General features: G+C 47.7%; 2 protein-coding genes across 9 annotated transcripts; one reads left to right on the top strand and one right to left on the bottom strand.

The window, feature by feature from the left end:
* Positions 1-2,155: 2,155 nt before the first annotated feature.
* On the top strand, positions 2,156-16,287 carry Skp1 (S-phase kinase associated protein 1). The gene is made up of 6 exons (XM_034505973.2): positions 2,156-2,309; positions 6,344-6,440; positions 12,053-12,126; positions 13,091-13,234; positions 14,331-14,471; positions 15,594-16,287. The coding sequence occupies exons 2-6, from the start codon at positions 6,344-6,346 to the stop codon at positions 15,627-15,629; spliced, it is 492 nt and encodes a 163-aa protein (XP_034361864.1). The 5' UTR covers positions 2,156-2,309; the 3' UTR covers positions 15,630-16,287.
* A 5,235-nt stretch (positions 16,288-21,522) lies between these two features.
* Tcf7 (transcription factor 7) lies at positions 21,523-51,684 on the bottom strand. 8 transcript variants are annotated; one of them, XM_076936863.1, is made up of 12 exons: positions 51,239-51,679; positions 51,012-51,078; positions 50,436-50,566; positions 30,859-30,970; positions 29,833-29,923; positions 28,195-28,287; positions 27,036-27,155; positions 26,239-26,401; positions 26,022-26,129; positions 25,482-25,530; positions 24,370-24,442; positions 21,523-23,220 (listed from the first exon to the last, which is right to left on the bottom strand). In XM_076936863.1, the coding sequence occupies exons 1-12, from the start codon at positions 51,488-51,490 to the stop codon at positions 22,926-22,928; spliced, it is 1,554 nt and encodes a 517-aa protein (XP_076792978.1). In that variant the 5' UTR covers positions 51,491-51,679; the 3' UTR covers positions 21,523-22,925. The 8 variants fall into 8 exon arrangements, with proteins under 8 accessions (XP_076792978.1, XP_076792979.1, XP_076792981.1 ...); XM_076936865.1 differs by having other exon boundaries at positions 23,104-23,243; positions 51,239-51,684; XM_076936864.1 differs by lacking the exon at positions 28,195-28,287 and having other exon boundaries at positions 51,239-51,678.
* Positions 51,685-70,112: the final 18,428 nt, after the last annotated feature.

The following is a 70,112-nucleotide window of genomic DNA, read 5'->3' as shown; positions in this document are numbered from 1 at the left end:
CAAAAGAGTTTTAGTGCTGTGTCCAATTCATTGCAGGGAAAAAAATAATATGAAATACATGCCTACGAATCCATATCCAAATGGCAGAAAAAATATATATATAAATCACCCAACTTTGTCACAGCTGCTAGTTCCATTTCTTTTAGGCAAACGATTTCTTTTTTTCTTTTTTCTTTTTTCTTTTCGAGACAGGGTTTCTCTGTGTAGCCCTGGCTGTCCTGGAACTCAGTCTGTAGACCAGGCTGGCCTCAAACTCAGAAATCTGCCTGCCTCTGCCTCCCAAGTGCTGGGATTATAGGCATGCGCCACCACTGCCCAGCGGGCAAACAACTTCTTATGCATCTTTTGTGAACTAATTTGTACCTTGAATAGTCTGGGCATGGCAAGGATTGAGCCCAGGGGCCTGGGCATGCTAAGCTTTGTCCCAGCACCCAAAACTCTATTTTGGCCTCCAAGCATTGTTAATTCCTATATCAGAGGCTCTCATATACCCGTCATGTGCCAAGCCATGTGCTGGCTTCTTAGGCCAGCTGTATGGCCCAGGAAGTCCACCAACTTTATGCCATGGGGAGGAAAAGGCTTTTCAGTGGGCCTTTGCTAGGAGGCCTGAAGCAGGAGCTGTGAAGGAAGGGCAGGCAGTGCTGCAGATAAAAAGCCTGAGAACTGTGGGCCTTTCATCTTCTGTCATCGGCTATGGCACCTGGCAGACATTGGATACTATAGCCAGCAGAAAGACCTGGTAATTCAACCCATTGCTTGGCCTGTCTGCCCAGTCTTGTCCTAGGGAAACGGTAGTCTCTGGTTTCTTTAGGAGGCCCTGTGTGGAAACGTCTTTTGTCTTCGTGGTGCCAGGAATACCATCATGTGCTCATTGGCTAGGTGAGCCTGGCGCCTTGGTGGGGACAGTGATGCTCCCTAGACACAGCTAGACACAGCAGGGCAGGGCAGGCAATTGCCCAATTCCTGGCTGGGCTGAGGCCAGATGGGTGCTTTCAGGTCTCTCCCTTTACTTCAAAGCTGTTTCATTCTAGCGACCTTATCACAGCCTTCTGTGAGCAGCCCATACAGCATAGTCTGTTCAGGTTGGGCTGACTGTCCGGGTTCACTACTGGATGGATCCCAGCACTGGCCTCACACATAGGCTGAAAGCATGGTTACCCAAAGACTGTAGCCCCCGTGCCACATCCATGTTTTCTATCCCCAGGCTTGGCCCTTCACTCCAACAATGGCTATTTGGGGTCTGGAAGCCTCTTCAAAGTTCAAAGGTAGGAAATAAAGGTTAAGATTAGCCAAAAAGGTGGTGCTTGCTTGCCTTTACTCTCAGCGCTGGCAGACAGATCTGAGTTTAAAGCCAGCCTGGTCTAAATAGCGAGTTCCAAGCCTGGTTTACATAGTAAGAACCTGTCTCAAAACAAAACAGAAGAGTATCAGGCAAGTATATGTAGTGAAAAATGCCTATAAACCCAGAGCAGGAGGTGGAAGGAGATTATGAATCCAACCTGATCTACATTACTGAATTTGCAGCCACTCCGTGCCAAACAAGACCCCATCTTAAAATGCAAAGAAAATAAAACTTTTAAACCCAATAAGCAGGTGTACCAAGTCAGAAGTATTTTAGAATTCTAAGCCGCCTAGGCTAAAGAAACACCTTGTCTCAACACGCCATGTATATGTATATTTAAATTATATATATAAATTTATGTATGTATATTTAATTCAGCATCCGTGGAGTAAGGTTCAAGTCCTGAATCCCTGGTCGGCAAACTCAACCTTATTTCCTTAGGTTATTAGGAGAGTAATGGTGGTCAGGCTGAGGTGACTCCTTTAAGTAAAACACACACCCACAACAGGCTTTGCGGTTTGTTGTTTCCAGGCTTTTCCAGGACTGGGGTCTTTCAAGCAATTTAAGGCAGCCTCTGCCTGAAGGACCCTTCGGGTCGCGATGGTTCCTCAGCCGGTGCCGGCGTCCGCTTTGAAGAAGAGCATGGCGCGGTTTAGGACAGCGGAGGAAGGCGGAAGCCCCTCTCCTGCCTGGCCAACCCTCCATCCACCGCTGCTCAGCACCTCTCCAGGAGACCTCTGAGGCGCTCAGGGCCTGCCGCCGGCTTTCCGCCTGCCGTCAGGCGATCTCAACAGCCAGCTCGGCCGGCTGTGTGACGTCACGAGATCGGGGTCCTCGGCGCCCGCTTCCCGCTCGTATAAAAGCCAACGCCGCGCGGCGCTGCTGTAGTGGCCTTGTTCTCCATACTTCTGTGCGGTTGTGTACTCTGCCGGTCAGTCTCGGGCCTGCGGTCTTGAGACCGAGCACCGTGAGTAGCAGCCCGCGAGCCGGACCAGTTCCTCGAGGGGGTGGGGGCTGGGTGGGAGCCCCGCGTTGGCTCTGGCATGCACGAGAGGGCGAGGCGGCCTGGCGTGTCCTGAGGCGCCGTGCGGCCCGTTGCCGACCCCGGACCGCGGGAGGCGCGAGTCGGCCGAGTCAGGCCTCCTAGGGCCGCCCATCCTTTCGGCGGTCGCCCGCGGGGGAGAGTCGAGCCTTGTGGCAGGCCTGCGGCTTTGCGGGCGACGTCAGTCGGCCCCGAACGCGGCTGCAAGGCCCAGGCTTCGTCCCGGTCCTGCCTTAGCGACAGGCTTGCTGTCGCTCCGCGCTCCAGGGCGGGTGGGCGGCGAGGCTTTGAGTAGGGGTCCCGGGCCGTCCAGGTAGTGGCGGTGGTTGCCACTCGACTCTAGGCTCCCTCCCCTTCTCCTGTGTCTGGCGTCATTAGCTCCTTATTGATCTTACCTATTTAACCACCGAATATGCAGGTAACAGACTCCCGATATTTCTTTGCGTTGTTTTGTCACGTCCTGCAGTCTCTGAACTTATTACTGTAATAGACAGTGTCGTCTGAGGTGACTTTTAGGAGCCCTTGACGCTAAAATCTGAGGTGTTTGGGTTTTTAAGGGATAGTGTTAAACCCTGCCTTTTGGTTCACTTTTTCATGGAGTCCTCAATTTGGAGACTTGAGTTTTTCGTCAGAATGTTACAGTAGACTGTATTGTGGCATAGAGCAATGCAGTCTTTTCCATCCAGCAGTCTAGTAACAAGTGTCAGAATTTCGAGCCACTTAAAACAGGTTTGTTTTTAAAGTCTGGTGTAGTAGAATTCTCATGCTAGACTTGAATGATGGTTTAATTTCCAAGTCCAGGTGCTTAGAGAACCGAAGAAGGGCTTTTTGAAAGCATATCAAGTCGAAATCTCATACATTATTACTTAAAAATTTTGCACTTAATTCCAACACAACAACAAAAGTGAAGTCTAGGATTACAGAGTGCATTGAATTACAGATTAACTGATTGCCTCCCTGTCACTTAATAAGAGCCTAGCTCCCTTGCAAGTAACCTAATACCTAAATTTGACTATGACTAAGCACATCTTTATTTATTGTGAATTATTTCAAGAAAATACGGAATGGTCTTTTAAAGTAATTTTATCAGCCACATAGCCTTGTTCTGGAGGGCTCATTACAGTACTAGGGACCATAAAGAGTACACAGTGTTTGTGGTTAAAAACTGGCCTCTTCATTTTTAACTTGTATTGTTGCCTTATCATAGGGAGGGTCTGCTGCTTTGGGCTTCTCTGTTCTGCAGACATGTTTGTGAGTTGAAAAGTGAACTCTGAGTCACTTCAACCATGGATGAGTGGGAGCTGGGTATTTCAATGGATGATTGTAAAACAAGCTTTACCTCCCCTCACCCCATTTTGAAGCTTTTTTACTTGAATGGAGACAAGTTTCTCAGAAAGCTGAATGAATATTTTAGATGTGCTGAGTCTTAAGTGTTTGACCCTAAAAAAGTTGCAATAGTTATTTTAAATACTAAATCCTATACTTCTGTGAAAATTCATGTTAGGAATATAACCCAGATCCAGAAATGCTTAACAGTAGCATTGAAGGATTGTATCTTCCTTAGAAGCACAGATCTGCAGAGTTGCATGTGAGTTAGGGATTTAGGTGCCCACCTTTAGTTCCAGCAATGGAGGCAGAGGCAGGTCGATGGCTGAATTCAAGACTAGTCCTTGCTACAGAGTAAGTTTCAGGACAGCCAGGGCAACACAGAGGAACCCTGTCTCAAAAGCAAAACTACCAAAAAAAGTTGCTTGTGAATTTTTATTAAAGAGGTCTTGAATTAATCCTCTTGGAGGAATGAGGAGGAAATCTGAAGGTGATAAGAAATTGCTGGCTTAGCCGGGTGGTGGTGGCGCATGCCTTTAATTCCAGCACTTGGGAGATAGAGGCAGGTGGATTTCTGAGTTTGAGGCCAGCCTGGTCTACAGACTGAGTTCCAGGACAGCCAGGGCTACACAGAGAAACCCTGTCTCGAAAAAAAAAAAAAAAAAGAAAAAAGAAAAAGAAAAGAAAAAAAAGAAAAAGAAAGAAATTGCTGGCTTAGAGCTTTTAGTATTAATACTGTTTTGTTTTTGTTTGGTTTTGATTTTTCCTAAAACTCAAGTCATATTAGGAGCTAGTTGCATATATGCATATATATATATTTTTCTAGTGATTCATACTTTGTCTCAGTTAATGCATTTTTGGGGTTTTTTTGGGGGATTTGTTGTTCAGTTTTTGAGACAGGGTCAAGAAAACCAAGCTAGCCTTAAATTTATTTCCTATGTGTCAAGAAGATGGCTGTGAACTCCTGATCCTTCTGTTTGCCAAAAAGCTGGGATTATGGGATGTACTTATACCCTAGCTCACTTTTTGGGTAGAGGGAGAGGACAGTGTTGCAGATTGGACTAGAGCTTTATACATGGTTAAGCATTACACTAAGGAGCTATATCCTCAGCTTCTTTTGTGTTTCATCTTAAGCAGGTTCTTACTGAGTTCCACCAAGGCTGTCTTGACCTCCTTATGTAACATAGTCAGTCCTTGAAATTATGATCCTCAGCCTTCCAAAAAAACAGCATTACAGGACTGGTTTCTCTGTATAGCCCTGGCTGTCCTGGCACTCACTCTGTAGACTGGCCTAGAACTCACAGAGATGCACCTGTGTCTTGACTCCCAAGTGCTGGAATTAAAGGCATGCACCACTACCATGCTATTATATATAATTTTTTTGAGACACATTCTTATGTAAACCAGGCTGGACTTGAACTTGGCTGTGTGCCCAATGTCTGAATTCCTGCTTTTTTTTTTTTTTTTCCCCCAAGACAGGGTTTGGTTTTTTTTTTTGTTTGTTTGTTTTGTTTTTTTTTTGAGATAGGGTTTCTCTGTGTAGCCCTGGCTGTCCTGGAACTCACTCTGTAGACCAGGCTGGCCTCAAAACTCAGAAATCCGCCTGCCTCTGCCTCCCAAGTGCTGGGAATAAAGGCGTGCGCCACCACCGCCCGGCTAAGACAGGGTTTCTCTGTATAGTCTGGGCTGTCCTGGAACTCAGTCTGTAGACCAGGCTGGCCTCAAACTCAGAAATCTGCCTGCCTCTGCCTCCCAAGTGATGGGATTATAAGTGTGTGCCACCACTGCCCAGCTCTCAGCTCTTTATTAGACCAAACATCCAGCAAGGAAGCTGAGGAACGCTAAGAATAACAATACCAAAATCCCAGCCATATTCAGCTCTCTGACAGTACAGAATTGATAACTGAACAGCACAAAAGACAACCTTCACACATTGTTCAAAAGTCACCCTAACAACGTATCTTAAAAAATTTGAAGAGCTAGCAAATGATTGGCTACCAAGCCTGATGGCCTAAGCTTGATCCCTGGAACATACACAATGGAAAGAGAGATCTACTCTTCTGCAACTTGTTCTCTGACCTCCACACTTGTGCTAAGGTATATGCACACCCACACACATCTAAAAGTAAATGTCAAAAACACAGCTCTTAAAACCAGTTGTAAACTCTGTACTGCCTTTAAATGGACCTTAAAGGCTGGGAAATATTCCTCCTCCCTGTCTCCTCTTTCCCTCTCCCCTCCCTTTTCCTCCCCCACCTCTCCCTTTTCCCTCCTCCTTTCTCTGTCTTCTCCTTTCTTTCTCTTTAAATAAAAGCAGAGCCAGGTAATGGTGGTGCACACCTCTAATCCCAGCACTTGTGAGGCAGATGCAGACAGATCTCTGAGTTCAAGGCCAGCTAGCCTGGTCTACAGAGTTCCAGGACACCCAAGACTGTTACAGAAAGAAACCCTGTCTCAAAAAAACATATATATAAACAATTTCAACAATTACAGGCTTGTTGTGAGTTTGTGAAGAACTTACAACTATACAATAATTGTAAATTACTGCTTTCTGACAGACTAGTTGATGAAATAAATGTCTTGTGGAATGGAATTAATAGCACTTAAGTTTCTATTCAATGTACCTTTTTTAGATGCCTACGATAAAGTTGCAGAGTTCTGATGGAGAGATATTTGAAGTTGATGTAGAAATTGCCAAACAATCTGTGACCATCAAGACCATGCTGGAAGGTAAAGTTTATGAAACCTTGTGTGAAGAAAGGGGGTATATAACTTAGGATGGGGCATGTAGCTTGCAAGTATTTACTTGAGAAGTATAAGCTTGAGAAGGTAATTTCTTTCTGCTTTGTGTGAATAAAATCATAAACTGTTAAAAGTTTGTTTATGTGTGTGTGTAAGTGTAAAGCTTTACTATGCAAGGTTGCTCACACCTTTAATTCCAGCACTTAGCAGAGACTGGGGATCTCTTGAGTTCCAGGCCAGCCAAGACTACATAGAGACACTGTCACAAACAACCAAAAAAAGATTATTGTGTGTTCAGGCATGCCATGTCAACCCAGATAGTGTATTTCAGGAGTCAGTTTTCTACTTTCACCTCTCCTCTCCTACTTTATTGGTGTTTGTTGTGTTTTAGCTTTTTGTTTTGAGACAAGTCTTTGTAGCCCATGATTTTCTGGAACTGCTTGTCGATCAGGTTGGCCTTGAATTCAGATCTACCTGTCTCTGCCTTCCAAGTGGTGGGATTAAAGGTGTGCTCACTATACCAGGCTACTTTTTTGTTTTTCAAAATTTTGTTATTTATGTGTGTGTTTAGGTATATATGCACATGCTTTCAATTGCCTGTGAAGACCAGAGGCATTGGGTTCAGCTGGTACTGGAGTTAACAGATAGTTGTAAATTGCCGAATATGGATGCCACAAACTGAACTGGGTTTGCTACAAGAGCAGTACACTCTTGACAACTAAACCATCTCTCCAGTTTCTACTCCTTACCCCTCCCACTCCCTTTTGAGCCAGGGTCTCTCTTGTTTCTGCTATTGCAATAATACACATTCTTACCTCTTTGTCACAAAGAGTGCTTAGATTACAAATACAAGCTACCACATCCAGCTTCTTATGTTGATTCTGAGGATCAAATTCGCCTCTTTAGCATAGCATACTTCTACCCAGTGAGTCATCTTGCTGACTCTAATGTGACTTTACATAATCAGACAATGGTTCCTTTTTGCTTGTTTGTTTTTTAGTTTTTTGAGACAGGGTTTTTCTGTGCAGTCCTGGCTATCTTGAAACTACCTCTGTAGACCAGGCTGCCTGGAACTTAGATCACTTGCCTCTGAGTTCTAAGTGTTGGGCTTAAAGGCATATAGCACCATGCCTGACTATAGTAGTTCATTTTTGTTTCAAGTAAATTGGATTTAAAAGTGTTGTTTGGGGCTGGAGAGATGGCTCAGTGGTTAAGAGCACTCACTGACTCCCTGACTGTTCTTCTAAAGGTCCTGAGTTCAATTCCCAGCAACCACATGGTGGCTCACAACCATCTGTATCTGATGCCTTCTTCTGGTCTGTTTGAAGACAGCTATAATGTACTCATAAATAAAGTAAATCTTTAAAAAAAGTGTTGTTTGTATTTGTTTAGTTTTCCTAATGATAAAAATAAAAACATTTGGAAAGGGGGTTGTCTTGCTGCATGGCAACCAAATAGAACTGCTTGCTGTTTTGTTGTAGAAAATAAGGTGTATGGATTAGGTGCTGTTGAAGACCTGAAAACTATCTGCATTTAATTTTTAAGAAAGATTGATTTATTTTTATGTATGTAGGTACACTGTTGCTCTTTTTAGACACACCAGAAGAAGGCATCAGATCCCATTACAGATGGTTGTGAGCCACCATGTGGTTGCTGGGAACTGAACTCAGGACCTGTGGAAGAGCAGTCAGTGCTCTTAACCACTGAGCCATCTCTCCAGCCCTGCATTTAATTTTTTAAAAATTATTTTTATTTTCTGTTTGTGGCTGTTTTGCTTGCATGTGTATTATTTACCATGTTTATGTGAGGTAAAAAAGAGGGCGTGGGATTCCTTGGAACTAGAGCTGCTGGGTGTGGTGGCTGGGAACCAAACCCAGGTCCTCTGCAAGACTAACAAGTGCTCATAACTACTGAACTGTCTCTGCATTTAGTTTTTATTATGTGTTTCTGTGTGGTGTGTATATGTGCATACCTCAGGACAACTTTTAGGAGTTCTGAAGATCACTGATCAGTTAGTCAGGCTTCCATGGTAAGCACTTTATACTCAAAATGTATTTTTAAACAACTTTTCTTGTTGTCTGCTTACTTGTTAACCTGATGAAACTGCTGCACCACATTAGTGTGATTGAATAAAGGTGATAAGAATAGGTCCTAAAACTTTGAAAGCTTACTAATATTAATAGTATATACAGGAAGTATACACACCAGTGTTTAAAGTTGTTGGGAGAAATAACTTAGTAAGAATATTCTTGGCCAGGCAGTGGTGTCGCATGCCTTTAATCCCAGCACTTGGAGGCAGAGGCAGGCGGATTTCTGAGTTCAAGGCCAGCCTGGTCTACAGAGTGAGTTCCAGGACAGCCAGGGCTACACAGAGAAAGCCTCTCTCAAAAAAAAAAAAAAAAAAAAAAAAAAAAAAAAAAAAGACTGTCTCTATTAGTTACAGAGTTTTATATAGGAAAGGTCTGCAGCTTATAAATTCTTGAAGGAAGCAAAGAGTAATTAATACAGGTCTAGTGGCTAGTGTCTATAATTTTAGCGCTTGGGAGTTATATATAAACATTAGCTATAAGATGGTGAAAAGGGTGTGAGACATAATATTTGCTCTTAAGGAATTTACAAACTAGGAAGGGTACCAAATACTAAACAACACTGTCAGTCATATCCCAAATGATGCTGCAGTAGTGTCTTGAGTGGTGTCAGTCCAATCAGTCCATGTGTGTGGTACTAGTGAGACAGATTTTTAAGTTCCATAATTTTGAGAAATCAGGCTGGGCTAAAGTATACAGGATTATTAAGGAAAATTAAGCTAGTTATAGTAGTGCATGCCAGTAACACACAGGAAGATCAAAGCTAGCTTCTGCTACATTGAAAGTTTAAGGCCACCGGGCAGTGGTGGCGCACACCTTTAATCCCAGCACTTGGAAGGCAGAGGCAAGCAGATTTCTGAGTTGGAGGCCAGCCTGGTCTACAGAGTGAGTTCAGGACAGCCAGGACTACACAGAGAAACCCTGTCTCGAAAAACCAAAAAAGAAAAAAAAAGAAAGTTAGTTAGTTTAAGGCCATCCTGAACTGTCCTCTCAAAGGAGAATTGAGGGGGCTAGAAAGATGCTTCGGTGGTTAAGAGTGCTGGCTGCCCCTCCAGAGAGGACCCATGTTTGATTCTCAGCAGCCACACAATTCACACACACACACACACACACACACACACACACACACACACACACACACACTGCAGCTCAGTATTCTCTGTAACTGCATTTCCAGGCCATCCAGCATCCTCTTCTCACCTCCATAGGCACCAGGTATGCAGGTGGTACATGGACATATGCAGACAAATAGACATAGTTTTTTGTTGTTGTTGTTGTTGTTGTTTTTTTTTTTTTTTTAAGGAGAAATTGATATTTTAGTAGCCATTTGTGTAGATGGGATAGGATTGTAATACAGTAATTGGTAAAAATGTAAATGAATTTGAGAGGATTATTGATTTAAAAAGACTGAACTTGAATTGTGTTGAAGATGCCTTTCAGGGAAGAGGGAACATTTCTAGGTGATTGGAGTGCTTGCCAGATTGATAACTAATATAGGGCCTTTTTTATCTATTGAAGTGCTGGGGACTGAACCCAAGGTTAGTGCATTAGTAGACAAGTGCTCCTCACCTTAGGTAGAGGACTTGTAATGCTCTTTGCACAGGATATGTCTTCTATGTGATTTCTTAAAATAAGAGCTGGACACGTTCTTTTTGGTAATTGGTACATGTCATATGGCACTTAAAGTCCTATATTCAGGTAATGAACATTGTAGATCCCTTCTATTGAGTCTGTAGTCAAGTACCTGTTGAATGAAGAAGTATGGAATGGTCACAATAAAGAGGAAGTGGTTCAAGTATCTCTGTAAAGGTAGGTAAGTAACAGCAAATTTACTCCCTCAATACTTGTTTTGGCAGTGGAAGTATTTACTTCATCTTCGTGGTTTATGTGCTGATCTGACTTGTGCTGCTTCAAAGAAGCATTTGCCATTTTAAAGAGCATTAGTTGCCTAGAAACTTACATAGACTGGCTTTGATCTCAGAAGTAAGTAGACTGATAGCAGTAGTTAAAAGATTCTTTCTCTTTGTATTCGTTGTGGGCTCAAAGCAGAATGGTTTCATCTGAAGTACCTGTAGCTTGTAGGATTCTATCTAGCCTATTGAGATCTGAAGTTCTTTGAGTTTGGCATCTTACTGCTTTCTTCGTTTTGTATCTGCAGTGTCCCTGGTTAGAATTTCATGTGACTTTAAAAGACAAAATTAAACTTTTTAAACTCAGGATAATCAGAAGTGAAAATCTTGATATATGTGCATGAGGATTGGCTTATTTGTTCAAGTCAGGAAGTGGTATCAGACACAGGTGTCTGTCAGAAGACTCTGAAACTAAATAGCTTAAAGGGGTGTGTTTTGCTTTCATATATGGTCCTAAAGAAAAAAATGCAGTATATCTGAATACTAGAGAAGCAATTCTTAATAGTCACAAGGACCTTATCAGTCAAGCCCTCTTCCAAATAGCTTTATGTTTAGTATTTTATGTTGTCTTTAAATATCAATATCTTACCCAAAGAGATAATTTTACAGTATAGATTATTTTAACAGTATTTGTTTGGGAGAAGGGGTGATTTTTACATATGAAACTTGAGGCTTTGCTTTTTGTTTTATCTTTGTTTAAGCTGGGAAGAAGTCTAGGACAAGTATTAGAATTATGTGGAGAGATGATCTCTTTAGTACTCTGCTGAGACTTCTTGTAAAGGACTTCAGTGAATGCTCTGTGCTCAAGTGCAGTGTCTTTTTTGGTTCTCATCTAGACTAAAGGTTGACCTTTCATTTGACTTTCAAAATATATTTACTTTTTTAATGTATAAATGTTTTGCCTGCATGTATTTATGTGCACCCTATGTATGCAGTTTCCACAGAGGAGAGAGAACATTGGATTCTCCTTGGACTGATGTTAAAAGACTGTTTTGCAAGTTAATGGCGAGGAGAGGAGAGGGGAATCCCCATAAAGTGATTAATCACAGTTGTGTAGTGGCTAAGGTCTATGGCAAAGACTCTCAGGCCAAGGATATCCCCAAAGAGTACTTCAAATGTAAGAAATGAACCAATTAAATTTTTGGCTTATTTGGTTGGGGTGAGAATCCTAATTCAGTTTTGGCAGGTTGTTGCTCAGTTATCCATACTTCATCAAATTACCAACAAGAATGTGCCCCCCATGCCCTTCCATACTAGCTAGTTTTATGTCAGCTTGATACAAACTAGAGTCATTTGTAAAAAAGGAACCTCAATTAAGAAAATGTCTCCATTAGATTGGCCTATGGGCATTGTCTTGATTAATGATTGTGGGAAGGCCTAGCTTATCTGTAGGCAGGTAGTCATGAATTATATGAGAAAGCCGGCTGAACAGGCTGAACAGACAGTTCTTGTCTTGGCAGGTTGTTACCTGGAAGTACAAGGTGAAATTAATTCTTTTCTCTCCAATTTGCTTTTGGTGTTTTATCACAGCAATAGAAGTCCTAACTAAGACAGTATGTTACAGAGTTAAGAAATAATGGCGTCTCTCTCCTGGTTTTCTTAGATTTGGGAATGGATGATGAGGGAGATGATGATCCTGTTCCTTTACCAAATGTTAATGCAGCAATTCTAAAAAAGGTAAGTGATTATTTTATTGTTTTCTTATTTTGGTTCTGGGTATTGAATTTAGGGTCTCAAACATGCTTAACATATAATCTGTTACTAAACTAAGCCCCAGCCGAGGTAAGATCTTTTGGGGGGGGTGGGGCTTGTTTTCTTTGTTTTTGGTTTTTTGTTTGGTTTTTTTTGTTGTTGTTGTTGTTTGGTTGGTTGGTTTTGTTTATTCATTTTTGTTTTTGAGACAGAGTTTCTCTGTGTAGCCATGACTCTCCTGGAACTCACTCTGAGGACCAGGCTGGCCTTGAATTCAGAGATTGAGCTGCCTCTGCCTCTGGTGTGGTGATATAAAAGACATGAGGCGCCACCTCCTGGCTTGGTTTGTTTTTTTAAGATGAGGGTCTTGTTAGCTCAGGCTGGCTTTGAACTTGGAAGAAATCCTACTGCTGCCTTGTGGGTGCTAGAATTGCAAGCATATGCCACCATACTTGTCTAGACTTCTTATTGAACTTAGGTTATAGTCATTCCATTGTTTCTTTGTATAAATGAGTAATTTGGTTTGTGGTATGTGTGCACATGTGTTTTGGCTGTGTACCTGAAGCCAGAGGAAGACATTAAGTGTCCTGAGACATTCCTTCTCTATTTTCCTGAATCTAGAGCTAGACTGTTAACCAGCAAGCTCCCCAATACCACCAACACTTGGAGTTGCAAGTGCATGCTGTTTCAATGTTTTTATGTAGATACTAAGGAGTCAAAATGGGGTCCTTATGCTTGTTCAACAAGTGCTCTTAACTGACTTAGTGAGCTCTTACAAGCCCTGGAGTGAGTGTGTGTCTGTACATGATAATTTAAAAAAAAAAAAAAAAAAAACAACTGACTTTTTTTATTAGACCTCCCTTAGCTAGTTCTCATCACAGTGTAGTGATGCTCCCAGCATTGAACTGAAAGTCTTGGAATAGAATGCCAGAAGAATTTTTTGTTGTAGGTCATTCAGTGGTGCACCCACCACAAGGATGACCCTCCTCCTCCTGAGGATGATGAGAACAAAGAAAAGCGGACAGATGATATTCCTGTTTGGGACCAAGAATTCCTGAAAGTCGACCAAGGAACACTTTTTGAACTTATTCTGGTATGTTAATGTATAAAGAAGTTCTAATGCAGATCCTTCACCTATTAAAGGGTTGAATTGGCTAGGCACGTTGATATTCAACTGTAATATATATTAGTAGTTACATTAAATGTAATGATCCAATCACTTTTGAGAGGTAGAAATATCAGGTCAGATAAAACAAAACTATATTTTTGCTGCCTGTGTGAAACTTTACTACCAGCACAATTAAAATGGAAAAGAGTGTGCTAATGTAAATCAGAAAAAAGCTGGGCTGGAGTAGTAATATTTTGACATTAAGAGGGATATTTTCATAATGATAAAGGGGGTTGATTCATTAAGAGTAATAGTCATAGACGTGTATTTAGAAGCAGAACTTCAAAAAGTAAAAAAAGGAATAAAGCACAAAGATCAATACACAGTTGTGCAGGCATAGAAACTCCAATGTTGCTTCTTAGTAATTATAACAAGTGGACAGAAAGCCAGGTCAGGAACACTGCTGAACAGCTTGTCTTAATTTATATGTAGGATGTTACATTTAATTATGGCCATATAAATTCTTGTCAAGATAGACTAAGTTCTGGGCCATACAAATTCCAGATGTAAAAGTATTCAAATTATACAAAGTAATGTTCTCTGACCTCAGTGGTAGAAGCATGAAAAATGTTTGAAGCTGAGTGCAGTGGTGCATACCTTTAATATAGAATATAGGGGGCTGAGCTCTGAGTTTGAGGCCAGCCTGGTCTACATAACATGTTTTAGGATATTCAGGACTACATAGTGAAGCCTTGTCTCAAAATAAAGTAAAACCTGGGGAAAAAAATTGTGAACATTTGAAAATTCAGTAATTTCTTAGTAATTTGTAAGCCAAAGGAAAATTTAAAATTAGTATTTTTAATTGGATTTAAATAAAACAACTTAATCCAGGATAAAGGTAAAGCAGTATATGAAAAGAAAGCTAGCTTAAAGGTGAAGTTACATTGAAAATAATCAGTATTAAGGGGCAGTGAATTTCATAGAGTTCATTAAATGGGGTATCATTTTAAGCTCAATTTGATATAAATTGTTAATCTTAACTATTCAGTGCATATGACTAAAAGCCAGCTTTCATTTACAGGCTGCAAACTACTTAGACATCAAAGGTTTGCTTGATGTCACATGCAAGACTGTGGCCAATATGATTAAGGGGAAAACTCCTGAGGAGATTCGTAAAACCTTCAATATCAAAAATGACTTTACTGAAGAAGAGGAGGCCCAGGTAGGTAGCACACAGCCTATCTTTGATTACTTTTTAAAAAGAAACTGAAGCCCAATACTAAGACAAAAGCCCAGCATAAAGTCTTGTTGGGCTAGCGCTGCAGTTATCAGTGCACTCACCGAAAATGCCTTTAAAATTTCTTGACACCAGTGGGGGGGCATGGTGGCAAATGCCCTTTATCCCAGTACTTGGGAAAATGAGGTAGACTGAGTTCCAAGGAATCCAGGGCTATACAGAGAGACCTGTCTCAGAGAACAAAAGAACTAATAACAAAAGTCTTGATAACAAAGGCAAAATGTGCACCTTTGTCTCCTATAGTCTGTCTCTGGATCTAAGCTCTTAGGTGAGAGAGTTCTTGAAGACTTTAATTTTAATTCATGAGTGTGAGCATGGTGACCAGAAGTAGGCCTCAAATTCCTTGGAGTTGGAGTTACAGGTGGTTGTGAGCTGTGAGTGGGGGTGGGATAGGAATTAAGTCCAGGATAACAGTCTTAACCTGAGCTATGTCCAGCCTGATACTGTTTTTTTATAAACATGAGAAAAATGGATTTTGAACTAAAGGGGTTCTTCATTAGCAGATTCTCATTTTTTTTACTTGTGACATTTGTATAGGCCATAAACTGTTGGCTTTAGAAATCCGGGCCTGACCAGGCAGTGGTGGCGCATGCCTTCAATCCCAGCACTTGGGAGGCAGAGGTGGGCAGATTTCTGAGTTTGAGGCCAGCCTGGTCTACAGAGTGAGTTCCAGGACAGCCAGGGCTATACAGAGAAACCCTGTCTCAAAAAACTACCCGCCCTCCCCCCCCCCAAAAAAAAAAAAAAAATAAAATAAAATAAAATAAATAAATAAATAAATAAATAAATCAATCAGGGCCTGATAATACAAGAGAGGATGAATTGGGTTTGCTTGCCAGCTTAGAAAGTGGGACTAGAGCTTGCAATTGAATCTGCTGTTCAGTGTTACAAAGTTAGTCATCGAGTCTGCTTTTACTTAGCCTAGTATTTTCCCAGCTTCCCATTTTCCTTTCTCACATGACACAGGCTACTGATGATACAGTATAGGTAGCACTTAGCCATCTCAGAAAAGACCACTCAGGGTACTGCCTTGTCTGTCTCTTCTAGGTACGCAAAGAGAACCAATGGTGTGAAGAGAAGTGAGCTGCTGTGCCTGTCACTGTAACACTAGAAGGGTTTTTCCAAATGCTAGTTGCACTGCTCTGTTTATAATTGTTAATATTAGAGATCAGTAGACAAACACAGCCTTGTCCTCACTGCATGTGTAGTTCCAGTCCAGATCAGACCTGTGGCTGAGTTTCTTCTATGAGCAGAAGTTTCCTTTTTTCCCCCATTACTCTGAATAAAACTGAACTATGGGTTCTGTGGAAAGTGGCATTTTGGGCTTTCCCTCGTTCTGTAAAGTGATTTCTGCCTCTAGTTCACTGTCCAGTTAACTTCAGTGAGCCTTTCAAAGTTGACATTGTAAATAAAACAACTTAGGAGAAGTATGCTGAAATAGAATTAACAAAACATTTGTTCATGAATCGGAAACTGTAACAAGGCAACTTGAAGTTAACCCTGTGGATGTCTTCCGACCTCTATGCTGCTGGTAAGCTCGTGTGCAGCTGGGCTCTCTTAATTGGATCTGAGGCCTTGTTTTGTCTTTTTTTTTTTTTTTTTTTTTTTTTTTAATTTTTAATCTTTTCAGCTTTGAATATGTTGCCTAGAGATTTAGTTTACTACCCAGTTTGTGGTTTGGGAGGGGGGACTGTAACTCAACAATTTGTTAGCTTTTCAATTAAAAAAGACACTTACTTCATGTGGTATGTCATCTTTTTATCATTGTTCCTACGTGGGGAAACACTACTTGCATGTAAAAATTAATTTAACCTTTAACATTAAAGTGTATGGTGAAACTCAGAAAACAGTCATCCTAAGTGCAAGATGCTTTTGAATAAAAAGTAGTACAATAGGTAGTAAACAGTTGCTTTTGTGGATGTAAATGTGTTGCTTCACTTAATGAATTAAGTTTGGTTGCTGAATGGTGGTCCCCACACCTTTAATCCCAGCACTTGGAAGGTCAGTGTGGTCTACAAAGGAAGTTCTGTTGCCCAGGCTCCAGAGAGAAACCCTGTCTCAAAAAAAGCAAACGAAAAGAAGAAAAATGTAAAGAGATTCTTAAGCAGTTTGTCTTTCACTGGAGGCTATCATTTATACTACTTAAGGCCAATACTTAGTCCTTTTTTTCTTTTTATATTAAAATAATTACATTAAAATTTGTATTTTATGTGTGTGTGTGCAGGACAACTAGTCAGCTGTCTCCTGCACATATGTGCCCAGGAGTCAAGCTCAGGCTGCACACCTTTACTTAGCATTCTGTTGGCTTGTACCTCCCTCTCAACCTTTTAAAGACAGTGCTTAGTTCTGAAGACTGCTCAGCCACTAATTTTTTTTTCCTTATTTTATAATGTTGAACATTGAACCTAGGGCTTTTGTACACATTAAGTGCACTCTCCCTCTGAGCTACACTGCTAGACATTGTCTTTTCCTACTTGGGCTCCCATTTTCTTTTTTATTAACTAATGACATAATAAATACATAATTATGTTACTTTACATTCTTGTCACAGTTGCTGTGAAGCACCCTGGCCTAGATTATCACTTACACAGCAGCCTGGCTCTTCCCTAGCAATGTTGCCTTTTAATTCCTATTTAATTTCTTTATTCTCAGATACAAGGTTTAGCTATGTATGCCTAGGCTGGCATTGACTTAGGGTATGGTGCTCTTGCCTTACCCTCAACAGCACTGGAAATTTTAGATGCATACCACCACGTTTGGTTCCCATTTGTTTTCTACACATGGATAAAATACTATAACATACATGTCATTTTTTTTTTAGTCTGGATCTTCCATCTTTGAGTGTAAGATGCCCTTTACATTTGAATTTGAAACCTTTGTTAAAATATTAAAAATATAGCCAAGTAGTGGTGGCACATGCCTTTAATTCCAGCACTCAGAATGCAGAGGCAGGCGGATCTCTTGCAAGTTTGAGGCCAACCTGGTCTACAAAGAGAATTCTAGGATAGCCACAGCTGTACAGAGAAACCTTGTGAGAAAGCAAAAATAAATAAATAGGGCCTATGAGATGGCTGAGTAGATAAAAGTACTTGACCCAAAGACTGATAAACTGAGTTTGAGCCTAGGAACCTACAGAATGGAAGGAAAAAACTAACTCTTTATATTAAAATAATTATATTAAAATAATTATGGTGCTGTGCCACTTGCATGCATGACACAGAAGTACCCTACACGTACACACACAAAAATTTAAAATAGCCAGATGATGATAATGGCACGTCTTTAATCCCACAACTCAGGAGGCAGAGACAGTGGGGATCTCTGAGTTCGTGGACAACCTGGTATATAGAATTAGTTCCAGGACAGCAAGGTTACACAAAGAAACCCGCATCCTGAAAAAAAAAAAAAAACCCAAAATATATATGAAAATAAAACAGGTCAAAAAGTATAAAATATTTATTATTTGGCATATTTTTAGAGCTTTGTCCCCAGTGATTATTCTGAAGAAATTTAAGGTTCCCCCCCCCCAACTCCATTTTGTTGGTCTAGGAAAGAAGGTAATAGTCCAGTGTTAGCTGGAGTATTTCACTTACCAGTTACTGTTAACAATAAAAAACACATTTACCCAGCTTAATACCCTGCTTGTGTCAGGACAAACCCAAGTCTTTACAAAAGCTCTAGGATTAGTTACATTTCATGTTTATAAAGCAAGTGTCAACTTCTAGGAAGAAGAGCCAAAGTGCCTGTCAATGAGCCTTTTTTGAGGCCGGGTGGGGAAATGCCAGGGCTTGCTGTAATGGCCCAGGCTGATTTCAACTCATGGACATAGAAGTCTTACCCTAGCATCTCTAAGGGCTGGAATTGGCGTGTGTATGGGAGGGGGCTGGCAAGTGTTAGCATTGGCCTCATGCTGCTTTGTGTCTTTCCTCCCTTTTCTTTCTTTCATTAGTTTGAAGACAGCTTTGGCTGTCCTGAAACTTGCTATGTGGGCCACCACTGCACTGCTCCCTCCCCCTTTTAAATACTGACATGAGCCAGACGGTGGTGGCGCACGCCTTTAGTCCCAGCACTTGGGAGGCAGAGGCAGGCGGATTTCTGAGTTTGAGGCCAGCCTGGTCTACAGAGTGAGTTCCAGGACAGCCAGGGCTATACAGAGAAACCCTGTCTCGATAAATAAATAAATAAATAAATAAATAAATAAATAAATAAATGCTGACTTGAGGCTAGAATCTTGCCTCCACTGCTTCAATCCTGGCATTGCCCTGAGGAAGCTAAAAACAGTATCTGCTTTGGTTTTAGCCTATTAGTCTGTTTTTATGATAGTTAATCCAGGACTTGTAGGCCACTTGATGGCAGGGTTTACTGTTAACTTAGCAGCACTGTTCCTCTATAAGGATCAGAAGTGAGAAAGCTCAAGAAGTACATAAGTTAGGTGCTGGATGAGAATGAGGGGAAACTCACAGCCCTGTATTTGAGCCCAGGGTTTTGTATATGCCAGGCAGGTACTCTACCAAGACAGGGAACATGTTCTTGAGCAACCTTTAAACTTAATTAGGGAAATACATTTTATTGTGTCAGATTGGTGATAAGCTAGAACTGAGGAATGTCAAATTTTTTCTGTACCCATAGAAAGTACATAGCTGCCTCCTACAATGCAGAGCTTTTCGATGCTTGAAACTCCTGTGACTGTAGCCTGTCGGCTTTAATTTTATGCACACAGACCCTCCAACCCTCACCCCCACCCCCACCCCCACACTCCCCACTGAGGATTTGATCCGAAGACCTTGTGTGTATTAGCTCTGCTGATGAACTACATCCTTAGCCCTTCTTGTAATTCTCATATCCTAAAAGGAAGTTACCTTGGAAGCATAGTAGTATCTTCACAGATCTTTAACATTTTTATAATTGTGTGTGTGCAAAAACATGTACATTAAGGCACTCATAATATGAAGGTCATTGACAACTTAGTCATTTCTCACCAGATCATGCTTGGCAGCAAATTCTCTACCTACTGAGTCAACAGGACATTTTTGTTGTGTAGCATCTCACTATGTACTTGAAGAAGGCCTTGAACCTTGAATCCTATGGAGTGTTGTTGGTATTACTGACTTTAAACTCCTAAAGCCTGAAGAGCTTCCCCCCAGCTTCTAGCTCAGTGTAATATCCTCATTTGTGTGTTTACCTCCCAAGTTTTAGGATTATAGGACTGGAAGCACTAAGGAACTTTAAGAAAGCTCTGAAAAGAGCCTAGCCTTCCTAACCACAGAGAACAGCCACCTCAGCTTTATGTAGTTAACTTGGGGTCTTACATTCTCTGATACGAGTCTGTCTGGCAAGTCACATTGTAAAGTGTCCTTTCTAGAGGCTAGGCCTTCTATCCCTGCCCTTTGTTTCCTGAACAGAGAGATTGGCTTGGGTTTCCACACCCAAAAAGAACTTGAGATATAGGTGTATCTCAACTGGGCTTGCAAGAGGGAAACTTCTGCCTTCATATTGGGAGAACAAACTTCACTTGAAGCCTTAATAGCTTGCAGGGCTCACCTCTCACTTTGCATTCAGCACAGAATGGGAGGCAGTTGTAGCAGAGGGGAGCAGTTAGATATTGGAGGGAAGTCGTAATTATTGTCTTGGAATGGGCCACAAAGGCTAGGGGGGATACCTTGTTCTCTAATGTCTTAGGAAATTGGGTTGGTTCTTGGCTGGCTGTGTGATGTGGTTGGTATTTGAAGTTGAATTAGGTCTCCATTCTCAGGTCCCTAAGACCTCCGTTCTCAGGAGTGTAGTGCTGTGAATTGGGAGGATTCAAATTTTGTTTTTGGAGTCTGTTTTTCTAAAGGGTCGCTTTAATTTTTAACAAAGTTGCCAATGTCTTATTCCCACCACCACCACACACACACACACACACACACACACACACACACACACACACACACACACACACCAGATCTGCACTCCACACAGTGTATTGTTCATGTATCCAGTGTACTCTAAAGGGTACACCAGATCAGATACAAAAACCCCAACTTGCACCTGATAAGAATGAATATAAGGGTTTTCTTTTTTTGGTGTTGTTTTGTTTTTAAACATTTAGGCCCACAGCCAGAACAGAATTCATCAAAATGGGACAAATGCAAATGTCCAAAGATTGCCAGGTCATCTTTAGCATCCTCCCAGAAAAAGGTTAAAGTCCAAGATTTTAATTTCCAGTGTCCTATATAAGTACTTGGGGAACTAAAAGCTTTGAAGGATAATGGTCTGGTGTCTGTCCTTGGACACTAAACATCTAATTGTTGACCTACTGAGGTGATGTTCATACCATTTACATTCATGATAGAGATCTAGAAGTTAGCAGCACAGTGTACTTTAACATGGTGTACCTGCATCTAAAAAAGTAGTTATTCCAACTTCACAGGTCTTTATACTTAAGTGCCTTAAAAGGCAGTCCTAAGAATCGAGCAGTCTTTGTGTAGGACTTTTATGACATCAAATTTTAAGACTGGACTGTGTATTTTTCTTCAAGTAAGTTTGAAGTGTTTTTTTTTTTTTTTTCCTTTCCTTTTCTTTTCTCAAGAAAGTAGATCCTGAATACATTTCAGGTCGGGCTGTCCAATTACTGAATGGCAACTGCCAGCTAGCTCATTGGTGCACAAGGGTACTGGGGAGTAGACCAGCCTGCCTTGATTGTACTGTCAGGATTAAAAGCAGAGCTTGGAAAGTGAGCTTAGCTGTGGTGATGAGGACTAAGCCCCTGTCAAGAGATACTGATTGTGATTTTTGGGTTTTACAGTTTGACAGTCTTGGAATCTTTGTTCATACTAAGGGATATACTCCAGGTTTTGTGACAGAAGAGAAGAACATTAGTAGGCACTGTTAATTGAGAGCTGCCATGCAGGTACTGGGAACTGAACCTGGGTTCTCTTCAAGAGCAGCAGTGCTAAGCTTGTTTAACTCAAACAGCTAATTACTCAAGTCAAGCTTTTAAAAACCAAGTAAAAAGAAATCTTTATTCTCATGGTTAAAAAAGCTTTTCTATGATAATGCATTACAATACAAAAATATTTTGGATACAACAGTTTTTCTTTTTGAGAAAAGGTCTTCTATACAGCCCTGGTTGTCCTGGAATTCACAGAGGTCCCCCTGCCTCTGTCTCCCAGTGCTGGGATTACAGGTGCACACTACCACACTTGGCCAGACTTTTAACACTACACTAGAAACATGATCTTTGGATTGAGAAATGAGGACTAAAGTCGGAACTAAAGGGTTTTTTTTTTTGTTGTTTTGTTTTGTTTTGTTTGTGGAATAATTGGATAACCCCTTTTCATTTTCTTTGGATTCACGCTATACACAGTGAGAATGCAAAACAACAAAAAGGTTAAAACAAACAAACAAAAAACTTGTTTTTCAAGGCTCAGGGTTAAGTTTGGCTCAAAAAGAGTTTTTAGAATGTGGCAAGGAACCATGTCCACCAGAGAGGTTTTATGGGCTCCTTGCTTTAGTAGTAACATCTCTTCCTGCAGCCCCACAGAGAAATTGAAGCTGCCTGGCTCTCAGTGCTGGGAGGGGCTCCGGCTGTTGGTGGATTGGGATTTGCCCTCACAGCTGCCTAGGAGCTGACTCAGCTGACAGAAGGGCTGGGATGGAACTGGGAAGAACCTGATAGGGAAGGGTGCACACTGGATTTAAGCCAACTTTAATTTATTGACTGTAGTTTTTAATGCTGGTAAGCTTCTCAGGAAAGATTGAAATGAAAGCTAGACTGCCCCAGTAGGTAGGTCTGTGTTATGTTGCCAAGATTGAAAGGCCTAAACGTATTCTATTCCCTCTTCTTGCAAGCTCCTGAGAACACAGTTAAGACGCTTCCTCTGGCCCAGCTTATAAACAGCAGCTGTTTTTTGTAAACAGAGCTTCTCAGTTTCCTTAAGAGAGAAGCATTATTGTTTAGACTTGTGGCTGGTCAACCACAGTTATTTTGTGTGGCAAACCAGGTATTCTTGGTCCAGGAAGTATTGGCATGGGGAAGGTGTGGCAGAGGGCAAGAGAAGCATTTGTAGAGTAGGCAGCTGAAGAGGTCAGTCCAGCCCATCTGACCTACAGCAAAAACAAAACCTACTAGGACAATGGGGATGTCCAGCCAGTAATAAGAGATATGGCTGACACAGGCAGCAGGATTCCCCTTAAGATGTTACAGCTACATAGATCTGATCCCTCACCTCTTGAATGGATGGCCCCTGGTTCAGGGAGTTGTGCAGCCTTTGAAATCTTGACCACCTTAAGAGGACCCCTAGCTGGTTCCATGGGAGCTGGTCTTGTTGCTTCCTCCTCAGTTAGGGGTGGGCCCCTGGAGCAAGCCAGGTGTTCTGTGCCTAGCAACTAAGGCTGTTAGGCTGCCTGTCTCTGAGGTTCTTGTTGCTGTATTTGTGTGTTCTGGAGGGTGCTGTGGGGGGTCTTTGGAGACTGAGGGGCTGGAAGAGTAAGAGCTGCAGAGCGACCTGAGAATGTTGACGCTGGCTCCACTGGGCTAGCAAGCAGTTCTGTGGGGAAGGAGGGCAGCAGAAGATAGGGTGAGTCCTGGGGAGCTGGGGACCGGGGACAGCCTAGAGCACTGTCATCGGAAGGAACGGGGCTGGGGCAGCGGCCTTCTCCGGGTAAGTACCGAATGCATTTCTTTTTCCTCCTAGGAATAGTGAAGAGAGTTATCTGTAAACAGAGGGTGAATCCATAGTCACACATCACAACCAGAAAATGGCTGTTCTTGAACAGGCCTGGCTAACCACTGTATCCTCTCTCCATGGCCAAGGAAACTATGCCTATCTTTCAGCCCCACCTGGCCCAGACCTAGGACAAGTGCAATTACACAGAACAGCCACAAGGTGGCGAGAGGAATCGTGTGTAGGCCTGCGGGCTGCTTCCTGTTTTCCAGTGGAACAAACTCTCAGTGTGGGTCTTTGAGCCTACTGTTCAATGTATATTTGTAGGGATTAGTTAGGCATTATTAAGGCAAGGTTGACTGTGCTGCTTGTGAGCAAACTTGGGTCTCACAGCCAGGCTAGTAGAAGAAATGCTAAGTAACTGTTGCTTATTAATAACTAGCTCTAGCACTTTGGGGGCAGTTTGTCTTTTGATCTTTGTTTTAGACAGGGTCTCCCATTGGTGCTGGCTGGCCTACCTCAGCCTCCTGAGTGCTAGGGTTCCACAATCTGCCTTACGTAACACACAAGGATGGAATAGGACCTCTTCTAGGGATGGAGTCTCTTAACTATTGTGAGCACAACACACATACACTTCCTTCCTCCTTGATCTTGGATGCTTTTCTCCCCGTATCCTGTCTCCGTGTGTGTGTGTGTGTGTGTGTGTGTGTGTGTGTGTGTGTGTGTGTTACTAGATCTAAGATGGCAAGTCACACACTGGTGATCAGACTATTTCCAGGAGTCTCTGAGACCATCACCTTGTATCTCTTAAGCAGGAATTCTATTTTAAAGAAATGAGGGAGTTTGGGGAACTTTATCACTTTGGAGCTAGGAGTAGGGGCTTCAGCTACCTAAATGTGACAGGTTAGTTTCCTGAGGATGTGGTAAACCTGGCTGGTAACAGACCCACCTCTGCTTATATATGTCTCTCCCTTTCTTCTTGTCTCACCTTGACCAGTCATCACCACAAGCTGTGCTCAATATTCACTTGTATTCTTAGGAGACATGGGTTCCTTTCTCTACAGGGCTTGCTAGGGGGCTGAGGGACCAAAGGAAGGGCTGCAGACCCGGCAGAACATGTGCAATAAGGGAAGCGGCTTGAAGCAAAGGGAGGATGATGGTGGGGACAAACCCACCTGCACGGACCACACCAATCCGTCTGCTGGTTGAGGCCAAAGCGAGCACGACATTTCTTAGGCGAGCCAGGGTCTGCTCACACCCATGCCAGAGGGGCAGAACAGGGCAGAGGGCGAGCAGGCAGGCAGCAGGGCAGAACAGGGCCCAGAAAGAAGAGGTAACATCAGTGTTAGCCAGTTACAGACACCCCATAGCCCCCATAGGCAGAATGGACCTTCCCATGGCATAGCCAGACCCAGGGGAAGCCTTAGTACCCAGAGCAAGGTATGAGAAAAGGCAGTCACCCAGTTGGGCAAAAGAGTCAGTGGGAAGAGTGATGGGGTGTAGAGGTGGTCTTCATGCTGTCTTCTCTCTCCCTTGGCTGATCATCCTAGCATGGAGGCTCCAGAACTGCATAGGGGACCTTTAAGGCAGCTACATTTTCTATTCTTGAGAATGTCCCATCTCCCTTTGGCCCACATTCCTAATTAGGCTAAAGGTATATACAGCATAATTATACCTAATGTTTCACACTTACAGAAGGAAAGATAGATTGTTCTAGCCTCAGAGAAAGGGCTAGGAAATTTTTTTCCTAATATGTCCCAGTCCTAGGCTCCAGCTTTTCTGTATGGGAACAACACAATTGAGAATGTATATCATAGTCTGTTATCAAAATCATCAGAGTTGGGGACAAGAATAAGGCCTACAGCAGGCTGGTTCTTTGGGCTCTCTGCAGCACTATGTACTGCCATGGGAAATGGGAACTAGTGATGGAGAAATTGCCTGGTACCTGTCAGCAGGCTGTGTGATTGATTACTGCTGGGTCCTGACTAACATTTTGGTTTAGACATAGAACTTTGTGATCAGTTCTTCATAAGCTTTTCTGGTGGAACCTAACTGAGCAGGGCTGGCAAAGGTGGTATGGGGTGTATCATGCACTTCTGGTCCGTTCCTACAGTTAAGCTGTTATTTACATGAAATTATACTTAAGAGACACAGATTTGTTTCCAGAGGGCTCAGGCACTGAAGGTTTGTGGCTGAGCATTCCACCCCACCCTCTGGGCCAGAGCAGGGCTGCTCTTGAAACGGGAATGTGGAGTGGAACGTCTGTATTACTGAAGCAAGGCCTCACCTGTGGTGGATTCCTGATGCTTCTCCCTTGACCGCCTCTTCTTCTTTCCCTGCAGGAACAAGAGGGATGGTTGGTTCTGGGGGATAGACAATGGGCTATCTGAAGCCTACTGCCTCTAGGATATAGACCTCTCCTACTTTGGGACTCCTCTTTCTTGACTTTAGTTCTTATAAGGCTACAGTAGACAGGGTATGATTAGGGGTTCCTCCCTCTCTCAATCTTACCTCCCATTTGAGTACAGGAGGGATTTCCAGGCCCCTTCCTTCCCCTTCTCATGTGGCCAAACTAAATACTGAGCCACAGTTCCATAACCGAATGCATTCTGGAGTGGAGAACCATCTTTAAGGGAAGTTGCTTAAGCTTTCTTCCTCTGATATAGGCGGGGGTGGGGGGCGCTGGGGGTGGGGTCCTTGGGCTTTCTGTGTTACTTTGCCTATACTGTTGAGACAAGTTCCCCTTCCTGTGTTGAGGTTGTTGCCTTGGGTATGATATCTCAAGGGTTCCCCTACCTGCCCCTATGGTGTATTGCTAGCCACTTACGTAGTTATCCCGTGCTGACCAGCCTGGGTATAACTGCATGTGCAGCTGCCTTTCCTTTCGGGCCAGTTCATAGTACTTGGCCTGCTCTTCTCGAGATAGTGCATGCCACTGCAACAGGGAAGAGGGGCAGATGGGATGCATCAGGAAATTAGGAAGCTGTACCAGGGTGAAAAGGGTTGGAGGCAATCCCTGCCAGCCCACTTGCCAATGGCCTCACCCTGCGACCCAGGATCTGGTTGATGGCAGCACTTTCCTTGAGTGTGCACTCCGCAATGACCTTGGCTCTCATCTCCTTCATGTAAAGCATGAAAGCATTGAGGGGTTTTTTGATGATTGGCTTCTTAGCCTCCTTCTCTGCCTTGGGTTCTGCCTGTGTTTTCCTGAGGCACACAAGATCACATTACTTGGAAAGCAGCCTCCCCCTCTCACCTCCCTTCTGCCCCCACCCCACCCTCACACCCAGCAGTGAACATAACCTAATGCCACCACTTTCTGTTCTTTGGAGACAAGGCTTCTCTGTGCATCTCTGGCCATTCTGGAAGTCACTATGAAAACAGGCTAGCATCAAACCCAGAGATCCACCTGTCTCTGCCTCCCAAGACCTGGGACTAAAGGCTAGCTCCGCCACTCTTTATATAGTAGTTTGTAAGTAGAATTTTCTAATTGCCTCACATGAGTGAACAGAGAGTAATAACTGTTCCTTTCAAGAATACTGTAGCCAAGTGGGAAAAGCACAAAGACTCATCCCCTTCCTTCTTGGCTCAAAAAACTTTTTGTTCCTTATTCTTCCCCACCCACTCTTGCTTTTGAAGATTAAAAAGCACAGTAATAATGGTCAACGCCAGAGCCACAGAACAGCTGAGTAGGGCCCTCTAGGCAGTCCTTTGAGGTGCCTTGGAAGGGGGCCTTGGACCTGGTGGGAGGCATGTATGTCCTGGCTGACCAAACCACTCTGTTCACCTGCCCGGCTTACACTGCTTGTCCCTCCTCCTCCCAGTCTGTGTATTAACTTACAGGCTTCTGTCATAGGGCTGCAGCTCTTGCTTCCCTGAGGAGGGCACAATGGCTGGGTGAGGGATGGCTGCTGGGTGTCCAGGTACACCAGATCCCAGCATCAAGGATGGGTGCGTGAACCTGAAGGCAGGAGGAAAGCAACACTAAACCAGAAATTTGGGCTAGACTTTGAACACATATGGAGATCCCTGCACAGAGGACACAACTGACAGAGACGTTATACTCACTGGTCTGGACACAGGTACACATATATGTATGCACAGACACTGCAAAGGACTCCTGTGTTATTCAGATGGTTATTGATTCTGCCCCTGTGAACAAGCCTGGGTGATTATGGCTACCTGTAGGCCTGTTTGCTCTCCACTTCAGTCCTCCAGGCTTCCCTCCTCACAACAGACTGACTTTTAAAAAGAATGTTTCTGGCTCACTCCAGCTCAAGTTTTCCTGCTATATACAACAGAATAAAACTCAGCCTGCTTCTTGCACCCCTACTACATTTCTCCCCATCTTCCTACTTTCCTGTCACAATCATCTCCCCATCCCCCAGCTAGCTCCAGCTTCTGTCTACCTTTCCCAGGAATTGCTTCCTACAGTCCTCTTTGACTCATCATGCCTAGTTGGGGTCTCCTTAAGGTTTGACTTGAGCCTAGCTGACCCATTCTGCTGTCAGTGCTGTATGTCTACCTCCTAATCATGGCATATCTAGAGCTAGATTTGTCACTAGAATTAGCTAAATGAAGAGGTACATACATATGTATACCCTCCTCACCCAACCCTTCTTTCCTGCTATTTCCTCTGCCCTTTGCTGCTTACAGAGATCTAAGAGTCCTGAGCAGGCAGGTTCTAGAGGACAGCACTATCTCAAAGGCCTTGGGCTTGGGCAGAGCTCAAAGGATGCCCTAGCAAGGATGAGCAGTAGAGCTGAAATAAACACACATACATTGCTGTCTTGGCTGCTCTGGGAGGCTCTGTCCAGTATGTCTTAGGCTGAGACTTCTAGTTGAATCTTCAGGCACAGAACAGCACGGGACTCCAAAGTTACAGACAGACGGACAAACAACTAACACAGGGTAAGCACTGGCCTGAACACAGCCCTGTGTGGGTACTGAAGCCTGGACAACAGGAAGCAGGAGCCTGGCTGCAGGGATAGGGGACTCACCTGGGGTAGGGGGCGCCAGGGGCTGCAGTGGGGGCAGGGAAGTGCTGTCTATATCCGCAGGAAGGGGACAGGGGGTAGAGAGGAGGGCTGGGCCTGTGGTTGGGAGAGACAGCTGTTAGCCGTCTGACTGCTAGCCAGACATGGGGAAGGACTTCTGTGCCTTGTGTGGTGGGACTCATACATAGTACTGCATGTATCTGGCAGCCTTCTCTCAGACACTGATATCTGTATGCTTCCTACTGATAATGTCTTGATTGCTCTTCCAAAGTTTTATTATTTTCTATGTATATGATTGGCCTACATGTATGTCTGTACCACCTGCATGCCTGGTACTCTAGGAGCTCCAATGAAGGGGTTGGATCCACCATGTGGGTGCTAGGAACCAAACCCTAGGTCCTCTGGAAGAACAGCCAGTTCTCTTAACTACTGAGCATCTCTTCACACCCCCTGCTTCGACTCAAAAGCCCAGGGCTCCAAGGAGAATGAGGTGTCTCTCTGGGCTCCTATAGTTCCAAACCAGGACAGTGTTAACACTGCATCGTAACTGCTGGCTTCTTGCCTGTCTGTTCACTGGGCAGACTTTATTCTGAAAGGGCAGAGACCTAAGGTCATAATCAGCTCCAGCTGAGTTTCTCTGGCACCCAGACTCCTTGCTAGCACATACAGGCTCAGTGCAGAGAGTGAGAATGCTTCATGTCTCACCTGGCAGCAGCTAAGAGCATAGAGCTACCTTTCTCTGGAGGCTCAGTTAGTTCAGATTTCCTGGTCTTTGGAGCTGCAGGCCTAAGGGATTTAAGAAGCTGTCCCAAGAGTTGCCTGTTCAGAACACTGGCCTGGGACCATCAGGCTGAATGCTGAGTGTCACCTTGGTCCTGGGGTAGGCTGACTTGTATCCAGAATGGAACTCTGTCCCAAACAATCTGGAAATGGAGGAGTGTGCTGATCATAAATAAGCAGCAGGTGGAACAGGGCAGGTAGGCCCAGGTTGAAGGTTTGCCCTTCACTCCCTTCTTGGGAAGACAGCCTTTCCTGCTGTTGGTTAGAGACCTGCTCACGTCACACTGTGGTTAATGAGTAAAGGCAGAGGCCAATGGCCTGTTGAGACCTGATTCCAGCTGAGAACAGACTCTGGCCAACAGTCAGGCCTGGTCCAGCCTTAATAGACCCTTTTAGTAGGCTGGTCACAAGTGTGGGTCAAGCAAGCACCAGAGACCAGGAAGGACCCCATTCTTCATACAGCCCCACCAAGGCTGGAACAGACTAGCAGCAGCAGCACTCGGGCCACCAGGTACCTGCCTGCCTGCCTGCCTGCCTGCCTACCAGGCAGCTGTGAGAGGCAGTAGCCTCTCTTGGTGGTGGTTTATGCCACCTCCTTGCTCAGGTTCAACTTTGCTTCCTCACCTTCTGGAGAATTAATTCCAATAGGGTTGAGACCAGTAGCCAGCATTCCTACCTCCCTAAAGGAAGTATGTCAAGTTCCCTGGGAAATGTTCCCAGTCACAAGGATTGCTAGCTTAGAGCTAGGTTAGGCTAAAGCTACTGGCTACAGAGCTGGCAGCTCAGGTCTCAACAAGCTGGGTAAAGGAGGAGCATGGGAGGCCAGATACAGTGTCCCTTTTTCTTTGGGCCCACACTTACCAGCTCACAGTATGGGGGAGCTGTCCCACGCTGCCTGAGGTCAGAGAATAAAATCCAGAGAGATCGGGGGTCTGCAGCGGCCTGTGAACTCCTGTAGTGGAAAGGGGCCAAGTAAGCACATCACCCTGACCTGGGAGGTTGGGACAGTTGCTGTACCTTGGAGCCTTCTATAGAGGCCTCAAAAGATCCAATGCTTCCTTTTACTAGAGGCCCAGATTTCAGCTGGTTTGTTTAGAACTACCCTAGCATAGTAACAATACCCTACTGACAAACCAAAGGCACCAAGGACAGAAGTGCTGAGTGACTTGTCCTAGGACACTGCTTGGACAGAGGCAAAGCGTGGAGTCCCTTGTGAATGGGAGGCCAAACCTCATCAGTTCCTGGTGCACTGCTGCTCTGCCTTTGGAGCCTCTGCTTAGGACTCTGGCCTGGCTCTGGGTAGAAGGCAGCCTCTAGCTTAGAAGAACCTGGCCTGAGGAGGCAGGTTCCCCCCAGCCCCAGGGTTGAGTCAGCAGGTTTCCCACAGCTGACAGTGGTGGATTTCAGAATGACTTTGGCTGAGGCTGAGGTGAATCAGCCATCACAGCCACCACTTTCCATTTTCTCACTAGGGGAAAGGCCATGAGTGTTACAGCTGCAGCAATGCAGATGCTGCTCACACTGAAATGGGGAGCCAGCAGCCTCACATTCTGATTGATTCCTCCTCCCTGTGCCCTCAGACTCAGTCCCTTTCTGACTTTAAACAAAACAAAACAAAACAAACAAAAAACCCCTACAAGGCAGAATCTTGTTTTGTAGCCCAGGCTTGTCTGGAACTCTTGTGTAGCCCAGGCTGGCTTCAAACTTTCAATCCTCCTGACTCTGCCTTCCACACCTGGTTCCTTTCTGACCTTTTCTTTGGGCCCTGGGTTTGCAAAGTCCCAGCTTTTTCTGTTATAATGTGGGCCAGCCTATGTGGCTTCAGAAGCCAGGAGCTTGGACAGTAAGTTCCCACCTCAATGGCCTTCTCCCATCCTTGGATCATACCTTGCTTCTGGCTGATGTCCGCTGGTGCAGGGTTGGGGTGTGGACTGCTGAAATGTTCATAGAGTGGAGAAAGTTGGGGGACGCCATGTGGGGGCTGGCCAGGCTTGTTATGCTGGAAAATGACCAGGAGGCTGGTGAACATGGAGTGTTGGGGGGCAGGGGGATGCAAGGGTCTGGGCATGCAGAACTTCAGTGAGCTCTATGGTCATCCTGGCAGTCAGAAATCACAAGCTTACGGCAAGAGGGCTCTACAATCCTTGTGTCCTATGGCACTGCTTTCCTGCCTCCCAATTTTGCAGACTGACTATGCAGTCCCACCTAGTGAGCCTTTTCTGGGACACGCAGTGTTTCTCCTACCCAGAAGTCCTTCCTGAGCTCCTGTTCTATGAAGCCCAATGGCTGTCTGCAGCCTTTTCCTTTACAGCTACCAGACTGTCCCACCTGAGCTCTAGCGGCATGTGTTGGCATGGAGAAGGAACCTCCTTTGGCCCGACTTGAGTGAGGTCAGGTGGTACCTGGCTCCCTCCAGGGACAGTCTGTCCAGACATCATTCTTCTGGTTTCCTTAGCATTGTAGGACTCTTACTTTTCACAGTCAAATGGTTCTATGTCAAGAAATGACTCAGCAGGCCGAGAGAGAGCACACGGCCCAGCCACAAGGAGTCGCTGTCAGGCCTGGTGTGCATGCTCTTGCAGGCCAGAGCTCTGTGGATATCTACAACCCAGGCTCAGCTTTCACCCAGACAACCTTGTCTGTTGAAATGCTGTTGGCTGAGAGCACACAGGAGTGACTGCTCACCATGGCACAAAAGGAAGAAAGGAGACATCTTGGAACCAGACAGTAAAGAGAACACCTGGGAGAAATAAAGCAGATGAAGTTGGTTGCAGGCATTTCAGCAGAACAATCCTCACATCTTGGGTGTCTTCTGGAAGTCAGTGGCCTAGCACAGGTCCTTTGTTTGTTACTTGGCTACTGTAGCTCTAGGTAAGGCCAGAGGGAAAGCTCGGCATGAGGCCTCTAGTTGGGCACAGCTCCAGTGGATCACAGACATCCTGGCCTGCCACCTTTCCCTGCATTCCTGCCTCCAGCAGTCAGCTGCACCTTTCTCTCAAGTCTTGGGCTACCTCAGGTCTCCCTCTGTCATAGATAAACAAGAGTTGATGTCTGAAGCTGGGCAGTTGGTGCTCCGCTCAAACCCTAGACTCAGGAGGCAGAGGCAAGTGGCTCTCTGACTTCAAGGCCAGCCTGGTCTGCATAGTTCCAAGCCACCAGCACCCAGAGCTACATAGTAAGTATGTCCATTGGGAGGAGAGACAGGCTGTGAGATGTGTGGACACATGTCAGGCACATGCCACTGGGGTACAAACAGGCCTGTCCTGTCTGTGAACCCTTAGTAGGTCCAGCCTCATTCAGTGACTCTAGATCTCAACTCTCACCCTAGCCTGTCTCTTGCCCAAGGAGACCTGTCAGCATCCACAATGACTTCCAAGATGCTAAGGTCAGTCACCATTTCTCCAATTCTTTGCCCTCATGAGAAACTGATTCCTCCTCTTCCTCGAAACCAGGTTCCATCACTTGACTTTCAGAACACTCAGTTGCTTCGTTTCCTCCGGCCTTGGAGGCCGCTCTTCCTTTAGTCCTTGAGTTGATTCTTCCGTCTACATCGGTACGACTTTACACATCTTCAGGCTGGGGCTGGTGAGATGGTTCAGCAGTTAGGAGCACATGCTGCTCTTAGTAAGCCTGTAACTGGAGCTGCACGGAATGTGATGGCCTCCACAGCACACACACACACAATTACAAATCAAATCGACAACAGAACGGCATCTATCTGATGACTCCACATTTCCTACTCTGTTTTTCTGAGACTGGTTCTTACTATGTATCTCTGGCTGTCCTGAAAGTCACTCTGTAGAGCAGAATCAGGGTTAGCTTTCAACAGAGAGCCACCCGTCTGTGTCCCTTGAATGCTGGAATTAAAGGTGTGTGTTACAATGCCTAAAATGTCTCCAAACTCCATGGAAGTGCTCTATTACTGAGCTGTATCCGCAGTCCTCAGATCAGAACCTCTGCCTCAGCCGGCATGCTGTGGACTTCCTCAGTCTCTGGAAGCTCCATTCTTCTATGAATGAATGACCATTCAGACCAGATAGCCTGGAAGTGGTTCCTGACGCTGACCCCATGTCCATCTCTCAGTAGATCCTAATGCTCTACCTTCAGGAGCTAGACTCTAGCCACTTCCTAGCTCCTTAACCAGTCTGAGCCGCCATCCTCACCTGGACCAGAGAGCTGCCTCTTAGCCAGGCTCCAGCAGACACAGAGATCTTGCCACTGCTTAAAGCCTCCCTGACTGACTGTCTCCGTACCTGGTGATAGCTGTGTGAGCACCCCCAGCTCCTAACAGCAGTATCACCTGCAGTGTCCAGGAGCCCCACTGGGGAAGTTTTGAGGTATATGATGATGTGAAGGAAGCTGGGCAGCACCAGGCTTGCTGACCATTTCCTTGTCCTGACACTCCAGGATCCTGGGGAGCCTCTCTCACCTCCTGGACAGGAGTGACCACATCAGTGCTGCCCACCTCATCAGTCTTAAGCCATGCTTTGTCCTAATTTTGAGGAGCGCCTGCTGAGGCCCTTTATGACAGAAAGCTTCCTGACAATCTTTAAGGTTTTTTTCATCCTCATAGATTCCCGGACAGTGGCAGCCAGCAGCCTCATGGCAACTCTACTCCTTCAGGATTTAGACCTCATGGCATTGCACCCTTCACACTGCCTAAAGCCCCTAAAGCCTAGTTTTGCTTCCTGAACCCCAGGTTGCAGTGCAGCTCGGGCTGGCCTGAAAAAAACCAGCTTAGCTTACAACTCCTGCCAACTGTGTGTACACACGTGGCAGTTGGGGGTCCTGGGGATGATGGGCCTGTCCTGCTTACTTGTGTTTCCTGGGATTTGGGGAAAAGCCTCATTAATTAGAAGTCTACAGACAGACCACAGAAGTACTGGGTGGGTAGGGTGGGGTAAAGAACCCAACAGCAGCTAGAGCTCCTGAGAAGCCAGGGCTCCAGGGCAAGCACTAAGGGCCTGGCCAGTTCTTCCCAAGCTTCTCTAGTTGGCCCCTTCACCCTATGCCTCAGCCTGTTCACTGCTCAGTGATGCTAGCCAGGGGGAACCGTCTGGCACAAGGCTTCCTGCCTCCTTCAGCCAGTAGAACGTCCCGCTCCAGGGCTTCAGTACAAGGCTGTCTCAGCGCCAGACTTCCCAGACAACAGGGTGGGGTTGCCTAGGGCCTGGTGTGTTCATGGCAAGCTCAGGGACTTGAGCCCTCCTCCCTCATCTGCCTCTAGGTGACTGTCCCTAGCTTCCAAGGGAAGGAGGCAGGTCTGGGTTAACAGTTCCCACCAGGCACTGAGCACCTCAACAGCAGAGTCCCTCATCTCCTTACTAAGGGAAAGGACATATGGGACATAAACATGCAAACAGCAGTCAGAGGCTCAACTGCACCTAGTGCTGCCCCTGCATCAGACACTTCACATCCCTACTCCTTGCCTTAGGTGGAGCTCGGCAGCTGCTCCCACCAGCCTGTGGCAGTCCAGCACAGGTCTAGGACAGGTCCAGGACTCGGGCCCCAGGGATGCCTACAGCTACCCTGCCATTCCTGCCAGGACCTATCTACCCTGCTGGCCACCTGGTGACTAGCTCCCCTCCCAACAGAGGAGTCCTTCCTGATGCTGGCACTTACTGTTGAGACTCTCCCATACCCACCCGTACCTATTATCCCAAAGGTATCTTCTGAAGTTCCCAACTCCAGTGCCCTAGCCTGGCTACCACCTCAGGGCAAGGCAGTGCAAAGTAGAAATGGGGACCCCTGAGCAGGCCTCTGCTTCAGAGTTGAGCTTGGGCCCAGCTAGGCTGTCCCTAGCCCCCTACTTCCTGCAGGTTCAGGTAAAAAATAAACACAGTCGGCATTTTCCCTGCAGACCGCAGCGGTCTACTCACAGGGCTGAGAGCTCTCTGAGAGCCCCTCTCACCACCAGCAGAGAAACTCCCTTGCCTCTGACGGTTGACTCTAAAAACCCCCAAGCTATTGAGCCCCACAACACTTTCCCAGCGAAGAAAGTTGCTATTTCCTCTGGCCTCAAGCTTGATGGGGGTAGAAGAAAAGGTCCTCTCAAGAAAGCCCTGTGGCAGAGTCTGAGCCAAAAGAAGCATCCCTGAGCATCTAGGACCCATAAGCCCAAACAAGTATTAGGATATGTCCCTGAGCTCCTAGCTTGTGTCAGGCAAAGAATGTCTGAGGCTGCAAACAGCACCTGCTAATGACTGAGGGCTACCTCCGGGCAGGCAGTTCTGCGCACCAGAAACCTCTTCATCCAGACCTGCTATTTGCAGGCACAGTGACTGTCACGACTAGCAGGTAAGGAAACTGAAGCAGAAGCTGAGCCAGAGCTCAGCTGCCAATAGCTACAGTGCAAAGACCTAGGACTAATATGGACAGAACCTCACAGAACAGGAGGTTGGGTGTAGAGACAGCTCTACCAACCTCTCCCTTCAGCCTGGCTGGCTTACACTGTGCTGAGCCCATGTTCCACTGGCTCTAAAAGGAGTCACCAGAAACCAACCTGACAGTGATAGCTGGTACATGCTCCCTGAGGCCCTAGCCAGATCTCTGTGCCCACCCTAGGCATGCTCCTGTTCTACCTAAACACCCAGATCTCTGTCTCAATGCCTCTTCCCACCCCCATGAGACTCCATAGTTCCTTTTGCTCCTTGCCATGCTGGCTCCTACATAGGCCTATGACCACCTCTAACCTAGATAAGGGTCTGCTAGCTTGGCAAGCAACTGCCTGAGCATCCCAGAGAGCTGGACATCTCTGGCTCTCTAGGCTTTGCACTCAATAGCATTTCTTGAAGACCTGGACCAAAGGCCTGTGGAACCCTTGGTACCCTAAATTTCTGCACATTCCACCACACTTGCCATTGTGGCTGGGACTTCTAGTTCCTCAGGACAGCTCCTACTCCTCTCCAGCTCCTACTACAGAGCTGGGAGTGGCCCCTAGGGACCATCTGAGGTAGGCACTGAAGCAAGGCTCTGTGAGGAGAGGATGACATCTACAACACAGATCCTGCTGGACCCCTTCAAGGATTCTTCTCATCAAGGATGCTGACTAGCCACACCCTTCTAAACTTTCCTTTTCTTATTCTTTGCACCAGACACAGAAGACTGGTGGTCTCTTTCCCACCTCTTATCAAGGAGACTGCTCCTGGGAGACCTTTCCAACTCTCCATACATGGCTGGTTCCTTCTTGTGTCCTTACCTGCCTTCTCTCCTCCCTGTGTTCTGGGATTATGCCGTTAATTTTGGTCACTGAACTAAAGCTGGGATCCAGGTTGGTTCTATGAAAGTGGCTCCAGATAAACACACATTCAAAGACACTTGCCGCCCTGGAGAAGACTGGGTCTTCACGTAGGGTTACGGCAGCACACAGAAACTGGGGCCTCTTTAGTGTCTGGGGTCCATCTGTCATCCGAGCCCCTTCCTTTTCTCCTTTCTACACCCGCACCCCTACACACCTGGGGCACTCTGAGAATGACAAAGACCACAGTCACAATCAGACTAGTTGAGATGGTGTTTTTGCACTAATTAGAAAAGGTACACGTGGACAGAAGCCCAAGCCTCATCTTGGGGAACACTGCAGGCTGACTTCATCCTCAGATGCCACTGAAGCAGTTCCCTCCACTTCTCTTTTTGTCTTCACACTCAGTCACCGTCAGCAGCAATGACTAGTGTGTGCTTGGGAGTCTGACTAGCTCTTGGGTGGAGTGCTCGCCAGAACCCAAGAGAAGGAACTTCCCAGCATGCAGGGTTCCTATAACTTCCAAATGAAGTCACCCAGGGCTGGACCTGCAGGTGTCCATAGACCCTCTTCTACAGGCCTACTTCAGACTGGCTAAGAGGAACAGGCCTTGCTCGTTTTGTCCTCAGCTCAGGCCTCAGGTTCTACTGCCCAAGGCACAGTGCTCTCCAAGAAACAACAACCTATAAGCTTCTCACCAACACCCTGTGCCAGATGCCTTCTACAGAACCAGGGCCATGGCCTTAGGGCCAGCAGAGCAGAAAGGGCTGGGGGACAGCTGGGCCACACCCTAGACCAAGAGGCTTTAGAGCCACCTGTCAGCAACAAGGTTGCCATGGTTGCAGAGCCCTGCCAATTGCATGTGGCTAGTCCACTAGCCTCTTCGCCCTGACATCAGATAACGGACCTGCCCCACCGGAGATGAGGACCAGAGTCCCTGCACGCAGCCTTGGCAAACCTGTGGTTTCTCTACCCAGCCCAGCAGCACCATTAGACTGAGCTGAACCCTCATAAGCTGAGTGGCCTTGCCCATGGCCTCTCGTGGTTTCTATGCATTTGTCTGCTTGTGTTTTCCTTCCTCCTCTTTGAGGTAAACGCCCCTCAGGACAGGATGTTTTCAGAGGAAAATATAAGCTTCCGGGAGCTGCTGCAGCTAAGCTGCTAGCTAATACTACAAACACCCTGTCTGGGGATTCTGCAGGCAGTGTAGGGCTGGGCAGGCCCCAAGCACAGGCAGTGGCTTTGCTCCTCCAAGGTGGCTAACGCCAAACCCGTCAAACCCACCATGGATGTGGCCTCAACCCTTTCTGGGCTTAGCAATAGGGAGGCATGTTAGCAGATTAGAAGCTTTGTACACTGGGGGCACAGCTGGAGGCTCTGCAGAGATGGAGGACCCAGAACAGGAAGGCAAGGTGCAGACTTGGAGCTGGTGGTCCCTGCCAGTCCAGCAATGGCTGGCTGAGTGTCCAGCAGTCTACAGAGTTTCACCTTGTGCTAGACTATTACCAGTCTTCCCAAGCCACTGTGCTGTGCATGAAGATTCTACACATGATGATGATGGTGAAGCAGAGAAGAGTTCGGTGAGCTGCTCTAGTCTCACGGCCAGAAGTGACCACTCTGGATCTGAGTCCAGACCCTTGCGTTCTTGGCCAGCAGCTTTGTGACTCGGCCAGAGCTCATGGACAACACTTATGCTGGCCGCTCCCTGCCAAATAAATCTCAGTTGATTGGTTTTGAGACAGGGTCTTGACTGTGTAGCTTATATTTTCCTTAGGTGGAGCTGACGGGAAGATGGTTAGCAGTAGTTAGAATGTGGGAGAGAAGAGACCTGAAGACTCTTCCCCAATTTAATCCATGAAGGACAGCATGGGGTCCTCCAAGTTACCTGGACTGCCTAGACCACCTCAAGAAGACAGTTTTGCCTGGAGGCCACACAAGAATGCTCCTTCTGGTCTGACCCTTGAAGCTTCTTTGGGTTAAGGCCTGGGAGCTCTGTGTAGACTCAATCTAGCCATTCATCCACAAGGTCACAAGACAAGATGCAGAAAGAAGTTTCTAGAGGTATGCTCCCAGCCCTGGAGTGCTGCTGTAGCTCCACACCCAGTATAAGCAGAGGTATGCTGTGCTGTTCCAACTGCCGCAAGGTCCTGAGCTGAAGCCCCCCCAGAGAAGCTGAGCTGGGGGCTCAGGTAAAATTGTACTGCTGCACACCTATAGGAAGTGTGCCTACGAAGGGCAGGGAACACCAAACTTCCATGGCCAGGGAGGCAGACGTGTGTGTGTGTGTGGGGGGGTTGCTGGGGAAGCACCCTGCTGTCGGTACCATGAATGCTACCTACAGAAAGACAGGGCATTGTGGAGGAGCTGGGTTCAAGTCACTCCTCTAACACTCGTGCAGTGTCCATACTTTGTGTCTATAAAATGCCCACGAGCTACTGGGATATGTCCAAGCCTATGTGAGTTCTTGTATGTGTTGGCTAATATTCTTTGTGTACTTAAGATCAAGAGGAGAAAGAAATGACAAAAGCAAGACCTGTCCCTAGACAAAGGCTTTTCAGGAAAGCCAGCTCCATGCCAAGTTGGGACTGCCGGCCCTCAGTGTCCTTTGGACCACTGCCTGGTCACAATCAGGCCAGGCTTATGAACTCCTCTCTGGCCTGCAGCAACCACAAGGGACAGTTAGAAAACACTGTTTTCAAAATGCCCTCATGAGGCTGGCAGGAGGCTCTGGCTCCCAAGATGTTTTTTTCATGGCTGTTATACCCAGGCCTCGGGTTGCCCACCATCTCCTTAGCCCAGCTTTTCCTAAGGACTCAGAGCCTAGGAAACTCTTGAAGCCAACCGTAAATATCCCAGAAGGGGTACCTTGGCGAGAGAGGCCTACCTAGCAGCAGGCTTTGGGCTAAGTGAGGACCAAGCTGGCCAAGAAAACTCCACAGCAAATAATTTCTAACCATCTTCCGCCACACACCAAACCTGGCTCAACCTTATAGGCCACTTACAAACTGTTTTTTTGTGTGACATTTTCTTGGGGTTGAGGGGCCCTGGACTCATGTCTCTCAACCAAGAAATGCATCCTTCCTTACCCTGGGAGGGCTGACCTTGTTAGGTGGGCAAGGAGAAAGCTAGCTCGGCCCCAGAGCCTGCAGGGGTAGGGAGAGTCCAAGTCTCTTCTTGGGGTCAGAGGAACGCCATGAAGCTCCACAGGCAGCACTGTTCTTGTCCCTCACATTCCAGAACAAAGGGAGACATGCAGCAAGGAACATAGACAGCAGGGGAGGAGCCACATCCAAATCCTGACCACCAAGTACCTCTCTGAGCCTCAGTTTCCCTGGCAATAATAGAACATGCTATGTGTATGTGTGTTTATATATATGTGCCTGTGTACACAGAGGATAGTATGAATAAATGTATGCATGCATATGGCAGCTAGAGGTCAAAGATGTCCTTGTTTCCTATCTTCTGAGGCAGAGTCTCTCTCAATAAAGTCAGAGCTGCCCAGCAAGGCTGGCTGGCTGGCTAGAGAGCTTCAGGGTCAGCCTGTGCCTGCCTCCCTGGCACTGTGGCTGCAAATGCAGACCACCAGCAAAACACCACCACAAAACAGGGCCCTGTGTAGCCTTGGCCTTGAACTCACTACACAGTAAGCATGGCCTTGAATGTCTGATCCTTCTGTCTAGAATCAGAGGTATCTGCCACTCTACCAGGTTACGTGGTGCCAGGAACCGGACCTAGCGGAGGCTTCCAGCATGCCAGGCAAGCACTTAGAACCTACAGGTTCTTTGTTTTGTTTTTTTAGTTCTGTCATAATGGAGATAAATCTAGACACATGAGATGTTCTATTTTCTGAGCACCTGAGTGTCAGTACCGAGAATCCTATACTAAAAGGAACAGACACAGCCAACTCTCTTTTTCCAGCCATTTATGATCAGAGCTACCTACCATCCCTGTATGTTTCGGGTGATGTAGCCACCAACCTTTTAGTGTTGGATCTCCTGGCTCCATCTGTTCCCTCCATCCCCACCCACGGGGCTGCCCACCACAGCAGACAGCTCCCAGGGCTGTACACTGCTTCAAAGCCGTCCATCACGCTCTGGGGTGGCTACCGCAACCAGCACATCCCAAGCGTCCAGCCATGCCTGGCAAAGACCCCACTGCTTCCCACAGGCTGCCTCGCATCAGAGGCCCACCCACCCTCTGCCTGCCTGGCCACCAGGAGGCCACAGAGCCATCTGATCTGAGTGAAACTTCAAACTTAATGACTTTCATGCTGGTTATTTAAAACGCAATGTAATTTTCTTAAACACCCTATTATTTCCTTTGATAGCTACAAAGCTTCCCCCAATCCCATAAGCATGTTTATTTTTAGAGAAAAGAGTGGCTTGCAGTTGGTCACAGAGACCATAGGGAGAGGGAGCCCACAGAAAGCAGGGCGAGGAGTCAGCACTGGCAGCCTGAGGCCCTGCTGCTAGCTCTCCACCCAGCCCATCATCACACAGGCCCACCCTTCCCTTCCCAGCACCTCAGCCAGTGACCCTCCTGTGCCACACTAGACATTGACCAGGTCAGTGGCCTGTCTCGGTGGCCTTGACGGTTCCACTTGTTGCTAATGGGGCCTCCCACAGATGCTGGGCCAGGACAAGCGTAAGGAAGGGTCCGCACCACACCCTCCAGCAGACTCTCCTGTTCCAGACAGTCCGCCTCAGGTAAGGCCTTGGGCCTGAAGCCATGGCTAGCAGAGTAAGAGCTATGTCTGATACAGCAGCCTCAGGCAGTGGCTGCCCACAGTGGGTGGGTGGGTGGGTGGGTATGTGCAGCCCTGCCACTCGGGGCTGCTGGGCAAAGGAGGTGGCACGGAGGAGAGTTTGTGTGCAGAGGTCAGCTGAGCCCCGCCAGTGCGGGGCGTCCTCTGGGAGCAGCTATTTTTAGGCCTGAGGCTTTCATGTGGCTGAATGATGGAAGTTTACAAAGCATCAGTAATGCGTTTCAGATGGCGGCCCAGCAGGCTGGCCCTGACACCAGAGACAAGTCAGAGTTACTCAGTGGCTCCATTCTGGGTTCCCATCACCTGTCCTTCCCTCTCCATGGCCACTACTACCTAATGGCGAGGCTGGTCCTTGCAATGGCCAGCAAATCCCACACTATTGACAGACCTTTCTAGTTTATACCTATCAGAACCTCAAGAATCCTGCTGGGGCCAGGATTCCCACCCATTGAGAAGAGGATACAGAGACCCAGAGAGGTCAACAGGCCGCTATAACCCCCTGCCCTTACAGGGAAACCAGCTTGAAGGGAGTGATCCACCACCATTGGCCCCCAGGCCTGCTCACACTTGGGGTCTGGGCAGTACTAGCCATGTACATCCTGAGCCGACACCCACTGTTCCTTAAGGCCTGGACCTGCCCACCCAGGCCTGGAGTCTCTGCTACACACACGTCATCTGGAAGCAGACAGTGTGGGGCCCAGACAGCTTCCCTGTCCTTGGAGAGGGAGGTGGCTGTTTTAATGGGGGGTGAGGGGTTGAGGAGGAAGCGTATTTATTTGACAGCGTGTCTGCTTCCTCTGATCTCCAGGGAGTTCTGGCTGTAGAGTCAGGGCCTCGAGGGAAGGCTGTGTCACCCGGCTGGCTCTGGCTCTAAGGCAGAATCTGGGTGCAGTCCAGAGAGGCAGTCTCCATGGGTGGGACAGGCCACAAGAGCAGCCTCCTGGCAGGAGAGAGCCAAGCTCACACCCTTCTCAGCTCTGCTGAGGCAAAGGCTCCCAGCAAGTGACAGACGTCCTCCATCCTGAGGGCCTGGGTACCAAATGGAGCAGCAGCAGTAGATGGGTACGAAACCTCGGACAAGAGCAAACCCTACTTAGCTTTGGTGGCACAAGCCTACTACAGTCCCACTACTTAGGAGGCTGAAACAAGAGGTGCTCGAGAGCTAGGTGCAAGTGCGACAGGCTGGATTTAAGGCCAGCTTAGGAAACAAAGTGAGACCTTACCTCAGAAAGTACAAGCAGGAGGGCTGGAAATACGGTGCAGCGGGTAAGAGCACTGACTGCTCTTCCACAGGACTTCACCGAGTGAGTGGGGGAGAAAAGGAGCGCCTGCGGGTATAGTTCAATCCCCACTACCGCCAAAAACAAACAAACAAACAAACAAACAAACAAACAAGACAATAGAACAGATGAGCCCACCCCACAAAAGAAACCTTTTCAGTCTGAGGTCAGCTACCCAAACCACCTTCATAAGTTTTTGAGACAAGGTCTCACATGTAGCCAAGGTGGGCCTTGAACTCTGGGATCAACCCCAGGGCTTTGTGCTTGTCAACTAGGTTCTACCAACTGAGCTACATCCCCACCCCCAGCCCAGCATCATCTCTTTAGTGACTGTTATTTTGTTTGTATTTAGGTGGTTTGTAGTTGTGGGTTTGGGTTTCTGGTTTTTGTTTTGTTTTGTTTTGCTTTGGACTTTTTGAGGTTGGATTATTTAGTCCTGGCTGTCCTAGAATTATGTTAGACCAGGCTGGCCTTCAACTCACATCAATCCACCTGCCTCTGCCTCCCAAGCCCTGCGATTAAAGGCGAGTTCCACTAGAGTCAGTGAGTGACGAGAGGCCACAAACTGCCTGAAAAAGGCAGCAGAGAATGTTCTAGGTTCCAGAGACCTCCTTAAGTCCCTGATCCTCTGAGCCTTGCTAGACAGACTCAGATCAGAGGTCCTTCTCCACCTTGACTGGTTCACCAATGGTGTGGGTGACAGCAGAGCCCACCTTGGAGGTGCTCTGGCCTTACATCGACCCCTTATTACTCCCTGCCCAGAGCTCACCCCTCCCACGGTCTGTTCACATTCTTCCCATCACTCTGCCACTCCCACAGTGTCCACCCTGCCCCAGCTGCCAGCTCCCTCTGCCACGGTCCTCCGCCTCCATGTCCAACCCAAACCATCTGTGGTGGGCACCGCCCTGCCCTGCCAAGGCTGCCAACCCAATGCATGTGCCCACCCACCCTCTCTGGCTCTGGAGTCAATGAGGCCTGGGTCCCAAGGTCACACAGCAGACCCTTCCTGGCAGCACTGCCCCTGCCTCATCTTACATTCCTCAAGGACCCTAGGGTGGGGTCTGTCCAGGTCATGCAGAGGCCCATCTAGGCCTTTTTCCTCTCATCTACTGTGCCCCACCCAGGACATCCTCCTGCTCGCCCCTGCAGAGGCTTCTCTCAGGAAGCCTCACCAGCTGCCCCCGCAACCTCTTTCAGTCAGATGCATTTATCCAGCTGAGCAGCACGTTGGAGAGGAGCTCTTTGTCTTTCCAAGGACTGAACTCTGGTAGGCACCGGTAACCTCCTATCCATGTGGCTCAAAAACACAGAGTGTGGAGCTACGGGTTCTAGCAAGCACCGTTACTAGGGGATGATGGCTGCCTGGGTTACCGCAGCCCAGCCTGAGGAACAAGGGGCCACAGCTGCCCTGTCCCAGTTCCAGGCCTCCAGTGTAGCTTCCATTCAACTTCAGAATTCACATGTGATATCTCATCCACTAAGGAGCAGACCGTCCTATCCTTGCTTTCAGAGGGCGGTGGGTGACCTTCCCAGGGCTGTCCAGCTGTGAAGCAATGTATCTATAGCAGAAGATGGACCGTCCAGACTAAAGGCTTTTCCTCTTCATGCCAAGGCAGGATCCTCTCTGCCCGGCTTCCCCATCCATCCCCACCTGCAGATGCAGAGGGGTGTTCCTCAAGAATCTGAGCACTGTACAGTTGGGGGGATGGTGACTCTCCTGTGACCTGAAAAGACACCTGTTTCCTCCAACACAGCCTTGTTTGTACACAGTGGCAGGAAACGCCAGTCACAAGGTGTGAGGGGGTGTGACTCTACAGCTCTGGGACCACAGCAGACCTGAGGAGGTTCAGAGGAACTGCAGCTGCTCCCCTACCCCTACCCTGGAGGAGCTGGGCCCACCCTGACCTAACCTCAGCAGTTCTAAGACTTTGAACTAGCACCCCTAGAATGCTTTACAGTTCAACAAAACCCGGCTGGTCTCAGGAGCAGGGGAGAGTTGTGGTCTCTACAGAGTGTACCCCCACCACCACGGTACGCCCTCCTGTCACTACCCAAACCTACGGCTCAGAGCAACCAGCAGAGCTGGGACAGAACACTGGGTCCTAGTGACCCTAGCAACCATCAGGGCTTTGTGCTGACCTTGGAGCCTGAGGACAGTCTCTCTGCCCTAGTGAGCTAGCTCATCCTGTCCTTCCAAAGGAGTCAGAAACAGACCTGCAGCTGTAGCTGTCCTCCCTGTCCCTGAGCAGGGTGAAGCTGGAAGGCCCAGCTCTAAGCAGGAGTCTGAAAGGCAGGCTTTCCTGACCCTGCCAACAGCAGGGAAGTGAAAGCCACCCTCAGAGATTCCTAGCGGGGGACAGAGGAGAGGCAGCAGATAGTCCAAATGCTATACCAATCCCTCACAGCCCTCCCAGGCGGCAAAGAAATGCAGTTCCCGGGAACTTCAAGCCCCACTGCCCACCCACTGAGTGCAGAGCAACACAGACAAAATATCCTAATAGCTTTTGGCTGGGGAAGTCATAGGCTAAAACCCAGTGAGTGACCTGGGGCTGCACCACTTCCCAGGCCCAGAATTACTCTGGATGTTGTACTCCAAGAAAACCATTCGAATGGACACTGAGGTAAAAAACAGGAAGTAGACCCATGGGCTGCCTGGGCTGCACTCTGTCAGAGCCCTACAAACTGGGAGCCTCTGGGTGCAGTGCCAGGGAGGGGTCTGTGGACGGCTCAGTGGCCAGAGACAAGAGGTCTCCGTTATCCTTACAAAACCTGATTTCCTCACATTCGGTATGAGGGCTTCGTATAGACTAAACCTTTGTGGTTGTGAGAATGGGGTGGGGATGACTTTTAGAAACAGCATACCCTGCCCAAAGACCCCCGGAGCAAGGCAGAAGCTGGGTAAGAGCCTGGCAGCCTGAACCCTATACCTGCAGGATTCAGACATTCAAACCACTCTGGCCCAAAGTAGGCACATAGACATCTAGATGAGAAACCATCTGAACGCCATGAGCCACCCCTGGGCCCAGGAGAACCAAGACCAACCATGGCCAACACACACCCCCACTTACTACCCAGACCTCTCTGGCAAAGCTGCAAATCCATACTCTGCTTCTAGAAGGGTGCTTGCTAGTATACAGTCCAGAAAGGAAATCAGCAGACATTAAAAGAAGGTTACAAGTAAGTGCCCTGGAGAGCAGCAGTTCTGATGAGCTGCCACGGTGAGCATGGGCAACCGAGGCCTGAGGAAGACGGGCCGGAGACTCCTAGAGTAGACACCTGAAGTAAGCTCTAACTGAGGAATGAGGTGGTATTCATGTGAAAAGCTGAGGACAAGGACACAGGTGCTAAGTCTGAAGTAAGGAGGGATCTTGTAGGGGTGAGCCTCACAAGGACATGGTTGTAGAGGGAGGTATTGATTCCCTAATTGGTTCTTGACCGTGTCAATAAAGGAAGTGGAAGCCAATCGCTGGGCAAAGGGAAAAAGGTGGGACTTCTGGGTCCCAGGAGAAAGGGAAGGGAATGAGAGGGAGGAGAGAGAGGCAGACATGTAGGTCTCAGAGTACCTATAGCTTGTAGCCTCTACCTTGGGTGGAGGTCAAGGAGGATGGGGCAAGATATTCTTCGCCCAGCCATTGAGTTACCTAGCTAGTTTTAAAATATTAAGGCTGTCTGGTATTTTCCATCCACAGTGACTAAGGTGGGCAGGAGAAAGGGCACAGCCAGGAGAGTCGTTGGTGGCTTGCCGGAGCTGGCCACGAGAGGTTGGGGGAGCTCGGCAGAGCTCTTGAAAAAAAACCTAGCGTGTTTTAAAAATTATGCAAAACACATGATGCTGGCTACTTTGAGTGGTAAGGACAGGATGGGGAGTCTCAGCACTAAAGCTGTGGTCTATGGCTTAGACTTTCTCCAGGAGCAGTGGAATCCCTAGTGTTTTACCGCAAGAGATGCCATTCGACCAGGACTCAAGTTCCTAAGGAGCCCTCTCACTACTGTGTGATTGTGGGCTAAGGTATGGGTCACAGAGGGAGAGGCAAGGGACTCCAGAGGAGGCATCTGCTGCCATCTTGAAGACAGCAGCGTATAGATACTGGGTGTGGATAGCATGACTAAGTGAAGAATAGGAAGATCAGGGATGTATCTGGAGACACATTCATGATCCACATAGCTGTCCAGAGGGAGGCCCCGGTGCATGTTGGACCCTTCTTTGTCTTCATCAGTTAAACCAGCAGCTTATAACACTGCTCACTGGAATCCCTCATGGCCCATGCTCGAGCCAGCTCTGCCTAGAACACCCATAGATGGGCCTTCTAAAATAGCTGGGTATTTCCAGGGATAACCCTGCTTATGGTCATGTGGCATCCTGGAGCCAAACTCTAAACTCCCAGTAACAAGCTTCATTGTGCTCTAGACTGGTGGCCAGCTACCATTAAGTCTTGTAGCAAACCGTCTCTGTGGGGGAAGGCTGATACTCACCCAGCTCCAACAGGCAGCCCACAGGCAACAGCAGCCCCCTCCTTGGCTCCCAGGAGTTCTGCTGAACTCCTCTCTCCTGTTCTCCTAAGGGCTCACTGCATGGCTTTCAGCCTGGACCTCAACCCAGAAATACAGAGGGGAGCCTAGCAGCCAGGGGCCCAAGCATGAGTTCTGTGTCTCCCTTCTGGAACACATATTCAAGTACCTGAGAGTTATGGGACTAGGGACAGGGAAATGTGGCCTCTGGCACGGCCAAAAAAAATAATAAAAGGTTTAGCCATAACTCTCACACCATAGAACACACCACTTTAAAGTGTCTAAGTCCATGGCTTTTAGTAGCTACATAAGGTAGCGCAACATCACCCTGATTTCACTGAAACAGTCATCACCCCAGAAAAAACCCATAGCCGCTAGCAATCAACACCCCACCCTCCATTCTCACCTACCTGCAACCCCTAAGCTGTTCTGTCTAACCGATTTGGATGTTACCATTTGGATGTTTTAACAATTCATCCAGATGGTAAAAGGATCTTAAGCCTCACAGGTCATAGGCTCCAACAAGAGCCCACAGAAGAGGCCAAAGACTCATGCTGCCTCTGTCCTGTTTGGGATAACACTGTCACGTGAAGCCACTTGTCTGAGTTCCCCCTAAAGAATACCTTACTCACGACAGCACCTCCCCCCAGAACCCAGCCTAGTGCACCAGCTTGGTCCCCTCCTTCCCTACCCCAGCTCTGTTCTGAGTCTCAAATCAGAGGAAACAAGATAAAAAGCAAACAAGGACCTGCTGTCCAGCCTGAGAGGACAACCTGAGTTTGATTCCCTGGGACACACACGCTGGAGGGAGAAAAACCAACTCCCCCATGTTGTTCTCTGACACCCTTACCCCAAGCAGCTGCATGCATGAGTGCACACACATACACGAATGCAAAACCAAAAAAACTACACACATCCATGGCTATTGGCCTAGGCCACTAATTGCCTATAAACCTACAGGAGACACCTCACCAGCACCAGTTAAGGGATCAACTTTGACCAATTCCCCATTCCTAGAGAAGGTGCAAAGGAAACCAAATACCAAAAAAAGGCTACTTGGGCAGGGGGCGAGTCTGTGTTCCAAGGCAGTTGGCTATGGTCCGTCATTTGGCTCACTGCTCTGGGCAAGGGTCAAGCAACCTGTGTAGATAGATGTCTCTGATGTAACCATGTGGCCATCCCACTTACAGGGCAGAGGAGGTCCCTGGAGCAGACTTACCCTGGTACCTAGGAAGGTCCTACCCACTGGTCTTAGGCATCTCAGCATAACTGCTGATCTCTGTATACCCTCAGGCAAGGCTGGGCAAAGGGAGTGGAGGCCTATATCCAAGGCCAGTTGGCAAGTGATGATTGGTATATTGTCTATCTTCCTACAGAGGAGTGGGAAAGGATCAGCCTTGGCAAAAGACTCCCTGCCCCCAAGGTCCTTGCAAGGCACTCCTTACCTGTTAAGAGATTGAGGGTGTCTTTCCTAGCACCAGTCGTGAGCCTTGAAGTCAGGTGACAAATGTGCTCCCCCAAACATGAGATGACCAACTTTGCTTTGTAAAACCAAACTATACTTGGAACACCCACACAGTTCTTCATGAGTTGCAAGCTACTTTTACTTTTATGACTTTTATTTGCTGTGTGTTCTCTCAGATTTGCTAGAGACTCTCTCGGGGCAGGAAGACGGCTTAGCAGCTAAACCCACTTGTGCAAGCCTAATGATCTGAGTTCCAGCCTCAGAACTCCAATCACAGTGGAGAGAGACAACTTCAGTTATCCTCTGGGTGTGCTTACCCTCATATACATCACACACACACACACACACACACACACACACACACACACACAAATCGTCTCTCTACATTCCTGTACATCTATGTCTCTAACCCAGCATCCCTCCAGCACAAGCCCCTGCTTCTGTCTTTGTTTGTTTCTTGCCCTGCTCAGCAGCTGATGCCATGGCCAGGAAAGTCAGTACCAGAGCCTGCTCTTCCCTTCCAATGTTACCAGAAGGCAGTGGTGAGGGCAGTGGCTGCGGAGGAGGGCAGGAGAACAGTGACATATAGTTATTCATCTCCTACAGCTTGAGAAGGCTCCCCAAAGGAAAATATGCACAGCCCTAAGCCAGGAGAGGGTCCTGACTGTGGGAACCCAGGATCCGCCTGCTCCTGGGCCTCTCTGAGCCCTATCCATCCCCACCTCTGACAGCTCCGGTCATCTTTTGTCTCTCGCTAAATCTGTGAGTAAACCTCCAAACCACACTGCCCTTTCCCCGTGTTGCCGTGGAGTCCTGAATATCCACCTTGCCAGCAAGGGTTCTGGGGGCTCTGCCTAGTCATGGTTACCACAGTGAGCCTAGTCCCGGCCCAAACAATGCTTGCTAGTGACTTCAAAGTGGGAGGTAATGCCAACTGGCTCCCAGATGGCTTTACACCCATTAGGGGATTTTAAAAGGTTATCTTTGTTAAGCATTGTCTGTATAGGGCACAAGTCTCTATGTAGAGCAAGTGGCACTGTCAAGTGGCAGTGTCAGGAGCCAGTCACGTCTTCACATACAAGAGAAGCACCTCATTTACTGAGTCGTCCCAGAGCAGAACGGCAGGCAGGCAGGCAGACCACACAGTCAATGTGCACAGCTTACAGGTGAAGAATGGAGTCCATTTCTAAAGTCTATCAGGTCTCCCACCGCTAAGTGGCCTAGACTTCAGAACCTACCCACTACCAGGGAACCTTAGCCAGAGCTTGTTTCTAGAAAACAGCCTGCACTTATCTTCTCACCTCCCACAAGCTTCAATAGGAAGAACCACGATTTTTGTAGTCATCCGAAGTCTTCTGCATGGGCCTGCCACGAGCCACCCAAGCCTCTAGCCTGGGGCTCCAACCTGCACTGCTCACAGTTATACCCAACAGACCTCTGTGCTTTCTGTACACGCTAATTCCCCACTGAGGACAGCCTGGAATCCCAGTAGTCTTCAGAAATCCCAGAACTTTTCAAAAGTAGTGTTTGGCTGCTACCCAGCTCAGAACCAGCTCTTCACACTTTGCCTGACTTGAAGGGCCAAAGGCATGGCTCATGATGGATACAGCCATGTCACCAAGCCTGACACTGATTCGTGTAGCTGACCCCTAACCAACACCCTGATCTGTAGTACACTTAGCAAACCCTTCCTGGTGTGTGTGAGACCAGACCAGCCCGCTCAAAACCTACAGCATGTGGCAAGGATCCCCAGTCAGGGCTTAGACATGGCCAGTAAGAACACAGTGGAACTGGGAAACGGAAAAGATTAGGTCTCCTACCCAGTCTTCTCACACCTGAGCTCCCTGGCTTCTCCGGAGAAAGCTAACCGCAACGCTCATGCTCAGAGCATGCACGCCAGGCTAGGGAAGGGCACGGGCTCTGCTCAAAAGTTTTCAGAAGACCTCCATCCACAACCCCACCACGGTCCAACACAGGCACCTGCTTGAGCAAGTTGGGGAGACAAAGGCCAACAGCAGGTGAGAAAGAGTGGAACCCAGGCACTCCTTCAGAGATCTCCTTTTGGGTCAGACTCTTCTGGGTGTGAACTGGGTAAGAGCGTCTAGGAATTCTAATTTGGGCAGAGAAGTCCCTTTTTGTCCAAGCTTCACCTGTGTAGACAAGTAGGTAGCCAGCCCATTACAGGACCTGGCTGCTTCGGTCACTTACCAGCGGGGGTTGAGGCTGGGGATGCTGCCCTGCTCCCGAGGCCGAGGCCGGTGGGTAGTGCATGAGCAGATTGAAGGCAGAGTAGACAGTCTCTTTGTACATGCCACTGGCACACTCTGGGGCCTTCAGGCCTGGAAAAACCACAGCTGGGTCAGACACCAGCCCAGCCAGCTGCTCCTAAGGGCTGAAAGCTGTCAGCTCCAGAGGGGGGAAAAACTGCCAAGGGGTCCCCTTCAAGGTCGTGACTTGACAGGGAACCCGGACCTCCGAACGGGTGGGAATACCCGCAATGCCAAGTTTTTGAGGAAAGACCCGGAGTCCAGACCTCCACTTAGCGGCTGGGACTTGACTCCCCACCCCACCCTCCTGCTTGGGAACCTTAGCCAAGGCTTGCTCCTCAAGGCAAAGGATTAGTCAGTCACCTGGGCTGGAGGGGAGGCGGAGATGGCGGGGGTCTGTTTACTCCTATAAAGGTCAGGGCACCGGAAGTGACTCCAGCTCAGCGGCGCCCGGGAAACCCGCCCCCCACGCCCCCACCCCGGGTTCTAGCGCCTTCCCCAGCCGCGCAAAACTCACCGTCCTCTAGGGACTCTGGAAGTTTGTCCGAGAAAAGTCTCTGCGAAGTGTGCTCTCGTCCCAGGGCCTGCAGAGCGAAGCAGAGAGACCATAAGGGGCGGAGAGAACAGGAGGGGTTCCAGAGATGGGACCCACGAGGGCCGTGGCGGTGGCGGGGGGGGGGGGGGCGGGTCCGCACGATACCAACCCGGGACGAGGTCCTCCGGGGAGGAGCGGGCCGGGCTCACCTCGGGCGCTCCATCGGCTTCTCCATGTACTCGGACGCCGGGACCCGGGACCCCGGCGCCTGCGGCCGCGCCTTCGGACTCATTCACCAGTGAGGACTTGAGCTCTGCCAGGTCCCGCTCGGGGCCCGCGGCGCTGTCGCGATTCTTATCGTCCTGTTCCTCGCCTTCGTCTTGAAAGGCCAGCAGCTCGTCAGGCGCGCCGAGGTCGTCTCCTGCGCCCGCGCCGCCCCCGCCCGAGTCCAGTTGCGGCATGGTGCGCTGCGCCCGCCGGGGCGCCGGGTGCGGGGCGCGGAGCCGGCCCGGGAGGCGGCGAGCCCAGGGTGCGGAGCTCCGAGCCCGGAGCGCGGCGGGCGGAGCGCACGCTGACTCCGCCTGAGCGGCCAGTGGGCGCGGGGCGAGGGCGCGGGGCACAGCCGCTTTGGGAGCTGGCGGGTCGGAACATCAAAGGCACCGCGGGCAGCGAGCCGGGGGCGGAGCGGGCGCCGGGGCGGGGCCGCGGTGGGAGGGGCCAAGGCCCCAGACCCCGCCCTCCTCTCCCTGGAGAGACCCGGACAGGCCCACTGGGCATAATCTTAAAGGGCTCGCTCTCCTCAAGCTATTCTCCAACCTGAGATCCATTACTAAACAGTGGAACTCCACTTCCTTAACTACAAAACAGCCACAACTTGCGCTCAAGTTGCGGAGAATAGGGTTCCTTAGACGCTGGGAACCTGTGGGTGGCTTGGAACCTTGGTGTGAACAGCGTCCTTTGATCTGGAGGCTTCCTACGGGCTGCTAGAAGATGGACCCTGACACACACACCTGCCCCTTTCACCATCCCTGTGCCTGCAAGGGACCTTCTTCCAGACTGCCTACCCACCCACATAGGCACAAGCATTCGCGCCTCACACATTTATTGAGCGCCTATCTGTTGCATGTGCAAATCAAAACGCTGTAAATATATGACATGTGGCGGCCCGAGGCCAAGAAGGATCGCGGCCACTCACGTGGGTTCTCCAGCCCGCTATGACTTTCCCAACTAAGTTCGACGCCTAGAACCTGTTGTCCAGGAACTGAGACTTCCGGCGGCCACGTGGGCCACGGGATTCTGCCTTGGTGGTCTCTAGGCAGCTGCTCAATCTGGGAAGTTGCATCCGGGGCCCACTGACCCTGACGCTAGTTAAGGCCTCGTCTTCAGTGGCATCTCCTTGGCACCCAGAGTAGAATCCACGGCAACCGGTCACTGTTTCTATAAGACACTAGGCCCTTTGGATAGAGATGCAGTAAACTGAAGGAGGCACACCTCCGCCCCAAGCACGTTTCGGTGGTGGAGTCAGTGTGGACCTCTTCCACCTCTTGGGAAAGCAGTTGGAACAACAGTGGGTAATTTGTGAAGGAGGACACTGGCAGCTTCTCCAACTACGGGCCCCACAGGACCCCTGGCAGCGGCGCAAAGCCGGCCGGAAGACAGCCGCACCGCCCCTCCCGGTCCAGGCCCAGCCTGCCTGGCGGAGGATCAAAGAGACCAGGCCTTGCTTCTCAACACTCAGATCCTATCAGCGCCCTGCCAGCGGGGCTTCTGGGTCCTCCAGCTCCCAGCCGGGATGCCCATTTCACCTCCTTCTCAGCGATGGGGGACTTGGCCATTAATGCTCAGCTTGGCAATAGAGATGCGGTGCAGACCCCGCCCTTGGCGCCTCTAAAGTACTCCTCCCGCAGGTGCCAGTTTGCGGCTGATTTTGACCCCATCTTCTCTAGATTGGGGGCAGGGCAAGGGCTCCAATGGAAAGCTACAGGAGAGGAAGGGCCTGGGGCGAGGCCTCCCCCACCACCTCAGCTCCGATTGTCTCGCCTAGCTTTGGGGTGAGCACCTCTCTGAGAAAGTTGCACAGAAATTGAGATCACCCTAAGCCAAAGCGCAGCGGGTCCTCTTGTGTTTATATAAACGACTCCAACTTTGGCAAAGTTGCTTCCATGATGGTTGACAGACCATGAGGTTCCAACTGACACAGACCATTGGGGGTCGAATTTCTGAAGAAAAGTCAGGGCAGGGAGGTGTGATTCCGCCCTCTGGGGTAATTTTTCCCCCCTAGTTTGGTATTACCCTTTTATCAAAGAACAAGGCCTTCTGCTTTATTGGTGCAGAAGTAGCCTAGCCTCAAATGATAGTGAAAAGGGATTTTTTTTATATACCCTTATTTGGCAAAAGAAAATATTCTTTTTCCTGATTTGTTCGCCCTCCCACCCTCCAGTTTCTTTGGATGACTTTATAGAGCTGTGAAATTCTCCCCCCCCCCCCCCAATCCTGGGAACCACTGCCCGGAGGCATCCTGACTCCCAAGCCTCACCCCATGGGGATGAGCAGTGAGGGGGAGGCAAGAAGGGAGACAAGGAGCTTGAGAAAGGGGAGGAGGTAGAAGGGTGAGTCTCCGCCTCCACAGCCACACTGAGCATAGTATAAAGGCTCGCTGAGTAGCGGCTGCTGTGCACTGGCCCAAGATGGTAGGCAGGAGTGCGGGCACAGGGATCGGTCAGCGTGGTCAGGAGGCTTAGAGGTGGGGAGTGGGAGAGAGGTGAGAGTGAAATTCATCCTGATGTGGAAAGCCCCCAGGGTTTAGAGAGCTAACCCAGCCTTGGCTACATACTGAGATTCTATCTGAAGAGAAATAAAAATAAATAAATGAATGAATGGGCATGTACCTCCCAGCAGAAGCCCAGACAGCACCACTTCTGTGACCATCACCGGAGAGATGACTTCATATACTAGGTGATTACAGCATGCCAGCTTCCTTAGGAGCTTCACACACATCTCATTTTATTATTACTAAACTCTGAAATATGGGGACAATTGTCCCCATTTTGCTAATGAGGAAACTAAAGCTCAGAGAGGTTGTGTGAGTCACCCAAGGCGTCACAGCTTCAAAATGAGGGCACTGAGCTGAGCTTCCAGCACCCTGGTGGCCCGTCCCCAGACCCAATATCTACCTGCTATACTCATATCCCAGTCGGACCCCTGAGAGACTTTCTTTTTTTTCCCATCAAGGCAGGGTTTCTCTGTGCCACCCTGGCTGTCCTGGAACTTTTTCTATAGACCCTGCTGGCCTCAAACTCAGAGACCCACCTCTGCTTCCTGAGTGCTGGGAAGGGACTTATTTGCTTTGTGTCTATGCAGACAAAATACTGAGGAACCAGCTATCACTAATAAAAATTACTAATCCTAATTTTGGGGGTGATTCTCTTTTGATGGAGGGGCTTTGGAGGACTAGAGGTCTGGGGGTGTGGCTTAGTTGACAGAATGCTTGCCTAGCAAGTGTGAAGCACTGGGCTTAATCCCACATAAACTGAGGGCGGCTTGTACACACCACCCTCCCAGTTCTAGCTCTCAGCAGATACAGACAGGTGGATCAGACGTTCATGGTCATTCAGGGCTCACTACAGAGGACCCTGTCTCAAAGCGGTGAGGAGATCTTTCAGAATGAGGTGTTCCAGTGGCCAACCCCTTTTAGTGGCTGCTCCCCTGGAAGTTCCCAGAGAGTTGGAGGAGGAGACCAGTTGTGGGGGAGATCCAAGCCCTCTTTGGCCAAGCCACAGGTGGTAGGTTCATTGTTATGCAAATGACCCAGGTGAAATTGACAGTCCTCCCGAGGCCTGGGTAAAAGGAGCCCTCCAGGCTTTGCAGTCAGAGAAAGGAAGCTCCAGAGGTCCCCCCCCCCCACCCGCCACCCGCCTACCCTCCCACCCCCCCGACCTCCGCCGTGTGGGACCTACGGCAGGTCACTGGCCTCAGCTTCAGCATCCTCCTCTGGGCCTGCTTCTCCCTTATGCCCGCATAAGACTGGATGAGTCACGGTCTCCCAGTAAAGAGCTCAGCACAAAGCCTGGCACATTCCAACACTCTAATAAATGGGTGCTCTTGAGCTCGATATTTTTCGGAAGTTGTTAGGCTAATTGGCTCTTCATGTAATGCCATGTAAATCATCCGACTGTTCTCATGGCCTGAGCCCACTTAATCATAGCTAAGGCTGAAAATACACATTTCCTCTCCTTCCCTTTCAAGTTCCTTTAACATAAAAGGCCCTCATGAACTCTCTGACCTTTTCTAACAGGGAGATCCTTGAAATGTGGCATTTCCAGAAAATGGCTCAAAGGAGCCCCAAATGGATTGAGTAAATTACAGCAGAGAGAGACTCAGGAGCAAGCAGAGAGCCGCCCTCTTCTGGCCTGCTATCCTGTCAGGACTTGCCAGGACCGCTTGAAGGGTGGCTGCAGGCTCTGGGCAGGTTTCCTCCCTGTGGGTGAACTCTCCACACACAGAACTGGACACAATCCCTGAGGCAAACTTGAGTTTTATTCCTAGAAACTCCTCTCTCTCTCTCTCTCTCTCTCTCTCTCTGTGTGTGTGTGTGTGTGTGTGTGTGTGTGTGTGTGCGCGCGCACACGTGCGCGCATTCACATGCATGCGTGCACCACATACAACAGCAATGGTACAGAGGCATGATGCAGCTGCCTAGAAATGTAGCAACAAGTGTTACGGAGCCGTTTTCTCCGTCACAGGGAAGGCTGAGGAGCTGGGGGCTTAGTTCCGTTGGTGGAGTACTTGCTTAGCATGGGTCAAGTTCCTGGGTTTAGTTCCCCGCACCATATAAATGAAGGATTTCTGGTCAGCCATTCTAGTTTAACTGGTGAGCTTCCAGATGGATGAGACATCCTGTCCCTAAGGAGGCTGATGGTGCCTGAGAATGACCTCTGAGATTGTCCTCTGGCCTATGTACACACACAGTTTTTAAAATGTGAGGGCTGGTTAAAAGAAAGGGCTATTTCAGAGGACCCCGGTTTGGTTCCCAGCCCATACTCACATATCCGTGCTCACAACTGTCTGTAACTCCAGTCTCAAAAGATCCGACACCCTCTCTTGGCCTCTGCAGGCACCAAACATGAACATGGTGCACAGACACACATGCAGTCAAAACCCTATACATAGATAATAAATACTAAGGGGTGTGTGTGTGTGTGTATTTACATTTAGGGTCATCTTTGGCTACATAGCCAGTAGGAGATCAGCTTGGGTGACATGAGCTTGGAATACATGTTGTTGCCTTAAACAACAACAAAACAACAAATATATATATATATATATATATATATATATATGAATGAAAGCTATAAGGAAGAGGAAGAAAGCTGGCTTGATAAAATATGCTATAATCCCTACACTTGGGAGACTGAGGCAGGAAGATGGCTAGTTCAGGACTAGCATGAACTTCATAGTAAGTTTAAGTATAGGACAGGAAACCTAACAAGACCCTGTCTTTAAAAAGCAGCTGGCTGGGCAGTGGTGGCGCACGCCTTTATTCCCAGCACTTGGGAGGCAGAGGCAGGCAGATTTCTGAGTTTGAGGCCAGCCTGGTCTACAGAGTGAGTTCCAGGACAGCCAGGGCTACACAGAAAAACCCTGTCTCGAAAAACCAAAAAAAAGAAAAAAGAAAAAAGAAAAAAAAAAGAAAAAGCAGCTGGGTAGTAGTGGCATACACTTTTAATGCCAGCACTCAAGGGACAGAGGCAAGTGGATCTCTGTGGGTTCAAGGCCAGTCTGGTCTACAGAGCCAAAGCTATACAGAGAAAAACAAAACAAAAACCTAAACAATAAAGCTATTTCAGCTTTGTACTTTGTACTCAGGAACTTTGCCTACTATGGAGGAATTAAGGAGTCTGTCCTACAGGTTCCAAGGGCCTCTTACCACTATTTCCCACAGCCCCACACTGGATTCCTAATGAATGGACCTGAAATTTACTCACCAGAAGAAACGATCTGTGTCAGAGACAACAAGGGCAGTCTGGCGTGTTTGCCGTGTGCACTGGTTACTCTAAAACTGAATAGGCCTAGGCCTGTGCCTGGGTCCCCAGTCTACCAGGGATTTAACAAGCAAATTCCAATAATTCCTCTGTGTTCTCTGGCCCAGAATTATCCAAGCTCCTGCCTGGATATGGGAGCTGCCAGCAACTTTAAGACATATATGCATATCATAACCAAAAGCAAGTTGGAAAGGAAAGGATTTATTCGGCTTACACATTGGACTGTATTATAGTCCATCATCAAAGGAAGTCAGGACAGGAACTCAAGCAGGACTGGAATCTGGAGGCAGGAGCTGATGCAGAGGCCATGGAGTGGTGCTGTTTACTGGCTTGTTCCCCATAGCTTGCTCAGCCTGATTTCTTATAGAATCCAGGACCACAAGCCTAGGGAATGATACCACCCACAGTGGCCTACCCCCCAACCCCCACCAATCACTAATTAACTACTGCCAGACATTACAGAGGCATTTTCTCAATTGAGTCTCTCTCCTTTCAGATAACTCTAGCCTGTGTCAAGTTGTCAGAAAACTAGCCAGCACCCCTCCCCCGTAGATCATTATTCTGTTATTATTTATACCAGGGACATGCAGTGCCGTCATAGGACAATTACTCATATTTTGGTTTTCTCCTTCCACTCTGTTTTTTGAGGTAAAATCTGTCATTTCTGGCATTGTGCTGTCTTCCAGGATGGCTGGCCTTGGAGCTTGCGACTTATTCTTTAGTCTCTGTTCCCTATTTTACCATAGAAGTCCTGGGATTACAGATGTGTGCCAGCACATCTGGCTTTTTTACATGTGTTCCAGGATTTAAACTCAGGTCATCTGGCATGAGTGGTAAGGACCCATTGAGCCATCTCACTGGCATCTATGGCTGTTTTTCATTTGCTTGCTTGCTTGTTTTTTGTTTATTATTATATTATTACATTTGTTTACTTATTTATTTTGTGTGTGTGTGTATGAGAGAGAGAGAGAGAGCAGGGTCTACCGTTCAAATATGGAGACCTGTGCATAAACTGCAGATGTTGGTATTTTCCTTCCACAGTGTGAGTTCTTGGAATTGAACTCATCATCATCGTTATCATCATCATTTGTGTGTGTGTGTGTGTGTGTGTGTATACACTACGACACACACTCAGAGGTCAGAGAACATCTCTAATGGAGTTAATTCTTTTACATTTTCTGGGTTTCCAGGGTTGAATTCCAGGTATAGAGAGTAAGGGCCATCTTACTGACTCTAGTGGAACTTTCATCTGTGTTTTTTCTGACTGTAAATAGGATCCATGCATAGTTTGGTAGTTAACATATGCTCACCACTGGAGGATGTAGCCATTGGTCCGGCATGGTTCTCAAGCTTCTGGAGAACTGTGGTAGTATTCCAGTTTGTTAGTCGGTATCTCTATGGTATCTGAGAGGCCTTTGTATTTTTAAGGCCAGATAGTCTTTCACTAATCCAAAAGTCCCCCCACCTTTCCAGGTCTGCAGAGCTCCTTCCACTCTTCAGGGCTCCCATGGCCCTGACACTGATACCAGGCAGGTCATCCCAGGCTATTGGTTGGGTCCCTGTGAGTTGCCTATCTGTTGGTCACTGTCTTTGCCTCTTGGTGATCAAGAGCTGGACACTGGCCTGCCACAGCAGAGACACAGGTCTGTGACTCCAGCTACAGAAGAGGTTGAAGTGGGAAAGTGTTGAGTTTAAGGCCAGTCTGGACTATTTAGGAAGTCTAAGGACAGTTTTAGGTTTTAGAGCAAGCCCCTGTCTCAAAAAAAGAAAGGGGGGAAAAGATTTAAAAGGGTTGGAGATGTAGCACAGTTGGTAGAACGGATGCTTACCTGGTGGGCACAAAGCCCAGATTTGATCCCCATGGTGGTGCATATGTATAATCTTATTACTTGAGAGGTGGAGACAGGAGGATCAGAAATTTAAGGCCCTCCTCTACTATATATTTTGAGGCCAACCTGGAAACACATGAGATCCTGTCAAAAAAAAAAAAAAAAAAAAGGACTGGAGAACAGCCCAGTGGTTGAAAGCTCTTGCAGAGTATCTGAATTTGGTTCCCAGCATCCACAAGGGGTTCAACATCTTGTCTTCCAATGCACACTCACATGGGTGCACACACACACTGTAAAATCGTCAAAAATGCTTCAAAACAAAACAAAATAACCCTAATAAACCTTAAAACCCCTAGCTGCTTTCTCTTAAGATCTCTGACTTGTGTGCATTGTAGAAGACCTTCTGGAACCTTCTTAAGTGGGGATGATGAATGATACTTGTCCATCAGAGCTGAGGGGATAGGGTGAGTTCATGCTGGAGACATTGCTTCAGTGCCTGGTTCAGGGCAGGTGCATGTGTAAGTAGCAGCCATTGGCAATTACTATCAGTGTTCTGAACCATCTGTGATAAACTGGGGCTAGGGTGAGCCCCTGGAGATGGTGGCACCGACTGGGCAAGTAGCCACAGTGCCATGGTCATGGGTGGAGACAAGGTTAGAGGGATAGGAAACCTGTTTGTGCTGCCAGCAGAAGCATCCAGAACCTTCTGAGTGCCTGGAGCTTCCTCCAGCCAAAAGTCCGGTCTCCAGATGTCTGCAGGCTGGAGGAGCGCTGGCCCGGAGGGTACAGACAGGACTAATGGGAGGAAATTACTCAAGAGATTTCATCTGGACCCAAGGAAGCATACCAACCAGTCAGAGCTGATGGACCATGGCAGCCCAGCTCAGCTGAGTTCTCTGTCCTCAGAGGCGTGGGAGCAGAAGCAGGGCTCTGCAGGCCTGGAAGCTTTGCAGGTGCTGGTGTCTTTACCCGCCCCCATTCTTCTCCCCTCCCCCCGGAAAGGGCAGTCCCCTCTATTTTCCAAATAGCTCTGCTCTGCCTTGGTACCAAGAGCCTGGGTAGACATCTGGCCAGATGTAAGGGTTACTGTCTCCAAATGGATATTTGGGGTTGCTTTCAGGGTGGGTCGTACATTAGATCCATCTCAAGGGGGCTTAGCCAACAATGGCATCTTCTGAGGAGAGACAGTTTGGTTCGTGCCAGATTTGTGCCCCAGTACCCTCTCTACCCTACCGGGGTGAAAGAGAGCAAAGATGAGAAGCAGGAGAGGAGAGCCACTGTCTTAACTTTGGTTTTGCCATTGGCTTTGGGAGAGGCACTTAACCACTCTGGGCTCTTGGATGGTGTGATCACACTTCCTGTCTCTTACAAGTGTTCTTGTGAGGATTAAAGGAGTTAGCACAGCTGGTGAGATAGCCTGGTGAGTAAAGGGCTTGCAAGCCTGACTAACTGAGTTCGATCCCCAGAACCCACATAAAGGAAGGAGAGAACCAATGTCATAAAACTGTCCTGTGGCTCGAGTGCCACCCCCATATCACACACACACACACCACCATCACCACCAATAACAATAATAAATACCACCACCACCAACAACAATAATACAGAGCTGATGGATTGGTTTAGCAGGTAAAGGTGCTTGCCACTAAACCTATCCTAATTTAATCCCCAGGATCCACATGGTCAAAGGAGAGAAATGACACCTCCCATGTAGTCTGATCTTCAACGTGCACTCCAAAAAAAGTAATAAAAAATGAATAAGCAAATAAATTTGTTAAAGTTACTTTTTTTTTGTTTTGTTTTGTTTTGTTTTGAGACAGGATTTCTCTGTGTAGCCCTGGCTGTCCTGGAACTCACTCTGTAGACCAGGCTGGCCTCGAACTCAGAAATCCACCTGCCTCTGCCTCCCAAGTGCTGGGAATAAAGGCGTGCGCCACCACTGCCCGGCTAAAGTTACTTTTTTTTTTTTTTTTTTTTTTTTTTAACATAGTGCCACATTAAATAAGTAGATAAAAATTAACTGGACAGTTCACCACTACCCAGGACTGTAGGAAGGGGTCTTACACCAGTTATCTTGTTTAGTCTTCACAGCAACCTTAAGGTGGAAAGACCATTCTTAGAAAAACTGAGTCTAGGAAGAGCAGCATCTCTTGCCTCATCCAAGGTCAAGCAGCAAAAGTGTTCAGTTCTAAAACTGTTGGCTCTGCTGCCTTTCAAAGGAGTGGAGCTGGCCCTCATAATGGGTGACAATATACCAGACACCCCCTTGGGTTGGAGAACTTGCTGGCTGGAGACTGAATTACAAATTTCTTTCCTGCTGAGCAATCTCCCCCTAGGGACCAGAAAGTAGGGGGTTTCTGGACTGGACAGTCCCAAGGTCATAGGAGGAGCTGACTGTGTGTCCCTTGGAGGTGATGTTACGTAGGGAGCTGGGCCACCATAAACAATCTGGAAAGAGAGGTCCCGAGAGCTAGAAACCCTGGTCCCCTACTTAGTATCTTTAGACTCTGGACTGGGGATGCCTGTTTCATTTTAAACTACTTCACTGGCACAGAATGGCTGCACAGTGTGTACTAGCTGGGCCCAAGGATGACTCCAGACACATGCCCAGCACTGTTAACAAGGGCCTTCCTGTCTGTTATCTCCTATGTAGTGCAATGCTGAGAGGTCTCAGCCCATTTTACAGACTGAGGAAATTGGTTGCTCAGAGAACGGAAGTGAGTCACCCAAGGTCACACAGCTCAACCGTAGTCCTTGCGCTCTGAGTTGATTCTAACTTGGCAGCCCAAAGACATCTTTCTTTCCTAATGTAACAATGCTAGAGGTAACAGAAGCCTCCAGGTAAAGGCTCCCTGGTCTCCTTCAATACACAGGTGTTCCCAGATGTTTCTCCCAGATTTTCTGGAGAGAGTGGTGGATAATAGAGCCATAGCTCCTAGGTTTTCTGATGGGACAGGGTGCCTTAGGGGGTCCCATGGCCACTTGCTAACCAGACCAGCTCTCCAAAGCTTCTAGATACTAGAACTAGATCAGTCTAGTTCCTTCCAAGTTCTCACAAGGGATGTGGGTTTGACAGGTCCAACCATTGTTCTCAAAAGTCATCCAACCTCTTCCTCACATAGTTGGGGGTCCCCTGCCCGTGCCTCCAGTCTCTGGGTGGATCTGTCTGGGAGCAGGGTGGTGGTTGGGTGCCCAAGGTGCCAGCAGCTCTCATGGTGAAAGTAGCTCCTTTACCTGGGGTCACTGGTGGCCTCTGCTGACACTGCGGTTTTCCACAGCGTCATTGAAGCTTTTGTTCACTGCTCTGTTATTAGTGACAAAGGGATTCCCCTCAGGGTCAAGCTTGTCTTTTTTTATGGCTTTGGAGTCTCTATCTTCTCCCTCTGACTTTTTCTGTTTAAGCTTGTGAAGCAAAAGGTAGCAGAGGCTGTTTTAAAAGCAGCCCTATTTGTGCCCCTGTCTTCCCGTCCTTGATTCCAGCTGGCCTGAGAGGTCCCCACAATATCACCAGCTCTGAGTGCCTCTGGGGAAGATGATGCCTTTCTGATCTGAGGGGTGGGAGGTTTGTTTGTTTTTGGTTTGTGGGTTTTTTTGGTGTTTTGGGGGGGAAGGGTGTTTGTTTTGTTTTGAGATAGGGTCTCTTGTAGCCCAGGCTAGCTTGGAACTCACTATTTACCTGAGGATGACCTTGAACTTCAGATCCTCCTGCCTCTGTTCCCCAAGCACTAGGATTTCATTCTGTTAATGTGGTGCAACAGAGCAAACCCAGGGCTGTGTGCATGCCTGGCTACTGCTCTACCAACTGAGCCACACCCTCAGTCCCCAGAGATTCTTTTTCCTGCTTTAAGCTCCTTGTAGAGCAACCAGTTATTCCCACTCATTCTCCTTCCCTCCAACTTTCCATCCACCCAAGGCTGCTCCCATGACTGGGGGAAGCATCTGCCTCAGAAGCCTGTTGACTACAGACAAATCCCTTTCCTTCTTGGGTGCACAGCAGAGAAGAAATGAGAGATGGTCTCCTCTGTAAGTCCTGATTCATTGTGGTACTGGCTCTGTGGCTGAAACCCCGTTTTCTGAAATCCACAGCCCATGGGGCTCCAGCAGGGTCTTGATTGTTCATTTGAATTCAGAAGGGCCCTCAGTCCTGACCCAGGGCCTCATACTCGGCAGCTGGATTTTGGGAAGGCAAGAACCAGGATTGAGGAATGTCCAGAGATTCCTTCATCTGTTTTGCAGTCTTAGGAATGCTGCTTGCTCTGTGCTGGGCCTGAACCCCAAAGTGGGGTGCCTATGTGATAATTTCAAGGAATCTATTCCAGTCTGGACTTTGTAAAGCTGTGTGTGTGTGTGTGTGTGTGTGTGTGTGTGTGTGTGTGTGTGTGTGTTTTGCCAAACTACTCCTGCCTGGGTGAGTGGCTGTTTCCCTGTTGGCTTTGAGGCAGAGATGCAGACCTGCAGGGGAAAGCCCTCAGCCCCTCTGGCTGCTGAGAATCTTGGGTGAGGCTGACCCACAGAGCCTCTGTGTTCCCCACAAGACCTTTCCTTTGCACCCACAGAAAGTCCCAAAGTTGCCCCAGGCACAAGCTTTCAGGCTGGTTGGGAGTTCGGTGGAAGGGTTAGCAGGGCCTACCTGTCACCCGGGCTGCCAAGACACAGAGAACAGGGAGCAAGGGGTTGGCACTGTATGGATGAGTGTGAGAGATGCCAGGCGGGTCTCAGAGGGATTTGAGAACAGTCAGGACCAATGTGACCAGGGAGAGTGAGGGGACCAGGAGTAAGGGGGTCTGTGGAATGCATGCTGAAGGTACACCCTTGTTGAGTATCCAAGGACGGGAAAGGGAGGCTGGGGTCCTTTGTTCCAACCTAGGACAGGCACAGTTTCCGTAAGTTTTCCCAGCCTTCCCTTTTGAAAACAATTTTAAAAGGGGGACCTGTTCGGAGCTGACTTTTAGCAGAAAGCGGCTAGATCATCTTTGCAGCCATCTGGAACCATATACCCTGATGAGAGACTTGTTTTTCAAAAGCCTACAACAGCTGAAGTACACTCTGATAAATATATTGTTTATCCCACATAGCTTGTTTTGCTGTTTAGTGCCCCCAGCTACATGGTGCACGTGGTAAAATGTCTTCACCTGTGTTCTCCTGCTTGTGCTTATAAATACCCAGGATTTCCTTGTAATAGAGTCAATGGGTGGTGGTCAGTAGGAGGTGTCAATAGTGAGTGAATAGGGGAAATAAAGGAGTAACCAGACTTGACCACACACCTGGTCTTGTCTCCATTCTTCAAGTCTCTTGCCCCCTCCATCCCCACTCTCTCTCTTGACCAGAGCACTTAGCCCCAAAGCGTGGGGCAGTGTAGACAGGAAATTAGTAGCCCCAAAGTGTGGGGTAGTGCGGTCCCCAACACACCCTGAACACTGAAGAGACAGACCTCAGAGAAGCTAGGACAGAAAAGCAGACCCGGTGGACTTGCGTGTGCCCAGGAGAAACTGAAGCCCACCATCATTGAGATTTCTTCTACCTTATTGCCCATGAATATATATATATATATGAATATAGATAGCATGTTAAAACAGGGTCTCACTCTTTAGCCCAAACTGACTTGGAACTCCATATGTCACCCAGACTGGCCTCAAACTTATAACAATCCTTCTGCCTCAGCCTCCCCAAAACACTGGGATTGTATATGTGAGCTACTATGCTTAGCTCTCAGGAAGTCTTATATAAATTTGAATATAAGACAAGCAAACTAAAAACACCATTTCATGTAAAAAGCATTATTGCTTTTGGAACAAAAACCGAAACTATTTAATGTTATTTAAAAAAAAAAAAAAAAACAAAAACTGCATGAGGGCTGGAGAGATGGCTCAGTGGTTAAGAGCACTGGCTGCTCTTCTAGAGGTCATGAGTTCAATTCCCAGCAACCACATGGTGGCTCACGACCAGACCATCTGTAATTGTATTTGATGCCTTCTTCACAAATAAAATAAATCAAAAAAAAAAAAAAAAAAACCAAAAAAAACTGCATGAGCCGGGCAGTGGTGGCACATGCCTTTAATCTTAGCACTCAGGAGGCAGAGGCAGGTGGATCTCTGTGAGTAAGAGTAGCTTGGTCTATGAAGTGAGTTCCAGTATAGTCAGGGCTACACTGAGAAACCCTGTCTTGAAAAACAAAATAATAATCACAATGATAATAATATAATAAAAATATGAAATAAAAACTCATGAGCTGCGGTGCTGGCTCATTGTGTAAAGGCACTTGCCTGTAACTCCTGCTCCAGGAGAGCTGACATTCTCTTCTGTCCTCCATAGGCACAGGCACATTTGACATACGTATCTCATACATAAAAAAAAAAATTCAAGTGCATGTGGAAATCAAACCTTCAGCTGTGGGTAGTGGGGCTGAGCCCCTTTCATTACCAAGCAATCCACTTATTCACTGCCCTGGGCCAGCCTTACCCAGGGGTCCATTCAACAGCCCCCTGCTCCCTGCACGGGGAGGCCCTGAATGTGCAGGCAGCAGGGGCTGTGCATAGGCGCCCCCTGGTGGTTGGCTCCGGAAGAGGATGATCTCTGCCCTGCAGTAGTGTAAAGTAAATTCTGCTGTTTGAATGCTGGGTCCCTCAAAGGAGAACCTATTCCCCTTTCCTTTCCAATAGCGGCTCCCTCTGCATTCTGAGGAACTCAATTAAGGACAGTCTTGAGCTGCTGCTCTTCCTACAAGTGCTGGGCTTACAGGTGTGGGCCATACTACCCTGGCTAGGTCCTTTCATTCTTAATCGTTAAAATATGTATCCCCAAACTTTTATTTTATTATTTTGTTTTTATTTGAAACAATCTCATCTAGCCCATGTTGGCCTTGAACTGGCTGCATACCTGAGAATGACCTCGAACTTCTGATCGTCCAACCTCTACATAGCTCTTGAGTGCTGGGATCGCAGATAGTTGCCTGACTTAAGAATGTAGATATTTTCAGCTGGCAGTAGTGGCTCATGTCTTTAATCACAGCACTCAGGAGACAGAGGGAGGTAAATCTCTTTGAGTTCAAGGCCAGCCTGATCTACATAACAAGTTCTAGGACAGCTAAGGCTATTACACAGAAAAACTCTGTCTTTAAAAAAGACAGACAAACAGACAGAAAAGAATATAGATAATTTCTTGGCCCATCAAAATGGCTCAGCTAATAAAGGCTCTTAGTTCCAAACCTGATGACCTGGATTTGATCCTACAAGTTGTCCTTTTGCACATGTGATGACACACATGAAACACACACACACACACAAAATTGATGTAATGGAAATTTTTTTCTTGTATGGCCACAAAGCCATGATTATTATATACTTTGAAATCAAAGTTCCCGATGCTTAGGGCAGGAGGGACTACTCACATTCAGATCAGCAGACTTGAAGAACACAGATGATTATGCCCAAGATCATACAGCTGCTAAATTCTAGCGATGAGATTTGAACCTAGGAAGTTGGTTTGGGAGACCATCTTTGGACCTCAGTTTCTCAGTCTGAAGTGGAGGTAACAGTGATTTGCTGCCTCCCTGAGCAATGGATGGTGTACCAAGCTCCTCTTGCTTTTTAGCAGCCAGGAAAGAACAACTGGACAGGGCAAACCAAGGGCAGAGCTCACAGAAAATGCATATCACTGAGTAGAAATACGACAGCTAAGAGAACCCAGGTGTGCTTGGCCCCGTACAGTAGATCTCTCCTTATCTCACTTATGCTTTACTTCACCCTGTTTGAGCATAATTAACAGCTTTGTTTTACAGGTGAGGGGACTAAGGGGCTCAGAGGGAGGAAGTGCTCAGGGTCGCAGTGGTGGCTGGCTAGAGTACTTTTAAAGCCAGGCAGGTCTGTCTTGCATAGAGAAGATGGCAGAAAACCCAAGAATGGGTGTGTCAGGAGCCAGGAAAAAACACACACACACACACACACACACACACACACAAAACAAAACACGGCCTTTGCCAAGGACTTCGGGGCAACCTGCCACCCTGGGGTGCGTGTTTTTGGAATTATTGCTTCCAGGCTGGAGAAGTCAGCTCTGGTGGTCCTGGGCAAAACAGGACTTCATTGGAAGCCTGTGGGATTGCTCACATGCTGGATTAGGAGGAGGAAGCCAAGCTGAGAACAACCGGAGTGTGGTACAGGCCCTGAAGCCTGAAGTCAGCAGCTTGTTCATCTGGGCAAGAATCTCCATGTCCTGTCCCTTGGCACGATGCTCCTCCAGCCGTCTGGTTCTCTGGGTGTGCTTTCTGAGACTTAGGTTCAGAGACTCCAAGGGCCAGTCCAGGGAGTAGCAGTGAAACCTAGTGCCTGCCCAGCACGGAAGAAACAGAAGCCCTCACTTTCTTGGAAGGTTCTAGAGCGCTCGGGCCAGGGCCATGGCTAGGGTGTTTAGCGGAGTGAAGGAGCTTAAGTTGGAGGGGATTCCCCACCACTTTCCTCCCCAAACGCCCAGACTCAGCTAGCTCTGGTTTTCACACTGTAGCTTTGCTTCTCTCTGGTCCTCCGGGGTGAGTCACGCGTGAAACTATCTTGTTTTGCTCTGCCTGTATCTACCGCTGCCACCTTCACCGCAGATGTCACCACCTCGAGGTAGGAGCCTGGGTCCCAGGCTGCACAGAGCCTGCTTCTAGATAAAGGGCAGGGTACCCTGTCTACTACTGGGTGCTGTAGTTTTGAGCGCAAAGCCAGCGTCAGGGGGGAAATTTTCCGGCCTTTGTGTCACATGCAAATCGGATGCAAATGACTGGGGAAGAAAGGGTGCCTGCCCTAGAAGACTTGGGAGAATGAGGTGCCTCTCTGTCCCCCTAAGATTCTCAACACTCCCTGCCAGAGAAGACCCTGGCCACTTCCTTCTCCTGGAGACCTGGCTCTGGCCACTACTGAAGTTGGTACCCTTAGTATACCCCGAGGGCCTCCGTGTAAAGACACTAGGTAAACATAAAAGAAATGCGAGGAGTTCATAATACACATATATGAAATTGTGAAAAAAATAATAATTTAAAAATTGTCCCAGCTAGCTTGGTCGTGCAAGCTTGAAAGACAAGGAAATTTCTGGGAACCTGGGAAAGAAAATGTCCCGTTGAAGCCTCTTTTTAGCTGAGGATCCCTGGATCTTTAAATTTTTTATTTATTTATTTATCTATTTATTTATTTTCTCTCCACACAGCAGCAGGCTTGGCTTAAGGTCTTTCTCCCCTCCCAGCTGTCATCTGTAGTTCTCCAGGACTCTTACCAGGAGCACCTTTGACAGTAAAAAGGCATGATCTAACCCCCTAGTTTTATTTTATTCTAGCCCCCTGGTTTTATTTTATCAGACTGTCATCTTGTTTTCAGAGCCACACTGCAACCTCAGTTATCAAAAAGAAAGAAATGAGAAAAAATAAATAAATTTCTTAGCAATCCTTTGAGATGTAACATGGAAACCCACCTAAATGGCAAATGTGATTAATGCCGGTACCTCCCTGTGACTCCCAGCAGAAGCCAGCACCCATATTTGGGGGTGTTTCATTTTGTTTTCTTGAATGCCTTTCTCTATTTTAAATCAGCTCCTGCTCTCATACTGGTCATCCTGAAATTCTATTCTGTGTTAAAGTCAGCCATCCAGCTATACCTGAGCCAGGTCTACAGATGATTAAGGACCATTCTCTTCCTGCTATGGATGATAGCATCGAGCTGTATCTCCTGCCCTGCATCCCTGCTGCTGTGGCCAATGGTAATGCATGCTTGTGGTCTTATGGCAGAGAGCCATTCTGAAGCCCTGGTAGTAATATGTATATAAATATATACATGTGTGTGTGTGTGCATGTGCACATGTGTATGTGTGTGTGTGCCTGTGTGTGTATGTTTTTTACCTATATGTATGTCTTCATACCACTTGCATGCAGCACCCTTGGAGGCCAGAAAAAGGTGTCAGAATCTCTGGAGCTGGAGTCATATGAGGTTGTGAGCTGCCTGATGTTGTGGGGTACCGGGAATTGAACACAGGTCCTCTATAAGGGCAGTCAGTGCTCTTAACTCCTGAGCTATCTCTCCAGTCCCCAGAAAATATTCTTTATTCCATTTTGTTTGTTTATTTGTTTCATAATGTGTGTGTGTGTGTGTGTGTGTGTGTGTAGGTCAGAGGATAACCTTTGAAAGCTGATTCTCTCCTTCTACTACATGGAATCTGAGAATTCAACTCAGGTCCTCAGGCTCCATGGCAGGTGTTTTTACCCCTGAGCCAACTTGTTGGCTTGAGAGGGGAGATAATCTAAGGAAATCTCATGGCAATCCTCCTACCTAGGCTTCACTGAGTGCTGGGATTACAGACATGAGCCGGCATGCCTGACTGTTTGCTTGGAGTGGGGGTGAGGATCGCTTGTTGGCTCATGTAGACTGATCCCTATGCCTGGGCCCAACTTCCTGAAATCTTAGACTGTTACCAGGCATTTGGGTCCAGACTCTGTGCCACACAGTGGGGCACATGCCTGTAACCCTGGTACTTGGAAGGTGTACCCCTGGTACAGGAAGGCTGGAAGCTCAAATTGTCTTTGGTTATATAGTGAGTTCAAGGCCAGCCTGGGCTACATGGAACCCGGGTGATAGAGGAACACAGAGGGAGCAGGAGGGATTGTGAGAGAGGGGGAGGGAAGGAAGAAGAGAAAGACTTGTGTCCTTTCTTCCCTTTGGCTGTCAGACTGTTGAAGCAATGGGCCTTAAAGAATTAACATTTCTCTAGGATTCCCAGTCTGGGGAAGGCCAATGCCAGCTGGAGGAGGAGTTGCCTTGCAGGAGGAAATTTCACAGTTCTGACTCTCACAATTCAGTTAGTGTCTGCCTGCTTCCTGGATTTTTTTTTTTTTTAATAAGTCTGTAACAGTTTTATATAAAACTGCTGTTGGGAAGATGTAGAAAAACTGGAGCCTTTCTCATCCCACCTCGGTCAAACTGTGTCTTAACAATTTTCAGACTCAAATTCTGTTCTCCCATATTCCACTTATACCTGGGTAGGAGGACAGGGGGCCCATCCAGTCTAGGTTGGTTTTGAGTGTGTGCACATTAAGACAAATTCTCCTCAAAGCAAACTTCTAGGGGGAAATCTCCTATCTACCCTTTCAAGCATATGTGTAACTGAGTGTGCATGTGATTAAAATCAGATGCATTAGCTGGGTGGTGATGGTGCACACCTTTAGTGCCAGCACTTGGGAGGCAAAGACA

Source organism: Arvicanthis niloticus, chromosome 6 (genome assembly GCF_011762505.2).
Source record: "Arvicanthis niloticus isolate mArvNil1 chromosome 6, mArvNil1.pat.X, whole genome shotgun sequence".
NCBI classification, from domain to species: domain Eukaryota; kingdom Metazoa; phylum Chordata; class Mammalia; order Rodentia; family Muridae; genus Arvicanthis; species Arvicanthis niloticus.
Note: the sequence above shows the minus strand (reverse complement) of the source record. Positions and strands in the feature narration are given on the sequence as shown.

Excerpts from the sequence above, each read along its gene's own strand:
- Tcf7 (XM_076936863.1), bottom strand. The coding sequence starts at position 51,490 with ATGCCGCAACTGGACTCGGGCGGGGGCGGCGCGGGCGCAGGAGACGAC. Across the intron at positions 26,130-26,238 it reads ACCAGATCCTGGGTCGCAGG|TGGCATGCACTATCTCGAGA; the intron begins GTGAGGCCATTG and ends TCCCTGTTGCAG. Across the intron at positions 23,221-24,369 it reads GATTGGTGTGGTCCGTGCAG|GAGGAAAAAGAAATGCATTC; the intron begins GTGGGTTTGTCC and ends CACTATTCCTAG.
- Skp1 (XM_034505973.2), top strand. The coding sequence starts at position 6,344 with ATGCCTACGATAAAGTTGCAGAGTTCTGATGGAGAGATATTTGAAGTT. Across the intron at positions 13,235-14,330 it reads CACTTTTTGAACTTATTCTG|GCTGCAAACTACTTAGACAT; the intron begins GTATGTTAATGT and ends TTTCATTTACAG. Across the intron at positions 14,472-15,593 it reads CTGAAGAAGAGGAGGCCCAG|GTACGCAAAGAGAACCAATG; the intron begins GTAGGTAGCACA and ends TGTCTCTTCTAG.